We start from the raw sequence: 59,687 nt of genomic DNA on the forward strand, positions 1-59,687 counted from the left end.
AAATTGCTGAGATGTTGGACCCTTGTGATTGAGTGTCCCCTGCCAGCAAGACTGCCAGGGCGAAATTCTCCCTAATGAGAATAGTGGGGGACTGGCCCCCTGCCAAAGACATGGCTTATTCTGACCCCTATTCTTTGCCAATAGAGCTCAGGTCGCTGTTAACACTCCTCAAATTCACCAAAGGATGGCTAGGAAAAAGGAGACACCAGACAGAAGCAGAATCCTTGGCCCCGCAGGCTGCTTCCAATCATGAGCAGTGTTTTTGTTCAGTCCAGATCTGACTGTACTTTGGGAAAAGTCATATGGGATTTTCTTATCAGTATTGTGTTAGCATGGGCAGTCACTGACTCAGGGCATCAGAGAATCAGAGTGGTCTGATTAGGGCAGGGTGGGCATGGAAAGACCTGTAGGTACCAACTGTGTCCAGGACGGGGTCTTTATCAATACTGTAATTGGATGTCCCTTTTAGTATAATTGATATTCTGTATACCAAAGCTGATAGGATTCAATCCAGGCTTATATAGTCTGCAGAAAACAGCAAAAGGGATGGTAAGAAAAGCTCAACAATGAACAATGAAATCCACAGCCAGGAAAGTAGCTTAATTCTTAAAATTCACTTTCCCTGAAAGTGTCTCTGAGTGGAGGTCCTGTCCGTGCTGACTCCCACTGCCTATTTCTTCACAAGGAGGTATAATTTCTATGAAATGATAGACTAAATTGCTGTCCAACCTAATTCATACACATGACTAGTGACTTGCGAAGGTGGACCTGTGATATCTTAGTAATCATACACAGGATTGGGTCAGCCATTCTTTCACTTTTCCAAGCAAGAGTTACTGGCATTAACTACGGACAATTAAAACTACATTGGGTGTGGAACCAAGGAATTTTTATTTTCATCAAAGGCACCCCCAGTTCATATCCACTTATAGGTAGCAGCGAGTTCCAGGCCTAAATGAAGGTGCACAGATCAGTGGTCATTTTCAGTCTTCTTTATCTGTGAAGGACCTTAGGCTTTCCACAGATGTCTCCTCTGACTTGGGCAGCATTACCTTACATTGCAAACATCACCAAAAAGCAAGATAAGATCACCAATATCTTGATTGTCGTCAGTCAAGTCCAGTACTCCTGATGTGGGCTAAGAATGAATTAAAGCAGGAGACCCAAAGTACAAAGCAGGCATTTAATAAAGACTTGCTGATCAAAGTTCCAAGGACACTGAGCCACAATGTTGACTCCATATTTCCCACCTATGTCAAAGCAACAGCAATAGGCAAGAGAGACTTGTGAGAAACAAATGGAACTAAGGAGTGGAAGGAGACTCTTTTTGAGGCTTCTGTTCCATGTTTAGTCTTTTGCCACGAAAGCAAATCTGTCAACACTGTCAATGCAGAAGAGCTAGATTTAAAAGTGAAAAAAAAAAGTTTGTTGGTTTGGGGGCTTTCTGATGTTTCCCCCACCCCAATTTTGTTTTTCATTTTTAATTTTTTTTTGGAGGGGGAAGGCAGGGAAATTGGGGTTAAGTGACTTGCCCAAGGTCACGTAGCTAGCAAGTGTGTCAAATGTCTGAGGCCAAATTTGAACTCAGGTCCTCCTAACTCTAGGGCCAGTGCTCTATTCACTGTGCCACCTAGCTGTCCCTGATGTTTTTTTTAAGGTACAGATGACATAAGGGCCATCCTTTATTAGGAAAAGAAGTGATAACATGACGACACATCACAGTAAATGACAATTTCTATTTTCCCAGTGTGTACCTGTCTTAGGAGGCATAAATTTCTTAACATCCAAATTATCACAATACACATTCATTTCTTAAAATGACTTACTACTGCCACACTTTACAATGAAACCAGCTCTGAAGAACAGACAGCGGTCTCTCTCTTGATATGTAACTTTTCTTTTTACTTCCTTTGTTAATCCTTGCCAATGTTACTCCACAGGCATTACTTAAGCATGGTGGTAAGAGTCAGGGCTAAAGAGGGTGATAACTTTTAGTATAAGAAGCTGAATGCTCAATGAGAAATGATTTTAGAGGTGCACATCTCCTTTATGGTAAATACATCTTAAGACATCCCTAGATTAGTGCTTAACACCTTTAGAGAAAGTTTCTGGGATAAACAGGCTAACAACGTTTTAAAGAGAAAATAATCAGTCCCTGAAAAAATGTCTGTTACCTGGAATGAGGGAAAGTCCATAACTACTTTAATCAAGGCTTATAATACACTTTATTAATATTAGAAATAATACCCGACTTTCTATCAGTTATTTCCTATTATTTGCAAAAAATCCCTTTTGCCTTGGTTTCCAGGAAAAGGTATCAAAGATGGGAATTTAATAGCACTGAACAGCAAAGTTTCTAATTCTTTTTCTGTTATCAAAACACCCAAAATGGCTAACACTGTGAACTAATTCTAGGGCACGATAACATTGTCCAAAACACTGACATTTTCTTTTTGCAATTTTACAACAAATATACAGTATAGTCTTCCATATAGATTTAGGTGGAAAAAGCACAAACGCAGTGTCAGGAAAATCAAACTTTCAGATGACAGGAGTTTGACCTGTCAAATCACTACAGCAGCTTACTATCAGAGGGATATGATACTTATGAGACCCCACTCCATGGCATCCACTAAGTAGAACAGACACAGGATCAGAAAATCTTTGTGAAATCTAAGCCAGGTGAGATTAGACCACAGCTTCCAAATAAAACCCAACACAGAGATAGGAGCAGCGGCCCATGCATGGAATTTATTGTGTGCTACTGTTTATAAAATATTCAAATAGTCCTGCACATGCATAATATTTCCAACTTAGACAGGAGACCATACAGGGTGCACTTTCTGGCAAACAAAACAAGAGACGGTTCCGCTGCCTGGAGTTCTGAGCTGTGTTCCAGGGCATGAGGTCACCAAAGTAAAGGGAGATACCAGCTAGAGCGGCAATCTAGACAGACCAATAATTGTGAAAAACTAGCACATGGTTCCATTTATTTTTAACCAAGCAGTCCTGTAACTATCAAAATAAAAACTTCAACATGCAGTTTTGACTTTATGCTTCCACGAATGTCTGAGTGGTTGAGCTGAACCATAGCTTCTATGCAGCATTTGTATAAACAAAAACACTTCCAGGACATTTTCCATTTCCTTTATAAGAATTCATAAAAATTATAGAAAGCCAACAGCCCTGCTGGCTACTGAAGTAATTTGAATACTCACAATAAACTAAAAGTCCCCATAACATCTAGGCAACCTATACATGTCGTACCTGTACATCATAGGCCTATATATTAAATATTTGCAAAATGAAAACATGCATACACAAAATACAATGTCAAGTTTTACAGACATGATCTGAAGTAAAATTTACTTTGACAACGTACAAGCTTTTTTAAAGATACCTTAAATGAGCATTTCTGTAACTTTATGCACTTTTGAAATTTGGAAGTTTTCTTCTTAAATCCCAAGGGTACAAATCGCAAAAGATTTGGGCAAAAAAGATTCTGATTGAGTTTTTGGATCTGTGATCAAGTAACAAAGTTCTGCCTTGAGATAGATTATGCATTCATAATCAAAAACTAACCTATAATACAGAACTAGTGAAGACTGTAGACCTGAGGTCAGCACTTTGAACATCTGCCAACTGGGTTTTTTTTTTTTGGTATTTTCCCCATGATTCAAAAATACAACTTTGTAACCTCAGAATTGTATTTTAAGACCATTCTAATATAACCTTTAAAGACATTTTATGAAACCAAAATCCATGAATAAATAGCATTTAGGATTGTGTCTGAAGTCTTGATTGGAAAAAAAATCTAGTTCTATGGGGAGGAGGGAGGAATTCTCATTTGTAAACTTAAATGTGTGAATCACAAGCATAAATGGAGGTCAAGATGCTCTCCACAGAAAACAGCCCCCAGACCCCTTGCTTTCTACTCCCCACCTTGGTTCGGCTGCCAGCAATGAAATCTCATCAATAGCACAGCACGTCCCAGGGCCCTCAAGCCTCCTTCTGGGGAGGGAATTGGGGTCTCAAAAGCACAATGGTTTCTCCAAAGGGACTGGTGACATTTACAGTCAGCTTAGCTGATCCCTCTGGCTCCTTGGGTGTCCTGTTCATCTGGGGCCCGAGATGCGAGAGTCCCCGGGAAGCCGTGGGTCACTGGGCACTGTGGTTGCCAGTCCCGTGGTTCTCAGTGGCATGTGCGGTGTTCAGAGAATTGAAACCATCTTGCTGCACAGCGTCTTTCCGGGGTGGCATTCTCTCATTGATCCTATCCAAACCTTTTGCTTCTTCAAAACTGCAGATTCTATGTGGTGGAGAGAATCCTCGTATTGCTTAACAAAATGCAAATTTGATAAGTCAGTAATAGGAAAAAAAAAGTCTAACTTCAAAAGATAATAATAAATTATTTTTTCTTAAAGATAAAAAGTTAGCCAAAGGAGCAATCATGGCTATAAGCAGCACAAAAAACTTCTGAGTTTTCCCCCTAAAATGTTAAGTGACAAACATGATTTAAATTATTTGAAAATAAATAGTAGAGCATTATGGATGGAAAGTGTTAGCATAGCCTTGAAAATTGAAATAAGAAGAAAACAAAACCCAATCCCATCAAAAACCAACCAATGGTATCAAGTTGACCTCCGTCTGACCTCTTTGCATCAGGTTCATTCTAGCTCAGACCCTGTAATCTCCACTGAATGATAAACTAAGGAAGTGGTAAAAGTAGGGCATTGAGGAACGACAAGGGTTCTCCTCAGCTGCCTCACAAATCTGCACCAGAAACAGGAGGGGAAGAAAGAGTCAAGTGGAACAAGTTAAAATTCACTAGATGAGAACTCCTGAGGACGCCTGGGCACTGCCACCCTCTCACCATCTATGTGAGATGAACAAGGTGGTAAAATATCTCCATGAGTTTGGAGCAGAGTACAGCTGATGCCCAAAGGTGTTTAGTCTCATGCTACAGGAGAAGACTCCTCACTGTAACATCCATTCACCAAGTATTATTGAGAAACCCTCCAAAGAGGTCTCTGGCAATCCTTCTCCAACAACTATGGTTTTTCACTCACTTCATCAAGAAAGGTGCATCTCCCAATCACACATGCACGAGAAAGATCCCCACACTGTGGGTATAAACAAGCTGTTTCATACGTGCAATCCCTGGGGCTCAGAATCTGTGCACCATGTATCAAACATACGGCTGGGGCAGCAACATAATCAGCAATGGGCACTATCAGAGGTCAACACATGAAATACAGAAACAGGAATCATAGAAGCAGACTACAGCCCAAACTGTGGTGGGAAAAATATGACAATTCTTGCACATTTTGGGTGCATTATGGAAAATGGCAAAAAACAAACCCACACCCAAATCTAAAGTCACTCCTCTAAAAGAATAGAGCAAAAACATGCAAAACATGAAGTGAATCACTATTTGTGGTGTAAGTTTAGACATCTCCATTAAAATAAGCGACTGAAGACACTGCGAGATAAATTTTAGCATGCTGTATACTATTAAAACAAGAATGTTAAATGCTGATTGAACTTTGTACGAGAAAAATATAAAAAGACTTCCCATGTCCTATCACTATGAACCAGTCTTTGGGGGGGAAAAAAAGGAATGTTATGGGTAAATATGATGAGTCAGTGAGTCTGATTCATCTTGGACTGTGCAAGCTGAGAGTGAGACCCCCCACAGGACATTTCTGATGCCCACCCACACACCACAGATCTTTGCCCAGCGCAAGGACTCTGATCGTACCTTTTTCAGCCTCAATTGCCTCAACTGTGGCTGTACAGAAGTGAGCAGAGGCATGCAAAATGAACGAGAGAGATGAGAAGGGTCATATCGTACAGCAGAAAAGGCAATGATCAACTTAAAATATCACAGTACCCCAGGCTACACCATTCATAGTTTAACAAAAAAAACTGTGCCCTCATCCAAGGGAGAGCTCCACCCCAACCCCCCAGTTCCTGACGCAGCACAATTACACACAGCACTATGACAACAGCGATCAGGGCACAGAAGAGACGGATTCATTCCTTTACGCAGACAGCTCAGCACCTGCCCCAGCTCACTCCAATGTTAAGTGTACCTTTAGGATCCAGTATTCCAATGATTCAAGAATTTTATGGCATGTCTACAGTGTTCTAGGCATCACAGTCTCAGGGAAATTCTCTAAAGAGAGATTCTAAAACAGTATTTAACAGGAAATCAAAATTGGTGTTTCCTGGTTCTTTTCCTTCATGCATACATGAAACTCTACTCTTCACTGACTGGTTTTCTCAGCATATAAATTCAAAGGGGGCAGGTGGGGCAGATAATAATGGTATAAATTACAAAATCCAAAGAAGCTATGGTTTTAGGATTTAGAACTGAAAAATTAATAAGCATCCATGGGTATAAAATGAACACTAAGAATGGTTCCTTTTCTGTATTAGAAAGGTGCTCTCTATTATAATGCCAAAGTCACAAAGATCTAGAGACCTTGACAAGACACGCTTGAGGCTGAGTTCCCACTGGTCTCCTATAACCTCAGGTAAAGGTTGCTGAGCAAGTACTCTACTGCTCTAACTAGAATGAAACGGGGGGATATGCTGAAAATGCCCTTGTAATCTGTCCCAACAATGAGCTATACATGGCAGATCTATGCACATGTTCCTGGGTGAGAGGCAGAATCAGAACAGTAAGTCACTCTGGCTCACTTAGGGCGCTTCCAGTGTGTTTGTGGTGTTTCTTACTGTCAAGGATTCTTCTGATCACTTTTGTTCTCGAACCCTATCAATAAAATGCTCTCCAATAAAGAGAGCTCTATCTATCACTGTCACTGCTAAGTAGCATTCCCCTGACTGCCCTTCGCCTTCTACCAGAGAGCACATGGCCCAATGCAGATTGGACAATCGTCTTACCACTGGAGATACTTCTACAATAAGGCCAATGAAAGCGTTCATGAGGGGACAATTTAACTGTAAGCCTCTTATAAGAATGATGGCAAATTTAACTTTAAAGCAGTTACAAGGGCAAGAGAACCAAGGAATCTTAAAGAATTCAATGAGACTGGGAAAGAGAAAAAGGAAGTTGCTGGATTGTGAAACTAAAATAATCTGACATCCAAAAGGAAATTTGATGAACACTGAACAAAGGAGTAGTTAATTTTCCTTAATTGATAAAATACATTACTAACCAAAGCAGACATACACGTAATATCCACTGTATACTTCACAGCTTAAAAATATAGTGCTGCACAATTAGAAAATGCTCCTGCAATATGCCCAAACAAGAAGCCATTAGGTAAAGCAGCCACTTCTATCAGTTCACCACTGGCATGCTCACTCATCAAAATAAAGGTAAATATCATTACAATTTAAAGAAATCTAAAAGGAAAAATTGAATTTTTACAATAATTCTGGGTTATGATTTTTTTTTTGAAAGAGCTTATTTAAATCATTCCTCTAGAGAACAGAGGTGGTTTAAAGTAAATCAGTTCATTGCTTACTGAGACACGGCAATTTATTTTTACTACAATAATTAAAATAGTACTTTGGGGACCAGCTTCTATAGTATTATAGTCAATAGTAAGAAGTTTGTTAATAAAGTTGACAAAATTCTTAAAATATGATAATGCATACTTCCTTAAACCTTATAGACTTAAAAAATGATTTCTGTTAAACTACTTCCCTGGGTCAGTCTATATTCCTTGCTGTCTTTTGAAGCCTGTGAGTGCTTCTAAATACTTTCTGGAAAATTCCATGGATACCATATTTAAATCTGCACACCATAACAAATAGATTGCTTGGAATAGAGAGATGATAATTTAAACATAAACAACAAACTGAAAAGAATATCACTTGATAACTGCTAAACTCTTTCAAAGGCAGTTTGTTTTCTCTGACAATTCCCAAGGACATACTGACAAGATTATACCAATGCTTAAACTGTGTGTCTCAAATGGCACACTGAATGACCAGGAAAAATATGACATTATTAAAGTATTTATGGTCACAACTTCAAGATAGATATCCTGGTGAAGGCAGCACCTTATTGTGTAGTTCATCAAACTGATTATTAGTACTGCTTCATTTCCTTGACTAAAATGCAAAAAAAGTATGAACCTTATCATATTTCAGTAAAGCCATACACTTTGTACAAAGGATTTTTAATAATATAGTGTTAAGGTCATAGAAATTAAATAGTCCAAAATGGTAAAATAATCTAAAAATCATTTATATATGGCTTAGAGAGGTATTTTTATATTTGTATTTGCATATGAGAATATTCTGTGTTCCAAGAAATCACTTCAACAGAACACCAAAGCCACAATGTCAAGATAACACTTCAGAGGAACTTGGCTTGTTCCACCTGTACTCATGGCTCATTTTTTCCATCTAATCCAATCCAAGCTGAGATTAAACAGTTCATTAGGAAGAGGGATTCCTTGCTGCTTTCTCTCAAACTTTTCCTACAATGAAGGAAGTGTCTTCCGAAGACCTCCCTAGGCTTCTGGGACACATGTAAATTCAGAATAAACAGAGCTGCCAAAAAAGTAAGTAGAACAGGGTGGACAAATGCAAATAAGTCTGAATGCAACATGTGCTGCAGATAAATTAGAAAAATTGATAAGCTATCACCGACTAGTAGTAGGGATCTAACTAAGCAGCTTAACTTCCTCTCTGTTCAGTTTTATTATTCTGAGCTCTTGGATAGAATAATATTATAAAAAATTCAAGGTATCATACTATCATTTCTATTTAAGTTTTTCTTGAGGATGGGCAGTTTTGGTGACTCTTCATCTCCTGCTTCATTTGTTTAATAACACATTTAACAAAATCATTCTAGTCCATTTTCTCCTCTCATAATTAATTACATTGCAGCCAGAGAGAAAACTGAAGGGCACAGCCTGGAAGAGAATTACAACAGAATTCCTAAAAATCACCAAAAGAGAGAAACACAGAAAGAGAGAAAGAGAAAGAGAGAGAGGAGAGAGAGAAAGAGATCTCATTCAGTATGAAAATTTAAACTGGAATTGTGGAAAAATGTTTTTCAAAGCAGCTTTGATGGATTCCTCATACACATCACTGGTTGTTGTAGACAAAACAATCACATACAAATTAGGACATGTACGAGTTACAAGTAAAAAATTATTTGTCCATATAACAAATGTCTCTCTGAAATGCTATCACTTAAATTTTGTGGTGAATAAAATGGAATTGTGAAAATTCAGTCAAATTGAAATTTTAAGTAAAGTTTAAAAATAAAATTTCCTCCTATATCACTCCCCTAAAATCATTAAGCTTTATTACACATATAAAAAAGGAGCTGTTCTTATTAAGAATAAGTAACAAATCAGAGGTGCTACATTGCTTAGCAGAACAATGACCCTTAGAGGGTGATTGTCAGTGGGGGCTGCAAAAGAAGTAAAATCAGCTCCTGTCCACATCACCTTTTTCCCCCACTGTTCAACTAGAGGACTGAAACCTGGATTTTCGTCACTGAACATATTCTGCAACATTCACATCCACTCTCTCCCTGTTTTATCTGTGACAGGTTTTCTAAAAAAAGTGTTTACACAAACTCAAAAAAAAATTAACTTTTTTTGTTACAAAACATTCAATGAGCCAGATTACAGGAATGCTTTATATAGAATTCTTTTTATTTTCATGCAAAAATATAGGCACACTTAATAAACACCCTTTCAATTTTGACTTACAGGATTTAAGTTCAACCCCTTTATTCTCCACTTATAACAATGATTTAATATCTACTCAATTACATAATTGTTCAGAATGCACAGAGTGCAGCAGCAAATGCAGCCAACCTTAGAACAAGGTGCTACAAAGTTGCTTCTACATCAAGAGACAGACAAGTGTCTGATAAGAGTAGTTTAATGTAACATACTTATACAGACATACAGCTATACCTAGAGAAAGACAGACAGATTTAAGAAAGCAGCTACATCTGCAGAGGAAGGAAACAGCATGTTACAGAGACGATCAATTATACATAGAACATTTGACAAACACCACAGAAAACAAGCTTTGGCATCATTTACCAGAGTACAAAACCTTGCACAAATCTGTCGGCAAATGAAGTGCATAGTAATGTTCTGGGGCCCAGAGAAGACTGTTAACACTAAAATTAAATATCTGAAATTTCCCAATGGAAAATAAGCACAATCTAATACAATTACATAAATGAAAAGCAAACAACAAAAAACTGGGAATCACATTATTTCCATTTTTTGCATTCTGAATGTTTCTGATTCACACACTTGGAAGCGGGGGCTTCTAATAGCAAGGGTGACGTTTTAATGATGCATTTAAATAAATGAATAATCAATTACATTTGACTTCCCAGACATAATGAATGACATGAGCTGGCCCCACGTCCTCTACTGAAAATTTGAGGGACTGCCCATTTTTTCTTTTCTGTGAAATAACTAACTAGATTCTCAGGTGTCTGCCCTGATCAAGTATTGATCAGAAACTACCTAACATATGGCACCCTGCCCATGTCAGCTGCTGAGACAGGAACTGAAAAGCAGAAGAAACTCCCTGCATGCATTATATGTAGTGTTAGCCCAAGAGTGAGGGGTGCCCCAGTCCATCTGAGGCACAGCTAGGTGCATAGCATCATTACCACTTTGCAGGGTCTGCCGTCCTCCAGCTAACACTCCACTAGGCAACATCCCTGTGGGAGTCAGGCCCTTGAGTGTCAGCACACTTTCACTCTCCTCCCTGGAGGAAAAAAAAAAGACAACAAATGTCAGAACTGTTCACTAAAAATGTCTGTTAGAATGGTTTGTAGGTAGGGACTGGGCCCAGAAACAGCTCCTGCTTTAATAATTACATGTCTAGCTATTGTTTGCAATAGCAGTTTACAAACATTCTTTTGAAAACATACCCCTCCGTATGTTTTACTTATGTATAAATTATATATGTACTAATGGACTAATAATTATTTTATTACCAAACTTATGCAGAAAGACATTTTAAGAGAATAAAAAGATGAAATTATATTTGATCCAAGAGCTACAGTCCTGGCTGTGTCAACAGAAAAGGGTACAGATGTGAGGGGTGTCGTGGAGGTAGAAAAGACAAGAGACGGTAAACTACTAGATACTTTAGTCAAGAGAAATTCAAGAATCAGAGATGACAGCAAGGTTGTCCTCAAAATGAACTGGAAGATGACAATCGATGTGACTGGATGGATGGGGGTGTCAAGTTTTGAAGAAGGGTGGCTCTTCAGGGAAAGATAAAGTGGTGAGACTTATGATGTGTAGATTGCAACTCATCCTGTTCTACTCAAAACATCTTGCCAAAGGGTACCTGCTGCAACTATGAGGTGATATGGGGATGGCACTGGGGAGTGTCCTGGGGGAGCAGGAGAATTTTCCCAATGGCACCCGCTCAAACTGTTGGTATGGGTACCCAAGAAACTGTTAGGTTACATGCCCAGAGGGGCTAACCTCTCAGTGAAAAAGACGGGGAGATTGGGAAGGGAGGAGTGGAATACAGGAGTGCTGGAGGCAGCTAGACAGGGCAGCTGATAAAGCACTGAATCCAGAGTAAGGAAAACCTAAATTCAAATCCAATCTCAGATACTTTTTAGCTGTATCACCCTGAACTAGTCCCTCAACTACTGTTTACTCCAGTTTCCTCATCCGAAAAATGGAATAATAGCAACCAGGCTTGTCATGAGGATATAATGAAGAGATTTGTAAATTGTTCTGCAAACCAAGTGCAATGTAAATGCCAGCTATTATTATTATGACTGGGGGACAAGTTCGGGTGTGGTTTTGTTAGAAACCCACAACTGGCCACCACTTGGAGGGTGAGATGAAATTCATTTTCTTAACCCTCAATAAATAAATAAATAAATAAATAAACCCCTTGGCGTCAGGACACAGTCTCTCAGGGAGTCCCACACCCACTCTGAAAACCACTCAATCAAAACACTACCATCCTTAAAGCCTAAAGCAAAATTCTCTTCAGTAGGTGAGCTGCTAGGTGGATTGTATAAATAGCTAAGAAGAAGTAGGTAAATTAGCTAGGCAGATTAGGTCAACAGTTTAGGCAAAGTTTGCTGAACAATTCAATGTCCGAGATACCTGTCAGTGATTATAAAGGAGAAATTTTCAGGAGATGGGCAAGTATACAATATAACCTGGGAATAACCTAAGAGAGAGACTTCCTTTGCCATATTTCTGTTTCCACAGTGACTGTTACATCACAAGATGATTAGTGTTAGAAGGACTCAAAGGGAACGCAAAAGCAAAGTCAGAAGTTAAAGGGGTGCAAGAGATATTGCCACTAACTCAGTGATTCCATAATATCCTTGCCATGGCAAGAGAAAGCAAAAAGCATAATGTGAGTGAGCTCCTATCACCTCCGCTCCCACAGCCTCTCTAGAATACTAGGGCTTGGAAAGGGTCCAACTGAAGTTTCAAACTCACAGAATTTCCTCCCATACACACCAGGTGGATCAAAAATTTTCTTTGGTCCCTATCAAGTGGCAACAATTTTGGTGCCTGTACTGAGAATAACATATAGTGAAATTGGAGTGATCAAGCTTTGAGTAGCCTGCCCCACTTTGCATAAGTGGAGGTCTATGCATGTGGAATAGTGCATATCTCAGACTTTATCCATATGTTGGTTACTTTCACTGAACTGTTTTTCCTCCTTTTTCATTCTTTCTTATAAAGAATGGATTTGTGAAAGGAGAATGGAGGAGAGATATAATAGAAAATGTAGGTGATGTTAAAATAAATCAGTAAAAACTTATCCTTAAAAAATATGCACAGTAACTAACACTGTCATCTAACCATCTCCCTGATCAACATAAATCGCTTATGCTCACTAGCTCTGAGTAGCTCTCAGGGGACAAACATATCATTATTAACTTTCACAAACAGTATGGAGTCAAAAGAAAAAAATGGAAGAAGCACTGAAATCTCTATTCCCCAATATTAAGATATGCTTCCTTTGAGTCTTCTTCATAGTATACTGTGATCCTCTCAGTGCTTTAACAATGAGTTAGGTTAGGAATGGAAAGTCAGCTTCCCAATGTTGGCAAGTGAGGGGGGAAGTTGTACAGCAAAACTGCAAAGTGTCCCTTTTCCTGATGGGTGACAGTGATTGACACATAAGGCACTTTCGGAGAATTCACCAGAATGCCACGGATAAATGATTTTCACTTCCAGAGCCTCACAGCTCAGTTCAAAAACATGATCTCTATCATCCTGCTTAACGCATAAAAACATCACTTTGAAGAATGTTAGCACATTGATTCTAGATGGCAAATGAGACACAACTGGTGTCCTGGAGTGCAGTAAAATGATTGATGCAAATAAATAATTAACAAAGTGTACAATTACCTGAGAACAGAGAAGACTCTCGCCATCTTGCCAATTGCTCGAATTTTGTTTCGGATGATTTCTTTCCGTGCTGCCGCTGATCCTACTTTCAAATGGAATAAAAAAAAGGGGGGGGCTCAAGTTTGGAGTGTCTTCACGCACACCATACTATTAGCCTGTTTCACACACACACATCTGCATCTGTACCAAGGCCCCAGACACCTGTGGCCACAGTGAAAACTTGCTGATCTTATATTGGAAAGATTCTCTCTCAACACTTGGCTCAATATCAATATAATGCTAAGCTCTGATAAACAATAAAAAACTTAATCCACAAACTTGCTTGCTTGCACACTACTGAGTGATTAGTAAAAAAAGCCAATTAATAATTATTCACAAATGGGAAAGAAGATCCATCCCAATCCAAAGCATTTTGTCAAATTAGTGGCCAAGAAAGAATGAGCAATTATTTTGCAAAATTTACTGCTTTTTCCTCATAGAAGCCTATAACACGCAAGCTGGAATTATTAAAGGCTCCCCGTCACACCATGACAGCATTGGACCTTTTATTTTACATTGGTCTAAATAACCATGCTATAAAAATCATTCCATAGAAGGATCCTAACTGACTAGAGTGACTATATCAACCCAATAGACTGGACTATCTCTCCGAGGTCTTGGAAAAAAGTGCAAACTTTCTCTACATCTCTGAGTATTATGTGAAAGTAGCTACGATAAAGACTGCTGTCGATGACATTTTGCTTCATCTCCCAAAAGCCGACTGTGCTTCCTACTTCACTGTGGTCAAAAGAGATTATAAAGACTCCTTAGCTCCTCAGCTGGAGGAACCTCAGAAGTTATGTATTTCTACCCCAACCTCTAAACAATGCTATTAACTGGCCCGGATCCAACAAAAGGAGGGAAGGGGGCCTTTCCTCTACTATACTTTAAGCTCCTTGAGGGCAGGAATCCTATCTTACCTAAACTCTATACATCCACCAGCATCTGGCACAATGCTCTGCACACAGTAGGTATTTAATAAATGTTTGCTCATGCAAAGTAACCACAGGCACTCTGGCCTCAGGAGTATGGCTCCTGAAAGCTGCACTTCACCTTTATTGAAAAAAGAAAGAAAGAAAGAAAGAAAGAAAGAAAGAAAGAAAGAAAGAAAGAAAGAAAGAAAGAAAGAAAGAAAGAAAGAAAGCCTTGGAAAGGTTTAAGAGGCAAAGCCAGTTGAGCTCTGGAGGCTTTAAGAATTCTGAGGGACCTAGTCTTCTGTGCTAGAGTGCTTTGCAGTAAAACTGAGCAGCCTACAAACACATGTAAATTAAGATGACAAGTAGACAAATGGAAACCATTTCAAGGTAACTGAAAACAAGAGACACAGTCTGCAGAATACAGGTTCTACAACACAATTCTACAATGTTTATGAAGCTCCAGAGACCATTTTATTATAACACTGAATGTGTTTCTTCTGCAACTGTAACACAGGTTTCACCCAAAACAAACAAACAAAAAACCCCACAAATCTGATAACTAGGATTATATAAAATCAAGACTAATGGGTATTTTATGAATATAAAAAAATCACTAATAATATTAGAATCACAGAATGTTAAAGGTAAAAGTAACCTTAGAGATCCCTGATTTTACAGATAAGGAAATAGAAGTAGAGAGGTTGTGATTTGTCCAAGGTTACACTATAAGTCACTTTCTTTTCTACTGAACAGATAAGTTCATGAAAAAAACATAGAGAAAATAATTTTATAGTTAGACTTTGAGGAAGCTATGAATAAGGTGAAATCATAAATTATTGTGCATTTTGGTAAAGTCAAATAGAATGTAAACTGTAGCTAATTTTAAAAATCATTGAAATAAAAACACTATACTTTAACAAATCAGGATTTTGGAACAATCTATGAACACATCATGCACAATTAAAGTAAATATCCACAGTGAAATTATTTTAAGGAACAAGACAGTCGACTGAACACACCCTAATCATGCAGGCAGAAATACAAAGTATTACGAATAGGTAAAAGAATGAAATCTAAAGACGAGAGGAATGAAAAAGGGAGAAATATTTCCATGCACAGAAAGACAGACATCTTGGAATATGACTTCCAAAACCAAAAAAATATTAATTTAGGTAAATTTAAACTAAATTTTCAGTGCCCAATGAGAATTAGTCTGGATAAGCATAACTCTCTAACGTGCTAACTTAAGGGGATGAAACAATTTATGAAGTCATATTTCAAAACAATGTAACTCTGTCTGGTCTGTACCTTTTTTATTGCCATATATGAGTCGTTCTTCAGATGGAGAGTCCAGAAAAAAGGAAGTGAATGATGGAGAAAAAGATGGTTGAGACAAATAAAAAAAGATAGATATTTAACTTGGCAGTGGTACTGAAGAATGAATGTGGGAAGAAAGGGAAGAAAATGAAAGCCCTCACATTTGAAAAAGGTAGTACTGTAGTGAATAAAAGGGAGATGCCACTGGGAAAATTCTCAAGAAGATAATTTTAAGGAGATAGGTTCAGAATATGACTCATAATAGTATTTGATGAAAATAGAAATAACTAACGGACAGGAGAAACACGTGGAAACACATAAGACTTCTAAAGACTGTGCCACAAACAACCGCACATGTCTATTTTGACATGCCTAAGAAAATGTGTCACCCCATGGAAGTGTGTTTTAAGTAAAAGGTAATGACACGAATGGGATACGAGCTCATGTGGTTCTGGAAGATCACCAACACCTGCAAGATGGAATCCTAATTCCACGTTGTGTGCAGAGAAGGTGCGTTATTGGACCACACCTTAGTAGTAAAACTTCCCTATTTTCAATAAAAGAAAAACAGAAAAGTATACCATATGAACATCTAACACTTTTTGAACCAGAATTATACTAATTATATATAGACTAAAGAGCAACAGTGTGTGTGCTTTCTGCTCTCAATCTAATTGGGGAGCTTTTGGAAGTGTCTGGTTGCAAAATAGCATCAGACATGCAAAAAAAAAAATACTAAAGAATAGAAAAAGAGAGTATCAGCACTTCTTATATCCTATACCCTAATCCATATATTTATAATTATATATTATTCTGAGCTGGAAAGGACCTTGTAAGATTGTTAAGCTAAACATCCTCATTTTACAGATGAGGAAATAAGGTTAAGTGACTTTCCTACTGTTTGAGAAAACATAAACAGCAAACCAGGATTTGAGCCCTGTTCCTCTGATTCCAAATCCAATGCTCTTTTCAGGATACTAATACGCCTCCATAACATAACAAAGTTTTAGACTAGTAAAACTATATCCCCAATTTCCCATTTAAATTTTTTGCTTATTGTACTTTAAAAAAAGGTCCAAATACCTGGAGGACAAAGTTTCTCTTTTCATGATAAAAATGGCACATCTTAAAAGATGTTAAATGTATCAACTTCACCTGATTTATGTACACAGGCTGCATGTCTTTTTTGAAAAGATGGTATACTAAGGGAATCATCATTGAAAAATACAAACCCCACCAAACAGAATTAAATCAAACAATTTCTGGGACAAAGGATCTCATATAATAACCTTACACATTCCCTTCTTGTATATCTCATCAAAATGATAATAAATTTGCCACAAGGCTTTAAGAACTCTTTTCTTTCCTGATGCTAGAGACTTGTCTTCCCTGGCTTCTTCACACTGCTTTCACCAACATTACTGCCCCCTTATTGCCACTTAACTTCTTCCCTCATACCTCTTGTTTTTCAACCTTGCTCCAATGCTAGGCAGATTAGAAATTAAGTTTATGGTGATTCAGGATGAGTCAATAGTTGTGAGAGGGAATGACAGATGTCTCATCCTATTGGCATGCTTTACTATACCTCAAATCCTAAACCACGGAAGGGTGAATGAGAGCAAGAAGGTGATCAGGAAGGAAGAGAAAAGGAAGAAGCTGAACAATGGGAGAAAGAAGGAAATAAGGAGAAAAACCTGAACCAAGTACTCATTATTCCCCTCTAGCCCCCATTCTCTCATTGCCCCCCAAGAGCCTCCCTGATCCTTACTCTGTTCTTGGAATCCCAGCCCACTTTTCCCCTCCATATTTCCATCAGCCCTACCCCAAACCCCTGTAGCTTAGAGCTAGGGTTAGTCACTTCTACTGCTTGGCAGGCAGAGATGGGCCATCTGACTCCTGCTGAAGAGCTGCAACATGGGGGAGTCACTTCTGACATTCGAAGTTAGCACTCTGAATATATTTTCCCATAGAAACATTGTTATAATTATACTTTAAAAAGTCATTATGACCAAGTTGTATTTCTCCCTGGAATAAAAGAATGGCAATGATACAAGAAAGAATTTCAATACCAGTCATATAATAGGAAAAATACAAATATAATAAAATTTAAAAGATGCCATGAAGACAGTTTAGCAGATTTTATCATTTACTCATGATTAAAATTCTAAAAAAAAAAACAAAAAAAAACACCAAAACCCGGTATAGGTGGTTTCTTTCTTAATATGATATATAGTATATCCAAAATTAAGTGTTGAAATTATACTCAAATGTAGAAACATTCCCATTAGAAACAGGATCAAGACCAGAAAGGTCTCTGTTATAAATGCTATTTATAACTAGAATGTTGATTAAAAAAAAAAAAACATTATAGATAAATAAAATAAAGGGTGTTCCAAAATTCTTAGTGTAGTTTTAGGCTTTAATAGCTTAAAAAGCACTAAGGCTTTTGGGACATTCTGTGTATAGGAAAGGAATTAAAAATAAAACTTTTTAATAAGTGACAATAAATGAATACTTAAAAAATTCAAGGAAATAAAGCAAGAAATTACTAGAAATAACTCAATGTAGAAAAAATGAAATTAACTCTCCTATGTATTGGTCCACCCGTTAAAAGACAACGAAAAAACAAAAATTCCATTTACAGACATAAATGAGAATATTAAGTACTTGGATATTTCCTTAACTTGGGTCTAAAAAAGGGAACCTATGAAACATTAATGATAAAAAAATTAGAGTCAGCTTAGCTTAGTGGATGGATGATAGCACCGGAAGGAGGAAAACTTGGGTTCAAGTACCTCTTCTGACACACTTTTTTGGCTGTGGGATCCTGGGAAAGTTATATAACCTCTACGTGCTCCAGACAACTAAGTAACTAGGACAATAAATTAGAGAACACTTGCTGAAAGAAAGGCATTGGCAGAAGGCAATTCCTCACTAGATTCTTCCTTCACCAATGTAATGACAGATCCAGACCAAAAACAAAAAGGGGATAATCAATGAAAGAGCTGAATAAATAGAAAAATACATCTTGCCACTGGATGGGAAGATTATAGGTACTGTAAAGAACCACCATAAATCCTTTTGGGAAATAGGGTGAGGCATAAATGATGACTGTAAATGTTACAGTACTTCTTAATACATAAATTTAATGCAATAACAATTTAAGTCCCCATGGTATACTTCATAGAATTTAATAAATTAAAAGTGAAATTTATCTGGATGAATAAGTAGGCAGAACAAAGAGCTATAGAACCAAGAACTCAAATCTGATCCCCAAGCACACTGTCAATTGGCACAGATCAGAAAGAAATATGCCCTCTTAAAAAAATTATTTTGTATTTATTTTCTCTTTGCTTATCGGCCTGCACATTATTTTTCTTCTCAATAGAATACAGGCTCCTTATGAGCAGGGGAATTTGATTTTTGTCTTTACATCCTCAGTATCCAGCACAGTGCAGGCACACAGTAGATGCCTACTAAATTCTTGCTGAATGGAATTAAAATTACATCAAACAAGGGTGTAGTGAACCACTGGATTTCAAACATTTTTTATTATTACAATTATCAAAAATGCATACCATTAAAGCCCAAAAAACTGGACCATAGAAAATGTCTCAGAAATAGTATAAATACTAAAAGAAGTTAAAATATGATGAACTAGAAATAACAGAAAATTTAGGAATACTTAATAAATGGTTAGGGAAATAGGCTAAAACTATGGTGAAGGGAATAAATTTTGATTCACATCATACAATGCCAAAAATTCTAAACAAGCTAAAGAGGTAATCTTAAAAATATTTTTAAAAAATAAATGTATCTAACTTAGCTTTGTAGGAATGAGAAATTTATTCCTATCAAATAGAGGGCATTAACAGAGATAATGGCTATGTTAAAACAAACTGAAATTAACAACTTTAGCACAATGAAATGAAGACAAATATTCTTTAGGCAGGCAGGTACTCAAAGAGTAGTTATCTTCCTATATTTGAAAAAAAAAAGGTAAAAAGAAAAAAAGGTAAAAAAAAGAAAAGGAAAAATGTGCATGACAGGCACCAGTGATAAAAGCATATTTTATCTTTTTTAAAAAAAAAATTACATAAAACAGCGAACAAATAAAAAAAAGCATATTATCAAAAATGTATTAAAAACTAACTCAAATACATGAAAACCAGATAGATTTTCAACTCATTAGGTGTGACAATTGAAAGAAACTGATAATCTACACATTAATAGATAATTTAAAAGATAGTTTGTAATTTCTATCTAAGAAATATATAAAAATTATAAAACTAAAGTTAATGCAACTATGAGTAAACATTGCTGATGACACTGCAAATTGGTCCACTTATTCTGGAAAGCAATCTGAAAACATGACAGGAGCTACAACTATGTTCATACTCTATTCCCATTTGTCTCTTTGGGAGTTTCTCCCTATGACGTTAAAAAAAAAAATCCACCACTTGACAGTATAAACATAAACATATTCACAGTAGCACAATTTTTAGGAGTGAAAAAAACTGGAAAGAACCCAAATACTCAATGCTAGGGGAATGGCTGAGCAAAACCTATGGCCCATAACACAATTGAATACTATGTATCTATTAAAAAGACCGGTATGGGGCAAATACGTAGTGTAGTGAATAGAACACCAGCCCTGGAGTCAGGGGGACCCAAATTCAAATTCTGCCTTAGACACTTACTAGCTGTGTGACCCTGGGCAAGTCACTTAGCCCTAACTGCCTCGCCAAAGGAAAAAAAAAAAAGCCAGGTATGTGAACTCTACTAATAAATGCGTCTGTTTATGAAATATTACTTAACTACTTCAAAGAATTATGGTTTCTTCAGTGTGATTACTCTTTCTATTGAATGATTGAAATCCTACCTTTTGTGGGTATTCTTCAAGCATTTCTGTGCCCCTCCCCCCCAAAAAATCCATCATCCTGCATCCAACCTGGAGAAGAACCTCTCCAAACTTTGATAGGAGAGTCTTTAAGAAAAAAAAAATTATTATATATGCAAATGTTTTTTCCAGTTACGTAGAAGCTAAAAAAAACTTGCATTCTGCTTGGGGTAAAGATTAAAAGGGATATGAGATAAAAATAATTTTTATATTTAATTTACAAATTTTAAATAAAACACTGATTTTTAAAAATAAAATTAAGTAGTTAATATGATTAGTCACCTGGGTTTAAACAAGTGTTTATGGGCAAATCTGGAACTTTAATAATCACTATTATAATTGTTACTAAAAATGTGCTGTTTCTAGGGAAAATGTGTTTAGAGTCAAACTACCAAACTAAAAGTCAACTTCTGGAATGTAATGAATTGAGGGCTGTTTATGCTGGCTTTTAGAAGAAGCAGTGAAGAGGTAGGGTTTTGATGTGTTAGAAGCACTACACACTGAAGGAAGCAGGAAGCACATTATCATTCTTCCATTCCTTTTGTTTCCTTCTTTCTAGAGTCCTCCTAGGACATCAACCTTTAGTCTTCCCTTCCTTTCACAACCTTTACTCTTCCAAATCTCATCACCTTTACCATACCTCCCTAAAAATATAAGTAAAAACACTTAAATCCACAGAAAAAGAAAAAATCTGTTTGTTCTGTCTTTCTAGGAGTGCAAATTCTGAGGGCAATGACTTTTTCCAACAATTTTTTTTGTAGAACCTGGGTAGTTAAAGTAGTAAAAATAATGTTCATACCGTCAAACTGATCTTCACCTTCAGTCATTAGTTCATCATCAGAGCAAATACTCAGAACATTTACCAACATCTCTGTCACTATAAAAAAGAACAAATTACATATTCTGATTAATGCATATTGTAGTAAACATTCATATGTGGTAAATTAATTTTCCAAGTAAGGTGACTCTACTGTTTTCTAATTATCCAAACAAATGCTTTTTGGATATATTAATTACTTTTTCAACATTTCAAAAGTATCCATTAAACAAATATATTTCTGTTATAGTGATTATAGAATTTAAAAGAAATGAACCATAGAACAGTGGAAAGAGTACTAGATTTAAGAATCACAGGGCCTAAATTCAAATGCCAATCCTGCCACTTATCATACGTGTGGCCAGAAGCAAATCCCATAACCTTTCTGGACCTCCGTTCTCTAATCTAAAAAGTGAAGTGGTTGGACTAGAACTGTGGGTAGTAAGTGCAGTTCAAGTTTGCAAAACAGCTAGAGCAAAGGCACAGAGACGAGAGACACACTAGGGTGAGGAACAGTAAAAAGCTCACACTGGCTAAACCACCAAATATGAGAAGGGAGGAAACGTTTTAAGTTTGGAAAGGTAGGTTGAGGCCAAGTTGTGAAGGGCTTTCAATGACAAACAAAACAGTTTTTATTTGCTCCTAGGGAAAACAGAGAGCTACTGGAGTTTGAGGAGTAGGGAAATGACACTATTAAACCTGTGCTTTAGGAAAATAACATTGTCAGCTATATGCAGGATGGACTAGAGAGGCGCAAAAAGAGGCAACAAGACCAGCTAGGAGGCTATTACTACAAATGTCCGGTGAGAGCTTACGAAGGGTGGTGGTTGTAGGAAGAAAGAGAAGGGGCTGGATATAAGGTAGAAATGAATGGATAAGTAAGATGAGGAACCAAGGCTAACACCAAAGTTGCAAATCTAGAAGACCCAAATCCTATAATTTGGGAGGAAATAAAACTAACTCAAGAATACAAATGAAGTGTTTAGCATCTGGGATAAAGAAAGAGAGAAGTAAGTGACATGAAGAGAACATTAGTAGTGAGTCTTGACAAATATTTAAAGAGGGAGAAAAAACAATGAAGAGTAACAGTTTGGAAAAGGTCAGTGTCCCATATAGAACCAATTCTCAAGCTCTCATCAAAAATCCTATAAAAATCGCCATGGAAAAGTGAGTATATGGGAGGTGCCTATGCAAAGCACTTAGCAAACCTTAATGCACTACATAAATGTCAGCTGATATGACTGTAAACACAAAGCTTCTGGTGCTTACAGCACAACAAATCCTACACCAATGGGGTCTCACAACCACCAGAAACCAAGAAGATGATATGGGGTGTCTTCTACGAGGCCCCTCAAGATCCACTCACCAGTTATTTGTCCACTCAAATGCCCCAACACCATTTCCCTTCAGGACTCTCAAGAGTGACAGCCCCCTAAGGAAATGGTGTTTCCCCTGACAAACACACTTCTTTCAAATCCTGCCTCAGACACGTATTAGTTAAATGACTTGAGCAGGTGCCACTGTTCAAGTCATTTAAACCCTCTTTCCATGCTTCACGTTTTTTATCTGCAAAAGAGGAGTTGGACTTGATGACCGTTAAGGTTGATACCTTCTAGCTTTAAATTTATGATGCTATGAAACTCACACTCCTTCCATTTTCTTGCACTTATGGTAACCTGCATCTCCCCACAAGACACTGCATCCCTGACCACATTCTCTTTTCTCATGTCCCAAACACACTGGCCAGGAGAAATAGGCAAAATTGCTCCTCACTGTCATTTTCAGACAACTTTTAGACATTATCACTTAGCAAAGTCTTCTCCTTTACGGTTCATGAAATTTATCTTTATCACCCTATTCAGATCCTAGATACAGTTATCTACTAGCTCCAGATCATTCTTAATCCTTTCTTAAGGAGTTCAGCACCTGGCACCCTAACCCTGCCCTCATATTTGGGGATTTCAATAAACACATGGATTTCCCTTCAAATACAAGTTTATCAACTTCCTTAGTACTCCCCACCCCAAAACTGTACCATCACTCTACTTCAACCACACACAGGGATGAAGATACCTACATCCTCACCATCACCCAAAACTGTTCTATCTTCATAATCTGGAACTTTGAAATTCCTCTGATAACTTATCCTTCTACTTGTCCTCTGACCACTAAGCCTATTATGTTTCTTCACTGAAAACTCAAGTCATTTCACCCCAATCCATCTCTCCTCTCTAGCCTTACAGACAACCAGGTCAATAATACACTGTTCTCTTAAACTCTAACTCTGGGTTACTCTGATTATTCACCCGTTTCCACTTGCCTGCTACTGGAGGAAATTTGAAAAGTGTACCGACTAGATCCACCACAAATTTATGTTAACAAATCTCAACTGGGCCTTCAGTACTACTACTCAGGAATGTTTTATTATTCTCTGAATGCCTATTGTATTACCCACAGTGGCTGATCCCCCAGACACCAATCCTCCCACCTCACTCTCATTAGAGTACCTCCTCTCCTACTATATTGAGAAAGGGCCATCCATTGTAATCTCAATCATATTGTTTATTTTACACCTCCTGTCTTTCTGTGTTCTATACTCGGACAGACTAGGTCCCTTTCCTTCCCAAGGCCAAGCCCTCTACTTTTACCCTTGATTTCCAACCCATATTCGATGTACCCTGAGGCCTCAGAATCATAGTTTTAGGGAAAATCATCTAGTCCAATTCCTTTATTTTATATATGAGAAAACTGAGGTCTGGAAAAGTTAAGTGACTCACCAAGGTCACAGAAGGAAGGTGGCAATCCAGACTTCAACAAGGTATTCTATCAGCAGACCCAATGCTGTATGTACTATGCTACAATGCCATGTGGTAAAGTAGGAAATTAAAAGGCTTTTTCGCTTTTCATGGACACCAGTGGAAGACATATGTTGTCACCCCTCATTCTCATTAAATGAATAGCTAACCTTTTTTACTCATCATACATCTCTTTAATGATGTCTTTTATGCCACTTCTTGAGTACAGGACATCAGTGACAATATGATGCAACCCACTAAGTGCCTTTCCATTACTCTCTGAGCCACCTACAATCTTTATTTTTCTGAAATCAATGTTTCAAGATTTCCAGCCATATGTCATCACTAGCAGACTCCTGATGTTTCAAAAAATAGGCTTACATCATGTAGCAAGGAAAAAAACAAATGTAATATTGCTTGGATTATTCCCCCAATTCAAGTGGGGCCAACTCATGGGGCTGTCTGCAGTGCTTATCCAAGATACCTAAATCAGTGTGCTGCCCACCGAAATGTATGTCATAATTTGTAAACTGTATACGTTATTCATCCAATTAATGTTCCGTGTGAGTTTCTAAGTCAATTTCTTTGCACTGACTACCACTCAATGCACCCATCAAAATGTCACAAACAAAAAGAGCAGTGAGAGAAACCTTACTGTCCATTTTGGATGGAATGGGAATCTTTTTCTATCTGGACTATGCACAGGGCACTGGACAATACTTTTGGCAAGCATATGGCTACCTGTTTTATTCCTCATTTTATCTGGATAATTAGAGCATCAGTAAGATTATCTGTGTGGTTACATCTTTCAAGAAATCATGTATAATCTTAACATGCATATGCATGGGGAAAACTATATATGGGCAAATATATATTCATGGAAGAAAACTTCTTGGAGTAAAGCCTTTAAGGCTATATGTGATAGGCTTCAGGGTGTAAAATGTGATTTTCAGAAGACTAATAGCAAAACACTACTCCTTCACAAAAGAAGCAGGTGGTAGAAGAGGTACAGCAAGTGGCACATATTTTCAGACATGCTCAATGTGCTGATGTGTTTTAACTTGGTTATACTTCTTTGTTACAAAGGAAAGTTCTATCATAGAGGTGGGGGGAGTCATTCATTAACATAGTTATGTAAAAAAAAATAGTATGTCAAACTTTAAAGTCTGAAGATGTGAGATCAAATCATGGATTTAACAATTCCTAATTGTATGTCTATGGGCAAGTCCATTCACCTCTCTGAGTCTCAATAATCTCATCTATAAAATGGGGATATCAATACCTGTACTATATTTCATAACACTGCTGTAAGGAAAACACCTTGTAAATTTTAAAGGGTAAAAAAAAGTAAATCTGAGTTATCAATATATTAGCAAGTATTTGTGCAATCCACAAGCAATAATCAGAGGAATCTTGTATTTTGTATATTTCTTCAATCAACTATGAATAAAAAAATACGGCCTGTTGATTTGGAACTATACTCCAAGGGCTATAAAACTGTGCATATCCTTTAATCCAGCAATACCATTCCTAGGTCTATATCCCAAAGAGATTAAGACAGAAAAACACCTATTTGTACAAAAATATTTATAGCTCTTTTAATGGTGGCAAAGAACTGGAAATTGAGGGGATGCTCATCAACAGGGGAATGGCTGAACAAGTTGTGGTATGATTGTAATGGAATACTACTGTGCTATGAGAAATGATGAATATGATGATTTCAGAAAAACCTGGAAAGACTTATAGGAACTGATGTAAAGTGAAGTCAGCAGAACCAGGAGAACAGCAAACACAGTAACAGCAATATTATACAATGATCAACTGTGAATGACTTAGCTATTCTCAGCAATACAATGATCCAAGACAATTCCGAAGGACTGGTGAGGAAAAATGCTATCCACCTCCAGAGAAAGAACTGATGGGAGTCTGAATGCAGATCAAAGCATACTATTTTTCGCTTTCTGAATTTTTTTATCTTTTTTTTTCCCCTTTAGGTCTATGTCTTCTTTCACAACATGACTAATGTGGTAATGTTTTGCATGACTGAATATGTATAACCCATATCAAATTACTTACTGCCTCAGGGAGGGGGAAGGTGAGGGAGGGAGAGACAAAATGTGGAACTCAAATTTTTTTTAAGTGAATGTTAAAAATTGTCTTTACATGAAATGGGGGGAAAACAAAGTATTATTAAAAAAGATATGGTCTGCTGTATAAAAATGCTTAGACAATGGTGTCAAACTCAAATAGAAACAGATTCCTACTGAATTAGAAAACTACAAATTAACATTATCAACATTGCATTGTATTTTTATTTATTTTGCTAAACAGTTCCCAATTACATTTTAATCTGGTTCAGGCCCCAGGAGTTTGATACATCTGGCCTAAGAGACTTCTGGCAAGATGGTAGAATAATTTGCAGCAACTAAGCACAGAAATCTGCACCACCTCAAAAGAATGACAAGTGCACCAAATAAATTGTCTTTTAAAAAACATTTATTAAGTGAATACTAAGCTCTAAGAAGCACGCTAAGAGCTTTACAAATGGTACCTCATTTAATCCTCACAATAACCCTGGGAGGTAGGTGCTATTATTAACCCCATTTTACACTTGAGGAAACTGAGGCAGGCAGAGGTTAAATGACTTGCCCAGGATCACAATTAGTGTCTGAAATCAAACTTGAACTCAAGTCTTCCTGACTCCAACTCCAGAGCTCTATTATTACCCAGCAAGGAAAAGGAAAATTTGTAGGAAAATAACTCAGAAAAACTGAAAAAAAAAAAAAAAAAAAAAAAAAAAAAAGAAGCAAAAAAAAGAAGCCCTAATACAATGAATTATGTCACTTCTAATATACTTTCTTTTGTATGTTTGAAAAGCCACAGTGCAAGTTTCTCAATTTAATCTTAAGTGTCATTTTCACATCTTCATATAGTAGGCACATCAAGTCCCTAAGTGTTGAGTGATGGTTTACTACTGTCATTAAGAAAACCTTACAGAAATGCTGTCAGATCTATTAGAATTAAGTGTCTTTGTGTTCTTCTTATTCCCATTCCATCTATGAGTTGCACAGGAATGACCTGGCTTAGCTGAGTATCTTACCAAGATTTCTGCAGTCTCATTTTCTCCTTCACTGTTTTTTCCTTATCTCCCTCCATAACAATCTGTAAAAGAACTTGTATTCTACACACATTTATCGCTGTGGCATGGAAGGGCCACTGGGTTTTGGAAGTTTACTTAAGATGTAAACAAGCTCCAGATAAGCTTCCCCTAAGTAGGAAAGGCTCCGAACATGGTCCTAGCAAAAGACTGGCATAAAGAAGGGATCTAGCACTGATGATGAGGCAATGAATTATTGGACCATGGTAAGGAAGAACACAAAACAGCTCTCAGTCCAATGTAACTGTGTTAGCAGTGATGTGCTATAACTGCAGAAAGGGGGAAGTAGAGCATGCTAAAGATCACCACCTTTTAGATAATTACAAATATTAAAGTAACTGTTTAGCCTCTAAATCCAAGATTTTGTCCAAAGAATAATAGTTAGACACTAGTGAAGGAAGTGAAACATATCTATGCTGAAATTCTTTCTAAGAATGAATGAAAAAGCATTTATCAATTTACTATGTGCAGAAACGCAACTAGAATTCAGAGAAGTTTCAACTAAATTGAGGGATGACTTACAAGTTCCCTTTGGAGAAGTGAATAAAGGAACTGTTGAAGTTGGTTTTATTGTTTGCACAAAGGCAACAATAAACAATTTCATAAGTTACTTGATCATGAAGCTTTGCAGTATTCATGATAAGCATGAGCAAAAAGATTATCATGAAGATAACTGCAACTTACATGCTAATATTTACTATGTAACTTTATTACAAAAAATAAAATAGAGAACTCCAGAAAAGACCCTGATGAGAAGCTGCAAAACAAGACATTATACAGGGTGTCCCAAAAGTCTCAGAGCAGCTTAAAGCTTTTAAACTCATCGAAGCAAAGATGGGCAGAGGAAGTATGGCAAAAAAATCTCCTGGAAAATATGACAGTGGATTAAGAAATGAAGGAATCTAAAGATGTATACAATATTCAGAAGCCTTATGCATATATATCATACTTTCTAAAAAAAAAAAGATGCTAAACATAATAAGCATCTAACAAAATTACCAAAAAAGGAAACTGAGGACAGCTCAATTAACAGGAAATAGTGATGGGAATCATTTCAGAAACAGCAATCTACCATATAATCAGATCAGGGAGTAGTAAAAGTAAAGGTAAAAAATTAGCACCAAATTAGAAGGATAAAAGAGAGAAGAGCTCCAAATTGACCTAATTTTAAAGAAGCTAATTACTCTAAAAATGATAAATAGACAAATTAAAGCCACCGACTAAGCATTACCATTTCTTTCTCAAATACTCAGATGAATCTCTGATCTCAACAACGCAGAATGCAAACCATCCATTCCTGGCCATCCTGTGCCACTCTTGCCACATGCTCCCTTTAATGTACTGGAGACCTTCTTTCACTTCTTCTGATACAGTAAGGCTACTATCATCTACCTGCACCCTACATTGCTGTCATCCTCTGATCAGTGACAACATTTCCTCAGACTCTTCCTTAAGAGAGCGAGATTGGTTATATGTTGTAGCCTGCTCAAATCTACCATAAGCTTGCTTTTCTACTGCTCTCTGTAAAGGGAGATGTATTCTATATTTCACTGCCATAAAGAGATACCAGTAGAATGTTAGTATGAAAAACATGGGTCTTTATTTGCATGTGAAGCTAGGGTCAGTAAGGGAGCTTTGATCATTCCTGAAAGCAATACAACCCACTCTCTTCCTTCACTTCATCCCTGGGCCCACCTCACTGTCCATCTGTACTGTCTGTTCCAGTATACATATTGATGGACAGGCACCAGAGAGTATCCATTTTGAAATCTAGGCAAAAAAATACTTTTAAAAAATAGCTTTTGATTGATAACTTTTGCTTTTATATTACCTTTCTCCCTGTATCCCCACCTTGATCATCTCAGGGAACTATCCCTTATAATAAAGATTTTTTAAAAAGGAAAAAGAAAAAAATTCAGTAAAAACAATCATCACATAGAAAAAACTAATAAAAATGACAATTTTACCTAAATTAATTTATTTATTCAGTGCCATACCAATCGAACTACCAAAAAATTATTTTACAGAGCTGGATAAAACAGTAACAAAACTCATCTAGAAGAACAAAAGGTCCAGAATATCAAAGGAATTAATGAAAAGAAATACTAGGGAAGGTGGCCTAGCCATACCAGATATTAAACTGTACTATAAAGCAGCAGTCATCACAACTACTTGGTACTGGCTAAGAAACAGTGGCGGATCAGTGGAATAGGTTAGGTATGCAAAACACAGTAGTCAACGACTATAACAATCTACTCTTTGTTAAACCCAAAGAATCCAGCTTCTGGGCTAAGAACTCATTATTTCACAAAAACTGCTGGGAAAATTGGAAAACGGTATGGCAGAAACTGAGCACAGACCAATATCTTACACTGTATACCAAAATAACGTCAATATGGGTTGATGATTCAAGAATAAAGGCTGATAATATAAGCAATTTAGGAGAGCAAGGAATAGTTTACCTGTCAGATTTATGGGAAAGGGAAGAATTCATGACCCAACAAGAGATAGAGAGCATTACAGAATGCAAAATGGATAATTCTGATTACGTTAAATTGAAAAGTTTTTGCATAAACAAAGCCAATGCAACAAAGATAGGAGGAAAGCAGAAAACTGGGAGAAAATCTTTATAACCAGTGTCTCTGATAAAGGGCTGTCTAAAATGTACAGGGAACTGAGCCAAATTTATAGGAATACAAGTCATTTCCCAATTTGGAAACGGTCAAAGGATATGAACAGGCAGTCTTCAGAGGAAGAAATTAAAGATATCTATAGGCATATGAAAAAATGCTGTAAATTGCTACTGATTAGAGAAATGCAAATCAAACAACTCTCCTGTCAGATTGGCTAACATGACAAAACAGGAAAATGATAAATGCTGGAGAGGATGTGGGAAAATTGGAACACTGTTACATTGTTGGTGGAGTTGTGAACTGATCCAGCTATTCTGGAGAGCAATTTGGAACTGTGCCCAAAGGGCTATAAAAATGTGCATACCTTTTGACCCAGCAACACCACTTCTAGGGCTGTATCCCAAAGAGATCACACAAGTGGGAAAGGGACCCGTATGTACAAAAATATTTATAGCAGCTCTTTTTGTGGCAGCAAAGAATTGGAAATGAAGGGGATGCCCATCAATTGGGGAATAGTTAAACAAACTATTGTGCTATAAGAGATGGGGAAGACACGGACTTCACAATAACCTGGAAAGACCTACATGATCTGATGCTGAGTGAGGGGAGCAGAACCAGGAGAACACTGTACACAACCACAGACATATTGCTTCTGTGATGACCAATTCTGATAGACTTGGCTCTTCTCAGCAATACAAGGTTCAAAGACAGCTCCAAAGGACTCATGATGGAAAGAGCTGGCTATATCCAGAGAAAGAACTACAGAGTCTGAATGCAGATTGAGGCAAACAATTTGCTCTCTTTCTTTTCCCCCTCCTCTTTTCTGGTTTTGTTTCTTCTCTCTCATAACTCATTCCATTGGTCATAATTCTTCTTTACAACTTGACCATTGTGTAAATAAGTTTAATGCGGAGGGATACGTAGAATATGTATTGGATTCCATGCTGTCTTGGGGGAGAGGAGGAAGGGGAGGAAAATTTGGAATTCAAAAACTTGTGGAACTGACAGTTGTAAACTAAAAATAAAAAAGTCTAATTAAAAAAAAACAAAAGAAAAAACTTGACATTATTTGCAATGTCCCACACCCATGGACTCTGACCTTTGCAAAGGAACAGAGGGGTATCTTCTAATTATTCATTGTAATTTCACAATATTCGGTTTTGACTATTCTACGGTTGTTGTTCTACCCACAATATGCATCTATTATCTACTAGGTCTTTCCTGTGTGGATGGATAGGCCAAACTCCTTTATATAATTATAGATTTCTACCAGGAGGCTGAACCATTTAGGGGACTTAATGCAATCAGTACAATATTATTTACAAACAAAAGCATCTGATGATGGATACACCATTTCTTAGAGATATTTAGGTGAATTATTAATAACAGTTAACATTTATTTAGAATTTTAATATTTGCCAAGCACTATATATATATATAATGTATGTATTATCTCATTTGAACCTCACAGCAACTGGTACTACTATTATTCCTACTTTACATACTTACTAGCTGTGAAACCCTGGGCAAGTCACTTAACCCTGTTTGTCTCAGTTTCCTCATCTGTAAAATGAGCTGGAGAAATGGCAAACCACTTATCTTTGTCAAGAAAACGTCAAATGGGGTCACGAAGAATTGGATGTGACTGACCAACAATAACAACAACAATTTTACAGAAGAGGAAACTGAGGCACAGTGAATTTAAGTGACTTCACCAAGATCTGAGCTAATATCTCAAGCAGTATTCACACTTAGGTCTTCCTCACTTCAAGTTAGCACTCTATACCCCATATCACTTAGCAGCTATCATGATGTAAAATTATTACTACAATGAGGATAAAAGCACCCAGAAATCAAATTAAGCTAGCTAAGCATTTAAACTTTTTCATGAGTCAGACCAGGAGCTTGCACTAAATCAGGGGTTCTTAACCTTTTCTGTGTCATGTATTCCTTTTCTAATGGAGTAGAGTCTAAATAACCATTCTCAGAATAATGCATAAAATGCATAGGATTAGGAAAAAAAAGCACTAACAATGGAATAGTTATTAAAATTTTTTTGAAAATAAGTTCACAGACCCTAGATTAAGAACTCCTAGATTAGATGATTTCTAAGGCTGTTATTTCCAGTTCAAAAATTCTAATTCCACGAAGTTCTGGTAATAGGAAGGAGGCTAGTTAATAAATACCTGTTGCTACTAATACTTCCTGTCTTGTCTTTTAATCAGGAAAAACTTAAGGGCCTATGAGGGAATTAGTAGAATTTTCTTCCCCTCTATACAAGCATCAAAATACGATGCCAAAGTAGAAAGGCTCAACCATCCCATCAGGTAGTTCTGCTTAGCTACTTTTCTGGGGGCAGGAAGCAGGACATGAATTTTGTGGAGGATTTGGCAAAACTGTGTTGTGTCAAAAAAAAAAAAAAGAGGGCATCACTCTTTTTTTAAAAAATAAGATGGCTTAGTTGTAATACAACTTAGAGATAGGGAAATAAACTAAAACCTCTGTGAGATGCCCTTTGGCTCTATGATTCTATGACTGAGCTATTCTGCTGGTCCCAAAGAAAGATGACTATAAGTGTAATATAGCCCTTGCGCCTCAAGCCCTTAACTGGTCATCTCCTGAAATACCACAGTAACTCCATCTCCACATGAGCTTAATGTTGGACTTATAACTATCAAAGACTGAAGTGCAGTCTGCAGACAAGTTTTGCATATTGGCTATGTCTTTTAGTACCAAAAGCAGTCTTGGCAGAAGCAGTACATCCTGTACAGAAAGGAACATTGCGTAACATGGAAGAGGTGAGAAAAAACAGAGGGGAAACTGGAACACAATGTTTTACTACCACCCCTTTTCTCTCATATTATAATATTCCACATTCAAGGAAACCGAGGCATTTCCTGTATAACCCTATTCCAGTAGTGAAAAGAAAAAGAATGAAAAGTAAAGTAGTCCTAAATATTGTAAAGGAGACCATAAAAAAGTTTTACAATATCATTTATGCTCCTTTCAAAATGCCAATGTTTGTAGAAAGCATATATAAATGATTAGAAAATTAATACTAGCTTAAATTCCACATTAATTTTAATGTATGAGAAGTGAAGAACGGTAAAAACTGAGGTTGTATGTTATGTACAGAACTGCTGAAACGACTAATATTTAAAAATCCTGAGTCTGGCATTCCAGAAAATGAAATTTATATAGAAGGGTTCCTTCCAAAGCAAAGCTATCCCACCACTCCTTCCCATAAGATTTAAGCTAAACAAAAAAGAAAGAAAACCCAACAGCTGTAGACAACGCTGTGCTATTTTTAAGTCTTCTCCCAGCCCCCCAGACATCCTCACACGGGGGCTGTAAACAGCTAACTAAAATATCTTTGAGGCTCTCCTATCCACACACCCACTGACATAAGAAGAGCTGTACCCGTGGTGAAACTATACTTCATGTTCCTCTAGGCAAGTATCAGTGTACAAAAGTAAACTTGAGTAAAAGAAATAAAATTGTTTATTCTATAAATCATACCTTTTTCTCCAACAAATGGTAGCGACCATGTGAAGACATCCATAAAATTGGGTAACCAGTAAGGATGTGGAGAGCAGTTAAATTGTCGAATATTCATCACATTATTTTCATATTTTAATACAGCAGCTGCAAGATAAGTTTAAATGTCAATGTAAGAATGTTTAGCTTCAGCACAAAATGTAACACAGAAAAGTGGGAAAATATTCATTTTTTGGATTGTAAGGGGAGGTAGGGCACTGATTTTGAGTCATGACATACTTCTAGAAAGGAAAAAATGGCCAACCGTATCTTTATTCAGGACTATCAGCAAAATACCTAGTTAACAATCTTTTTTTTTCTTGAGATAATCCAATGGTGAACGTAAAAGGGTAAGGGAGCTATAACTAATAGCAGGTAATTTGAAAAAAGTGGCCAAGCTATACTTAACCTAAAAACACAATTAATAATCCAATTTAAAAATGTGAATATTTCACATTTGCTTTTGGAGGGGAGCAGTTTTATAAAATACAAAAAAGAAAAAAATCTAAACCCTTGGAAACTTGATCCCAACATACCTTTCCAGACTCATCTCACACCGTTCTCCTGGACACACTCCGAACTTCAAGCAAACTAGTCTACCTAGCATTCTCTGAACATGTTCTATGCATTCCTATCTCCAAGTTTTCGTTTGAAGTCATTTCTTGCATCTTGAATACCTAACTAATCTCCTCTTACCTGTCTTTGAAGGCCCAGTTCAAATGTCCCCTCCTCCATGAAATCTTCCCAAAACTTGAAGTGATTTTTCCCTCAACTGAACCCTGAAAAGACTCAGTACCTATCCTCTACACACTGATTGCCTACTCTGTATTAATTATTTGAATATTTCCTATTTCCTCTAGACTGTAAGCCATCTGAAGGCACAGATGATGCCCTGTATTGTCATGGTATTTCTCTTAGCAACCAAAAGTGCACATAGAAGGCACTCAATAAAAGGTTACTTATTTTTGATTTTTTATTTCATAATTTTGAATCATTAATGAGAATAATATCTAAAAAATGAATTAACTAGAAAATCTCCATCATTGGCTTTTTATTAATGTATTTTCTGACAGAACCTCAAGAGTCAGAAGAGCTGACTTCTAGTCCAGGCTCTGTCATTCTGAAGTTGTGGAAACTTAAGGAAATCAACAAACCCATGTGTCCCACCCTTCCTGTCCTATTTCATCCTATAAAATAGGGGTACCTGTTATGTGCCTACCTCTCATGGTTCTTGTGAAGACCAAATATGTCATATAAAAGAGCTTTAGAAACTGTAAAGCATTATGGAAATGTAAAATGGCATGATTATTATTGGTTATATAGTATTTATTCACTCAACACTATAGGACCTTTTCATGGAAGTACTAAAATGTAGGCATTCAAAATGCTAAAATACCTCTTAAGATATGTGATATACAATCATAAATAATGCTATATATTTTATCATATGAAATAAAACTAAAATTTTACCTTGAAGATTCTAAACCAATCTCTATGTTTTAGTCTTGGTTTTTAAAAATATAACATCTAGAAATGCATTTGGAAAATTTGCAAGATGAAACAGAATGTCTTAAATATACCCAAATCACACAGGAACATAAAACACCAATACCGTTCCTACACATTCCCAAAACAAACAGAAATTTGATTTCAACAAACAGATACAATGATCTGGGTTTCTTTTACAAGTGCTAAAAAGCATTTAATCTATTCAAGGGTTAAGATTTGACAGATGAAAGCAAGTAAAGCAGTAAATCTCTGCCGAGCACCAAACACCAGCTCCTGTAATACTGTCTGAGGGAATCAAACTTGGGGACAACTATCACTGGCACAGGGTGAATGTAGCCTTCTGCCCAGTTTTCGAGAATGGAATCAGAATCTGGATTTGTTTCTCCTTTAAGCAGTCTTTTATTCCTTATGTATCATTACAAAGTAGCTTTAAGATTTGTAAACTGGAACACAATCTTTACAAGCAACCAATGGCACTGATTTCTAGATACTAGCATCTTTGGCAGCAACTTTAAGAGTAGCTAGTGAAAGTTTCCTGGCAGTATCTCATATCAAATTTATTATCGAAGGTCCTCATATCTGGTCTCATGGAAGAGCTCATCATGTAATATCACATTCCTTTTGTGGCCAATTTCTAAGAAATCTTACATATGCTGAACATACAGAAAAGCCTTATTTGGCACTGACTTCATTGTCACTTTTAACATCCATATACCCCCCCCCCCAAAAAAATCTTCCTCTTGGCACATCCACTGCAGTCTGACACTAAACTCAATGGCACAATCTATTAAATTCCAGACATATTGAGAGAGAACAGGAGCTGGCCTCTTAATGTCCTTATTCTGAAAATGTGAGCTACGTGAACATGCTGCATCTCATTTTCAGTGTCCTCGGCACACACTGAACTATATTAAGATACTCTGTCATTATCTGCCATTGGGGTTACATGCTCAACTTTCCACAAAACCTAGGCACTGCGGATGGGTGAATATTCAGGAGTGGGAGCAACCATGACAATGGAATCAGACAAAGAAAGAGAGTAAAGAAATAAAAGAAAGTGGGAGAAAAAACAGTAGGAAGAAAAAAAGGCAGAGTGCCAGGGAAATGTTTGCCAGTAAGAGATCAGAGTGGATTAAAAATATGATAATACATCACTATCCCATGGCATTTTATAGTAGGAATTCTTAAAGTGAAGCCCAGGAAAAGGAAAAAAGACAACATCAAACAATGTTAAACTATGGTAGCTAAATAATGAGCCAATGTAAATTAAACAGACAGAAATGAAAAATCCAAGCAGCAGCAACTTGATGGAAACAATAAAATTCTTTGAACCAAAATATAAGACATAATTCAAAAGCGAATTCTAGAAAATCCTGGTCTGGTTTGTGCTCAGGGTACTTAATTCACAGGGTCCAAAGTGTTTTTGGGTGTCTAGTTCTGGAACAGACTTTACATATGATTCACATTTTTCATTCTTCGCTCCTGTTTACTTCCCCCCTTATATTCTGTAGCAGTTTATGAAATTTCAGTAATAGATGACTATGATTTCAGACAGTACCTTTTCTCTACTTTAGTTTTTAAAAATAAGTCATTTAAAATTCTATGTTGTTTAACAATTTTTTTTATCAATAACATCTTACCTTTATTATTGTAGACATCTAAGTAATTAGGTGCCGAAAAAATTGTTATTAATGAAGGGAACCCTGTAGTTTGACTTTTTCTGTACATTCTATAGCTGCAAAACAAATAGCTTAATATGCATCGTAAAGCATCAATCACGGTTACTAAGTTTGATTTTGTATTTAAGGTGTTAATTTGGTTAAGGGAAGCACAATTCTTACCCTGCATCTTGAGCCTCATGAGCTCTAATAATCGATAACAAATTATTGTTTTGCAAAAATTCACACACTGCTGGATAGCTGTGAAAAGAAAAGAACTGTAAGTAAAGCAACTCCTTGCTTTTTGAAGAGTATGGCATTTTAATGTCTAAAATGTGATGTATTCCTGGGTTTTTCCCCTTACTTATAAAAATAAGAGCATCCTCGAACTGTATTGTGACTAAAGTGTTCCTGTGATTTTTCATTTCCAAAGTCTTCTGAAGGATCAGACCAGAGCAAGTCACACATTGGTCCAAAGGCAGGAGGTTCTTTAAATCTATCTAACTGTGGAAGAAAGAAAAAAAGAAAGAAAGAAAGAAGAAAAAGAGAAAGAAAGAACTCATCAAATGGTGAGGAGAGGATGGTCATGGGCAAGTTCTACCCACCCTGGATTCTATGAATACTGTTAAGATATTTACAAATGCATTTTTACCATAACAAATCTAGACTATGAAAATAAGTTTGAAGATTTTTTTTTAAAGAAAACAGGGGAAACTATAACTAGGAAAGCCTACTCCCCCCCAATCAACCTTGGAACTAAAGAATGTTTATACTTACTCTCCTAATATCATCCAGTGTGTGTATTTCTGGTGAAAGTCCACCATGAACGCAAAGAAACTGTTGGTTTAAAAGTGCAGCAAGAGGCAGGCTATCAAAAGCTTCCATGCAAGCTTCATAAACTCTCTCTGAATACTTAATTTTACCTTAAGAGGAGAAACAGAAATAAGTAGAGACTTAAATTACTACCTGATCATTTTAAAGGCGTGCTATGCAAAACGAGAAATAAAATTTAGACAAATTTCTTTCCCTAAAATGACCAACACATGTCACAGGCTGCATTCAGACAAATATTTTCTCTTTATGTTACAAAGCCAAAATAAGGTGAAACTGCAAAGGGCTCAACACTTGACCTTTTTCAACTTAGGGAGTCTAAACACAAAAATGAAGGTAACGTAGTTTCAGCATTTTGAAAAATTCTATTCTAAGGGTCACTGGCCACTACATTGTCATACGCAAGACAGATGATTAAACGGAATTTCAACAAACTAAAGAAATGATACAATTTTCAAATAGGTAGTCTGATTAAAAAACAATAATCATTTTTATAGTTTACAGGGGTATGGAAGGGTTTGCTTCCATCTTTCCACTGAACCATCCCTGAAAGGGGAAGTCAATCAGAAAGAGAAAAGCTATATATAGTATGATAGAAAGAATCCTCTCAAAGCAAATTATAATTCACTTTCAAGGTGATATTACATAGAAACCACAGCCTCATTCTTCCTCCAAGATACTGGATATGTTGTTTGTTTTGGGGGTTGGACTGGGAGATCACATTTCATTTCTAGGGTCAGGAAGGGGGAACTTGAAAGATAACTGTAGCCTATTAGTTATCTGGGAAGAAAAAGACTTTTTTCTTTGTAGTTTTTCTTTTCAAAGACTTTAACATTCACTGTGAATTAGCAAGAAGCTATGAAAAAGAATATAAACACATATAAGGTCTGAGAAAACTTGTACCAGGACTAAAAAATAAAAATTTTTAACATCTACTCTGAATTCTAGTACTGTTCTTAAGGGATATGATGGCCTAGCAGACAGATGAGCTCTGGTGTGGGAAGCCTGAGTTCATGTTCTGCCTCTGAAACACTCTCCCTATGCTGACCAGCAGGATACTTCACCTCTTGGAGAACCAGGGGATTCTCTAAGCTACAGATAGTCATATGAAGAGGGAATTTCCACACCAAAACTTTCCCACACTGAGGAAATTAAACTCAATTCAACAAGCATTACTAAAGTACCTATTATGTCAGGCACTGTACTAGGGCCTCGAAATACAAAGAATAAAAAGTTCCTGACCTCAAGGAACTTACTCTACCGAGAAGAAACAGTATGTATCCAGATAAGAAGGTCCAGACCTGAGGGGAAAAAAAAAACTGCTCCTCCTTAGACTGAAGCTTATAACCATTAGGTGTATTACTTTTGGAAGTGTGGGAAGAAATAGGGAAAACTTTACAGTCTGGTAAACTTAAAACCATGTAGAAGGGGGGAGGAATGTGAGGAGTCAACCAAAAATTTGCTTGACTTTATTCTTTTGGGTTGTGTTTTTTCTTTTTTCTCAAAAACAGTTTTAACAGAATTATTCCTAAGCACACAATTTTTTTTAAATTAATATAGAAACTTTGAAGCAAAACCCACTAAACCCTTTAGAACTCTTTAGAATCTTCAAGTTCAATACCTTTGGACACACCAATTCTGCAAAGTAAAAGTCCTCAGAACTATCTTCACTCAAGTAATTTACAGAGGAAAAATGAGATACAAATCTCCTGGTAGTACTCACATTCCTGCTTGAAGGTGAAATATTCAGTAAGGTGTCTGCATTCATGGTTGCCTCTCAAAAGAAATAATGTGCTAGGGTAGAGAATCTTCAGGACCCATAAATACAAGACACACTGTAAAATAAAATGTTTCCATTTAGGATTTTTATACAATATTTACTAAAGCAATTACTTGTTGTCAAAAGAACTTTTACCATGCTCCGCCTGTTTTGCTCCTACTTATCATCTAGTGATTAGATCTAGAAATGGCTACAGTTTGTTCATTATTCAAATAAGTGTGCCTGCTGTCTCCTCTTTTGGAATCAATGTAAGCTAATACAGGGAAGGAATCATGTCTTGTATATATTTTTTACCCATAACAGTAACTTGAATGAGATAGGTATTTATTATCTAACTAACTTTAAAAAAGTCATTTCTTTTAAAAAATATTTTTAAATAACTTGACTGCATATAGGAAAAATATTTTTCTATTGCATAACGTATGATAATGCCATCTGATTTATACAAGTAGATTTTATTAAACACGACTGGCTGGAAAAAGCTGTCTCTCTTCATTTAAGAAAGATAATCAGTTTCTGAAATCATATGCAAGGAAAAAAACAATAAACCTCACTTTAAGAGCCTGAATTACCTCAAAAATGTGTAAAGATGCTCACACATTTTGTTCATGTAAGGAAAAAAAAAGTGTAATTTTAAAATGGCAGAAAAACTCCATAAGGCTATCTTAGGCTGTGAAGAATATTTGTTTCAGTTCCTTGCTATCTAACTTTTATAACAACATAGAGGCAAGGGCCAGCTTTGAAATTCTCTAATGAAAAGTATACACACACACATATAAGAACACCTAATTACCTCACCAAGCTTCCTGAAGTAGTTAAATAATACTTCACCGCTTTCTCTCTATGGGTATGTGTGTAGTGGGGAGGGAGTGAGAGGTTCCCCTACAGTTTTGTTTTAAAGTTTTTATTTCTCTGAAGCACTAATATCATTCACGGCTAAAGGGGAAAGGACGTGATAAAGTCCTAGATTAAAAAGGGCTGGGCGCAGTGGGATGGATTTCAGTGCTGCCAGGTGCATTTTGGGAAACCTAGCAATCTTTAAGGTGAGGCAACATTAATGGCACCTGGATTGAAAATCTACCAGATCAAGTTTGGGAAGCTATTAGCAAGTCAAAACCTGCTATCTAGGGATTTTTCCTTGAATTTGTGCTTGCTACACTTTTCAAAATAAATTAACATAGTATAAAATCAGATGCATCAAGGAAATCTTAACTGCTACAGGGAATGGCCAAAGTCCAAATAATAAATGTGCTATCCAAGGAGATCCATATACTCAGTGTGGTATAGCAGAAAATTAGGAGATTTGTGTTCAAATTCTGGTCCTGACACTTATTAATGAACAATTTAATTTTTCTGAGCCTCCAATTTCACATTCTACTTACCTCATGGGATTACTGTGAGCAAAGTGTTTTGTAAGCTCTAAAGTGTTATGTAAATGTGTCTTATTAAATAAAAGTAACATATCTTATTCAAATCAATCCACTGAATAGCCATAGGGACAATCTTTTATTTCTGATCAACAGCTCACAGTAATTCAGGAAATCAGAATCAGAGAGATGAAGAGTTATTAGCTCCTCAAGGCCAACAGATTGCATACAAATTTCATTAGGAAAAACAGAAACTAAGGTTATGGGCAGAGAAGCAAACTTTGATGTCCTGAAAGATTAAACCAGTGGCTTCACCAAACCAAAGTTCAGGATGAGCAGTGGTACCAAAAAATCAAATCATAAACATTTTGGAAGAACATTCTCCTAGGAGTTGTGGAGATTTTTGGGGTAATGCCTTTGGCAAAATCAATGGTTATATACCTCTATGCTAAAATAACCTCTGTCCACGTAATCGCCAAGGAAGAGGTATCTTGTGTTAGCAGGGGATCCTCCCACTTCAAACAGCTTCATGAGATCAAAAAACTGGCCATGGATGTCACCGCACACTGGAACGAGATGACAATCAAAGACAACAAATTAAGAAAGAGGGAAAAAAATGGAAACCTCTAAGTGTTAATTTTCCCTGTACAGCAGAATTTGGAAGTTGAATGAGATAAGAGAAGCCTCACGAGGAATTCAGGATGGACCTATGGAGGTATAAGGGTGGCCGTTGTCATCTGTTCACAGATTCAACATATGGAAACCAGGTAACAGAAACATGGAGTTACTCCATGAGGCTTGTAGGGAGTCACAGAACTGTCAACCTCAATGTATCATGTATTTCCTGGGAAGTTGCTCTTAAGGAAAATAAAGACAAGTCCTACTTTTGAGATAAAAACAAAACAGTGAAATTAAAATTATCTTCTAGTCAAGGGAGGAAGAGGGGGTGCGTGTAAAAGTATAATAGAAAGAGCAATGGATTTAGGTTCCAATCCCAGCTCTGTGACTTACTACTTAGCTAAATAACTGTGTCTGAGTCACTCCTGGGTCAGGCTGATAATCACGGTGTGACCCTCACTCAGCTCCTCACTCTCTCCCTCAAATTAGCTGTCAAATCTTTCCATTTCTATCTCTGTAGCATCTCTCAAATGAGACTCCTCTCCACTCACACAGCCTCATCACTTCCCACCTAAATCACTGCAACTTCCTCATCCCTTGCCTTCCCTTCTCAAATCTCTCCCCACTCTCATCCATCCTGAACCTGCTACCAAAGCTATTTTCCTTCTTGTGCCCATCTGGCCATGGCGCTCCTCATGCCACCACTCCAGGAGTTTCCTATTTCTTCCAGGACAAAACAAGAACTTCTCTGTGTGGCCTCTAAAGCCCTTCACCACCTTGTGTTCCTGCCTCACAAGATATGACACCCGTCCTACACTCTTCCACCCTAACAAATTAGCTCCTTACTCACAGAACTCCCTCTGTCCCCCATGACTGGAATGCCTCCCTGCTTTACCTCTGTATCACTGAGTCCCTTTCTGCTTTAAGACACAGCTCAATTAGTATCTGCAACAGGAAGCCTTTTCTGGTCCTCCTAACTGCTAAAGCCCTCTCTCCCAAATTCTCTTGTTTACTCCCTTGTACATATTGCCCAGTGGACAGACTACTAGGCCTGGAGTCAGAGAGACCTGAGTTCAAATCTAGCCTCAGGCATTCAGCCCCAGTATGTGATACTGGGCAAATCACTCAATCTGTTTGCCTCAGTTTCCTCAACTGTAAAAGGGGAAAATAACAGCACCTAACTTGCAAGGTTGTTGTTAAGGATCAAAGGAGATATTATCTGTAAAAAGAGTTTAGCACAGTGCCTGGCACATAGTAAGTGCTATATAGATTCCCTTCCCTTTATGCTGTATATATTTATATATTACTTTATGTCTCCCCCATTAGAATGTACATTCATTGTGAATAGAAAATTTCATTCTTTGTACTTATACTTCTAGGACAATGTCTGGCACACAGTAGGTGCTTAATAAATGCTTGCTGCTTAACAGTAAATGGAAGACAATATTTAGAAACCATGACCTCTGACTCCAGATCCAGTTATACCACACTCCTTGAAAACTGAAGTATAAACATAATATAGCCTATGACTGGAAAAAAATACAAAACAAACCATTTGGTAAGAGGCATGTATTTTAGACTATAACTTCTACTTTACATTATTTCCTTAAATTTTATGCCAATTTTCCAGAAAAAAATTAATTTCAATGTCGATGTAAAACAAAGTGTTATTTAAGACGAAAACATCACTAAATTCAATTAATCAAATATTTGTCTTTAATAAAACAGTACCATTACCTGTAATTGGAGCTTCTACTTCTATCATGGTTTTCTCTCTCCGAAGGATGGCAGCACCCTCGTTAATAATTCTAAGTGCAATTTCTTCATCAACCCGACCTTCTTTTACCAAGTGATTCTTTAAAACATCAACCCTTGGTATCCCATCCATGTCAAATACTTCTTCGGATGTTAAGCGGTGTGTTGGGGGGAAAGGGACAGCTGTAATTTTTTAAAAGAGTGAAAACATAACATCACTACCAATGATATTGCTACTAATACCCTCCATTATCCCTCCTTTACTGCTGTAGCAGGAAAGTGGTTCTTCTTCGTGCCAAGGCGATTCAGGTTGTGTCCTTGATTTCATCCTCTCCCCTCTCCTCCTGGAACTCCGCCTTCCCCAAGCATTCCCTTTCTCATCTTTAGTCTGCCATTATCTATCTACCAGCTCCTTCCATGATAACTAGAGACATACCTAGGTCTCTCTCAGCCTTTAAAAAAACTCTTCATTTGACTCAACCTTCACGTATAAGAGTTGTTTCCCTGATAGAAATGCACGCTCTTTGATGACAAAGAACATTCTTCTTTGTCACTGTATCCCCAATGGCAAGTTCAGCACCTGGCACATAAAAAGGTTCAACAAGTGTTTCCTTGCTTGATTTTCCAGGTATGCTGTAAAGAGTCATCCATACTTGCTGCTTCTACTTTCTCAATTACCAGTAACTTCTCAATTCCTTATGATATGGTTCCTAACTCCACTTGACCGAAACAGCTCTTTTTCTTAGTCCTCACTCTTATTTGACTCCTCTGTAGCTCTTGGTGCTATTGACCACTCCCCCCTCCCTCCTGGACACTCTCTTCTTCCTCAGCTTTTATTACTCTTCTCTCCTGATTCTCCTTCTACCTATCTTCAATCACTTTACTAGATTACTATCATTGTAACCACACTTCCTGACAGTGAGTGTACCCCCAAGGTTCTTGTACCATCTTCTCTCTCTATACTCTCTCGGTGAGCTCATTAACTCCTAGAGGTTTAATTATCATTTCTGTGCAGATAACTGCCAGGTCTATATTAGTCCTAACCTTTCTCTTGAATATCACCACCAAATATCAATACAAAATCACCAACTACCTGTTAAACATTTAAAAAAAAAGGAGAGAGGAGTATTAGGGAAGTAACATCTTACTATTATTATGAAAATACTTTTGACTTTCCAGACTTGACCCCTCAAAGTCTCAGTTTGAGACTCTCTTCTCTAGGCCACTGTATACTAGACTGTACTTTCTGGACTTTCATCTCCCCCTCTTAAAATCTTTAGCTTCCTTCAAGGCTCAAAACAGGTTCCTCCTCTTACATCAAGCTCTTCCAGTATCTCCTAGTTTCCTCTCACTCCTCAAATTATCTTGTATTTAGTAGAATGTAAACTCTCTGAGGGTAAGAACTGTTTCTTTTTTCCCAGTACACAATGAAAAGCAGGTAAGTATACAATGTTTAAAATGTTAAATTAAATTAATTATATAGGGCCCTTTGTCCCATTAATAAATGGGTCCTAATCAGTATGCTTAAGTTCTTTTGTCTACTTTTTAAAATTTTTGCATTTTGCATTTCCTCTCTCACTTGTCCATGTCCCCTCAGAGAAACCATATAATCAAGCTTTTCAGAATTATATTTAAAGTAAAAGGAAACAGTCTTTGAATGAAGGACTAGAGAGTTCTAAGAGCAAAGTGAAATGTATTGTGGCATCTATTTTTGCTGCTCAAAGGCTTTTTTTTCTTGCTTATTAAGGGGACTCAGCTACATTTGATACTACTAAAGCTGTTTAGAAAATATGCTATAATACAAAAATGGTTTAAAAAATTTAGTATGAATACTGTGTTCAAAAGAGAATCACCTCAAAGTAGTTGGGACCAAATAAGAACAGACAGTTACAAAAATGGATAAGTGGATAGGAGGGGGGAAGGGGTGGAAGTGAAAAATGGGATATGATCAGCTGCTAAAGAATAAAAAAAAAACACATTCTCTAACTTAGAAAAAAACATAGTAGAACATAGCCCTTTTAAGAATGCAAGATGAAATAACAGAGATGCTAACCACCTCTAAAATAATTTGAAATCACCAGTCTCTCTAGCTTTTCCTTATGAGATTCGTCAAGACAGAAACCTTGAAGCTACTTATTTTCTTTTCACTGCAAACACATTTATTCCCATTATTGCTGACAGGAACTGGAACAAGGCCCAAGGAAATACATTTTGTTCTCTCTATATGCAATTTAGCTTTATTTTAACTAAATAAAAACTGTTGCAAATCATTTTTCCCAATGAAAAATTAAACAATATACCTAGATCTCATTTTTCAAATGCATTAGAATATACAAGTTTACACAAGGATTCATAAATAAACCAAAATTGTTTTTTGGTAGAAATGTTAACATTTGATAGAAATGCTAATAAAACATTTCATAGAAATTTTAATAAAAATTAAAAGGTCAGACACCTCCAAATTATAAGTTTCTCTAACCAAAATGGGATTCAATGATGTCATCAAACTATGAGAATAGATCTAATTAGCTCTAAAGCTACCTTTATAAGCCTGATCAGCCTACGAATATCCAATAAAAACCGGAGCACATTATCTGCTGAGGTTGTATTCTGTTTGAAATACAACTTTTAACAGTACACCTGGGACCTTACAAAGGAAGCCACTGGTATTTCTCATCATCTTTTACTCTTCCCTCTCATTCCATATCCATCCAGTCACAAAGTCCTAGCTCCTTTTGTAATGTTCCTTGCATCCATGTCTACCCTTCCATTTTCATAGCTACCTACGACCTTAGTTCAGGCCTTTCTGAACACCCAGTCTATTATAATGTAATTGGTCTCCTTGCTTCCCATCTCTCTCCTCTCTAATGTATCCAGCAAACTGTTTACCTAATTAATTTTTCTAAATCACTACTTTTGTCACTCCCCCACTCAAAAAACATTCCACAACACCTGAAGCAGAAAATCCAAACTCTTTAGTCTAACATTCAAAGGCCATGTACAATCTGATAGCTCCACAACCACTCCTCGAGCCTTATCACCTACCATTCCCAAATATGAAACCTTGCTCCAAGCAAAATGCTGAACCACTGTTCCTAGAACTTGAATTAGTTTTCCAACTGTCTTTTCCCATAGGGTTCCTGCCCATCCTCTTCATCTATCCATATTCTACCCATCCGTCAAAGCCTGGCCACATTCTCTACAAAATCTTTTGTTAAGCACAAAACCCTGGGATGATTTCTATCTCCTCTGAACTCCTTTCTATTCCTCTTATTTGGCAATTAATCCTATACTTGGGAGCTCTCTTGCACCATTTAAGTCATATTTATGCCTTGAATCTTTAACTATACATATATATGAGCTCCTTGAGGACAGGAGCTATCTTATAGTTTGTTATCCCCCTCTCTGTGCTAATTACTGTCTTTTGCACATAGTAGAAGCTCAATAAAAACTGTTCACTGATTAATATTCCAAAGTTAATTACATAAATCATAAACGGATATCCAATTAGCTTCAGCCAACTGCATATTTAGTGAATATGCATCTAAGTATATTAACAATTATTACATGTCTAATTCCTATGTATATCTTTATAATGAAAGGAGGCTGTGAAATTAGTAACAAAATACAGGTATTGGTCTCATTTAGTAATCAAGGTTTTGCTTAATGAGACTCTTCTTTAAAGTGCTGGTCAATTCTGTCAATAAATGGAGAACCAAAAGATCTTTCCTCTCTATTTAACAGTTATGATTTTTCCTTGGCATCTTCACCAAAGAGGGCTCTCCCTCTTTATTTTTCACACACATTCTCTGGTGCTTTACTTTGTCTGAGACACATGGCACTTAGGACTTATTTTAACAGGGTTAATATTACAACAGGGACAGGAGAAAGAAAATTGTAAGGTTTGTTTACTTCAGATTTTTAAAAATCAGGATCAAAAATGGATTTTGAAATAAAAATTAACATTTAAAAGTGATTCAGAAAGATACACCTAAATGAGGTAGTATAACTAACTTTAATGATGTGAGCCGAGGCACCTGTCAGCCCATATGAAAATAAATAATCTTAGTAAAGCTAAGAGTATGGGAGAAGCCTGCTAAGTGACTTCAAAATTATAAAAAACGCAGCTTGCTACAGAAGCCAAAAGAATCTCAGGATCCTTCATATGCAAATAAGTTTTAAAAAACAATGCATACTTGCAGTTGAAGTCAGCCAACAAGCATCTGTCATGCCAGGCACTGTGCTAAGCAATGGAGAGAGAAAGGCCCCCTAACCTGTAGTCTCTACTCTTGAGAAGCACTCTAAGCAAGGAGACAACATAAACATTGGGGTACATACAAGCTCTATAAAAGGCAAAGGTGATCTGCAAGGTCCTGGAGGTATTAGACTAGGGGTCCTTTCCTACCTGGTGAAGATAGGATTTAAGGAGAGTTGTAGAGTATGGAGAGCTCATGGCAGGGAGCAAGGTGTAAAGAGGCACCAGGTTATGAAGAGCTTTAAATGCCAAATAGAGAAGTTTATGTTTTATCCTGGAGGAAACAGAAAAAGAGGTGATGAAGGCTTAAACTAGGGTTATGTCTCTGAGTGGTAAGAGATGATATATGGGAGATGTTGTGAAGGTGGGGTAAAAAGATCTGGCAACAGATTGGATATATGGGGTGAGAGTGAGGAGTCAAGGATGGCATCAAGGCTGTAGTCCTAGGTGACTAGGAGCATGGTGGTGCTCTACACAGTCATACCGAAGTTCAGGAGGAGGGAGTTGAGTTCCTTTCGAAAGGAACGGTGAGATCTATTTCTGGACTTGTTGAGCTTGAGATACCTATGGGACACCCAGTTCAAAATGTCTAAGAAGTAGATGGATACGTGTGACTGCAGTGCAGCAGAGAGGATACAGCAGGACATATGGATAGTGAGAGAGAAAGACAGGTGCCTACATGTAGGGATCATGAGCATAGAGACAATAGCTGAAACTACTGAAGCTGATGAGATAACAACACTGAGTGAAAAAATAAGGTGCCTAGAGAAAAAGAATATCTCGAAGAAAAGTAAACATGTCAAATGCTGTAGGTCAAGGAGGATTAGGAATGAGGAGAAGTCATTAGACTTGGCCAATGAGAGATCACTGGTAACTCTGGAGAAGGCAGTTTCAGTTGAATGATGATGTCAGAAGCCAAACTACAGAGGGTTTCGAAGAGTGAGAGGAAGTGGAAACCCCAACTGTAGTTGGCTTTCTCAAAGAATTTAGATTTAGCCATGAAAGGGAGGGGAGATATGGACTAACAGATAGTGAGGATGGTCAGAACAAGTGTTTTTTAAGGATGGAGGGGAGATGTGGTTGTATCTGTAGGCAGAAGAGAAGGAGCCAGTGGATGGGGAGAGGCTGAAGATAAGAGACACTGGGGATGATAGTGGGAGCAATTTGTTGGGAGTCAAGTAGAATAGTGAATCAATCAAGGATACTTGTTTTGTTGCAGTGAAGGTCCAGTAGAAATTAAATAAATTTGTAGTGGACCAAATCAGCATGGACTGGACAGAAAAGACAGTCCCAATTCAGAAAATACAGAGAAAATAAAATTTAGGCCATCATCATGACAAGTAGGAAATGAAATGACAAGTGAGGTTATGATGTCAGTTTACTGCTCATAAGATTGGGATAAAACAGATTTAGAAATTTCATCACCATTCACTTTCAGTTCAGTCACTGAACATGGTCAAAGAACTTAAGTAACTGATATAGACACAACAAAATAATTTATATGCAAAACTTCGTGAAGTACTTTGTGACAGCACCAGGCCTCAAACCCAAGATCCCAATATCCTAGCTAAGAGCCTCTAAATGAGGGAGAATTCCTACTTAATGACACAATGGACTAAACAACCTGTAGAAACACATTTCAGCTTCATGAATCTGTGTGTCCTTGCCTATGAAGCAGAGAGTGGACAGAACAAATAGTAGATAATCAGGATAAAACCCAACATTTCCCTAGTGTTTGTGTGGGGATACAGGGGAATAAAAAGAGATAAATATAAAGTCTTCCGTTTAAAACACCCAATCAAAAACAGTATGGCAAGTTGTAAAGCAGACATGCACTCAGGCCCCTAATGCACACACAGGTACACACACCCCTCACTATAAAGAATTGGTCTTATTTTTTCCAGGTTCTTCTTTCCTGTTTCTTGAATATAGGAAGAGCCAATTATTTAACAGAACTACTTGAGAGGGTATATATTCTCACCCAATTTGACTACATTACTTTTCTATAGAAAGCTGAATTTGATCTTAGCAAGTAGCTTAAGCTTTCCTTAATGGGATCAGTGCAGCATCTGCTTTAATTAGCCAGGGACAGAAAGGTCAGGGAGAATAACCCACAATCAGCTGCAAGAAATCACCACAAATTACATAGGTGACATTCTTTTCAGTAATACCTGTTCTACAGTGGAATCCCATGCTTTTATATTTCATGTCAAATATTTTTCTGGCACATCTGGCATTAACATACTGATATTGCTGTAACTTTCAAAACCTGCACAACCAAATACAGTCCTCTGGATTCTGAAAATTAACAGCCAAGCAACAAGTATTAGGTGCCTTCTGTGTGTCAAGCACTGTATGCTAGTCATTAGAAATACAAATACAAAGAATGAAACAATCCCTACTGATAAAGAGACCAACATTCTATAATACTAATCAACATAGTAACTCTATTAGTGAGGACATTTGGATTAACTATTCTTCAATGATTTCTCAATTACAGATTACTATATTAATCACAATGTGCATTTTCCATTCTCAAATGACCATGACATTAGGTCTAAAATCAGAATTTGTAAAAACAAACAAAAAAACTTGCAGGAATGTTGAAAAGAGATGGTGTACATTTGGTATACATAACATAGAAAAATAGATTTCAAAAGAATGTTCTTCAGTTAGATGACATGGCAAATTAGAAAAAGAATGAGATGAGGTTCTAGGTCGTTTGATATTATTTTCTCCAGTTGTCAAAAACAGCACATATCCTAAGTCTAAAAGAAATATTGTTACAAATGGAAAGTAGGAATGTAAATGAAATTTTAAACTCTTCTTTGTTGCTCTTTACCCATTAAATACATCATGATGACATAATTAAGTATATAATGAAAACCTGAAGATGAAAAATCTTAAAGCTTTTCTGAATCTATCTACATGGCTGAAGTCCTCAGTGAACTGGGGTAAAATTAGGGTGTTCAATATGTTCAATAGGTAGAATATAAGAGTGTTAACTAGTACCACTTCTGAACATTTGCTTTAAACCAGGCACCCTAGATGTCTGAGAGATAACATGAAAAAATGACAGTTGTCACAGAAAGGGCTCCACGTTATCATGGTCACAGAAGGGACACAGATAAGCAACTAAGGGAGAGTATTCATTGGGCAAACAAAGAAATTCCTTGCAGATGCAATATTCGTTTCCTATGTTCTTAATCCAAATGTCCTCTGCTCCATGTCAACCACACTTTTCATTTCAATGTGAGGAGAAAGAGCACAAACTATAAAATGAATGATCTCAGCTACACTAATAAACCTCAATGAGTCTGACTTCCATGATATAAGCAGAAAAAAGAGCATCACCATATATACAAAGGATGGGTGGGTTCACAAGCCAAAGGAAAGCACAAATCCAGGCTGCAGGAATGTAACTACCCTAATCTAATATCCCTGTCAGAGTGCCGAGGGACTACAGTGAGCAGGCAGACAGAAAATTAAGCAGTAGCTCACAAAGCCTCACCATGTAAAACCCTAGAGCTGTATGCTTCTTCCTAGAGGTATTGCAGAAATGAACCAAAATCACTAGCTGAGTCTGAAAAGGGACTAGTACCTGAGTTTAAACGGACTTTAAAAAATTCTATCTGGGTCAGGGCACTGTTTTCCTGCAGGTGAAAACCTTAACCACCCAGAAGACAGGAAGAATTATCCTCTTCGGAATCCCAGGGTGACTAACTCCATAAAGGCCTGGAACAGCTCCTTCTAACTTTTCCACCCTTTGATGATTGGGCTTTGAGGACCCCTCCTGGCATCTCACCAAATCAGGTGGATGCTCTGGCTAAACTGGATACAATGTTACCTTCTGATATAATCTACACAAACACAGGCATTATCCCCTTCAGTTACACTTGGAAACAGGTATTGAGATCCAAAAATCGGGGTTCTGAAATCCAACTAAACAAAGGGAAATTAAGAAAAATTCAAGACTTTAAGTAGACAATATTTGTTCAAATCCGAAAACCCGGCCTGGTCTAACACTCGGCATTTTACACAGAAGAAAATGGAACACTGTGTTATCTACCTTTCAAAAGGCAAAGAAACAAAGTAATCAAACCAATGTAGACAATTTTAAGATGCTTGTAGTTTACTGGCATGGCTGCACCACAAATGAAGGCAGGGAAATTATCCCATTTCACCCTCCCCCCAACCTCAATCCTCCCCCCCCCCCACACACACCATCTTTGAAGTTGACATTCCCATGGAGGGGAGGTTTGGAAATATAGATGGTAAAAAATCGTCCCCGCCCCCATCCTCACCCCATAGGGCACCAGGGTAACTTTTCCAGCTCAGGGCCTTCGCTGACCGAGCCGCGGGGATCCCCTTCTGGCCCCTCACCAAGCGAGGCTAGACTGACAGCGCTGTGCCTGACTCTTTTTACCGACAGCTCCCACCGGCTCTAGCTCCTGCGCCTGCTGCCCCCCGCTAGGCCCCGACCGCGCTCACACCCCAACAGCCCGTGTCCTCTAGGACCCCGCGTGACCCCCCTCGACTCCCGTTCCGCCCCACGCCGGGCCCGACAGGCCGCACGGAAGGGCCAGGGAGGGAGGGGGCGGCTCCAGGCGGGTGAAGGGCCTCCGGCCTTGAGCCCAGCACCCCCTCCCGCGCCAGTCAGTCACCCGCCCTTCCGGACCCGCTCGCTCCCCGGAGGCGGCCAGACGCCTCCTTCCTCCTCCTTGGCCCCGCTCCCGGCGCTTCCTCAGCCTCTCACCTTTGACTACGCGATCTGCCCCGGGCGGGGGCGGCGGCGGCGGCGTCCGCGCCGGCTCCGGGGCGGCCATGCTCGGCCCGGGGCTCTGCTCAGCTGGGGGGCCGGGCGGGGTCGGGGGCGGGGGCGGCGGCTAGCAGGGCCGAGCGGCAGCGCCGCCGGGGAACATGGCGGAGCCTCTCTCCTCCCAGCGCGGCTGGGACCGACCGGCGTGCACCGCGCGGGCGTGGGCGGGGGCTGGGCGCATTCGAGGGACCGGAGCAAAATTACCGACCGCAGGGGAAAAGGAAAAAAAAATGAGGCCAGTCCCGAGGTGAGGGGTCGGGGTAAAGTTCCTGCGAGCAGCGGAGCCTCGCGAAAGCTCTGAGGCTAGGGAAAAAGAGGTAGGGAGGAGGGAAGAGTGCGGAAGGAGTACCCTGCTAAAGCTGGGACCCCCGCCCACCTCTCAGGCTCCCTAATGCCCAATGCCTTGCCTCTGCGGATTTTTGCCAACTTATCCTGACCATAGATTGTGAGTGCCTAGGTATTAAATGCACCTCAGCTTCCTATTAGACTGTAAGCCTGTTGAGGGCAGGTACTCCCTTTGGGCCTTTTCTTTCTTTCTTTTTCGTATCCTCGGGTGTTTGGTACCATGGCTGGCATGTGGTGAGCAGAAAACTGAGCTGCCTCAAACAATTTAGTAGATACCAGTTTAATCGACCTCCCAAGGTTTTTTGGAAAAAAAAAAATGAAAATGTCTATAAAAGGATTTCCAGCTCTAAAGAACTGAACTATTAGGATTCTGGCTGTCAGTGAATACACTAGCTAGAGCTAGTGTAGTGCCCTGGAGGTATGCAAAGTGTTTTATGAACATTGCCTTTGATCCTAGACAGTCCTGGGAGGGAAGGGCCATTATCCCCATTTTTCTGATGAGGAAATTGTAGCAGACTATGTGAAGAGAGACAGAGCTAGCAAGTGTCTGTGAATTGAGTCCTTGATTCCAAGTGCAGGTGCTAATTGGGTTTTTTGTTTTGTTTACTTATTTGCTTGCTTATTTTGGTAGCTCTAACTCTAGTAACTGCAAGGATGAGTCGTATTTCAGCTATTCAGTGTTTAATATTTCAGCTATTCAGCCTGGGGGTGAGAGGGCCCTGTTGCTAGTGGCTTCCCTCTAATGTTACCTTGAGGCACTCTTGTATGGATTCTGGATAATGGAGGATGCTCTTGAGCCTTCCCAGTCACCAGTGGAGTGAAGCAGTGCTTTTTCCCTTGCTTTTTAAAAGCAAAATGTTTTCATCAGATGTTGTAAGATGTCTTCAGTGAAGACAAAAATGACATCCAGTCGGCTACCATACTGGTAGTAAATTATTTAGCCTGAAAAAGCTACAAGCCAAGACTAAAGTGGAGGGAGAGTTGGTGCTAGACTTTGTGTTTGCAGAGATGAATGAATCACCCCTGTGCAGCTTGTGCTAATTTTGGTCTGACAATCAACACCAAGAAAAGAAGAGATTCTCCACTAGCCAGCACTACACCATCCATACATGGTACCATCAGTCACAGCAGACAGAGAAACTTTGAATGCTATGGATAAACTCACATACCTTGGTAGTATACTTTCCAAGGATGTACACATAGATGATGAGATTGACACATGTATTGCTAAAGCTACCTCAGTATTTGGGAGGCTTCTAAGGAAAGTATGGGAGAAAAGATGTACTAGACTGCATACCAGACTGACGGTCTGCAGAGCCATTGTGCTGAGCTCTTTGTTGTATACCTGTGAAACCTGGACAGTCTACCAGTGCCATGCCAGGAAACTGAATCGCTTCCGTTGGAATTGTCTTAGGAAGATTCTGAAGATCACCTGGCAGTATAAGGTACCAGACACTGAGGAGCTTTCTTGAATGCCAAACATTCAAACTCTACTGCTGTGACTGCCCTGTCAAGTTGTTCGAAAGGCAAGACATGGGAGACCCTGTCACAGAACTGCCCGACATGGCATGGCGCTGCAGTCTATGAGCAAAGCATAGTTGCTGTAGCTCAAAACAAACGTGAGATGTGCAAATTTAGAGATTGTCTCCACCCCAAATGTTCATGTGGACTATTTGTGTCCGAACCGTGGTAGAGCCTTTTGGCCCTTCTGACCCACCACAGTGATGTCAGTGAGCTCTGAAGGGTCCTTTTGTTTTTGCCTTCCTTCGTTTCACAGCATTTTGGGAGCCCTTTGAAAAGAGTGAAGAAAAGATTTCAGAATCAATGGGATTTCAACAGCACATTGTAAATTCATAGTAGATACTCCATCTACACCCAATACTGGGCAAAAGTACACATTTTCACATGGAAAATGGGTCAACAGCTGCTCGTGATGATAAATCCCAAGTAGTAATTTTGAAAAACAGAACTTTTAATTATGTTTTTTGCAAAGGACTTTATGCACAGTTCTCTCCATAACCCTTTGAGGTAGGTCCTACAGGTATTGTCACCATTTTACAAGCAAAGGCGGGTAGATGTAAAGTGGAGTCCACAGTTGCACAGTAGTAATTAGCAGAACTGGAATTCAAACTCAGATATTCTGACCACAAATTAATGGGGTGGGGGTGGGGGTTTCCTGCCACACCTCTCCCAGATAGTAAGCCCAGGAGGCAGAATTAGAACACAAACCTCTGGTAACTAACACTCTTAATACACTAGCCTGAGTCTCAGATAAGAGTATTTCATCAATGTGCCAGAGTTGTTTTGTAGAGGGCAGGGTGCCCAAAGTCTAACAGGAATGATAAAGACCAAACTCACTCTCTGGTTTAGAGTAAGGAAGGGGGGAATGATAAAGACTTTCATTAAGTCTGTCTTGACCCCAGGAAATGTGTTAAATGATTTCAGTGGAGATGTTGGCCTTTATCCATCACCACTACTAAGGGATATAAAAAAGAATGGTATGGAGAGTTTGGCCTTTCTTGGGCCCAGATCTCAGTTTTTTGGGGAACACTAGCCACTTGCTCTTAAGTTGTGCTTACTATCAATATTATGGGGGGTCAGGAGCTAGGGAGGAAGTGTGGAAGCTTTGGACTGTTTCTCTGTAGACAAAGATCAATTGAATATTAGTGAGGGAGAAGGGGGTGATAGAGAGGGAAATCTGGAGAAGATGGACCCGCATGGGATTACTTGTGCATGAAGTTTGGTCTGCCTTGGCAAAATGGGGTAAAAGAAAAGATAGTGGCAAAATGCATCTGAGCAACATGAGCTGAAGGTGAAGGGTAAAGAGGGAGCTCTCAGCAAATACTTTTTTTTTTTTTACAGTGAAATATGGTTCTCAATTGAGAGCAAAGAGGGAGGAGAGGCATGGGAGGTTTGAAAAGACATGAAATGTTTTGGTAAAGCTGCTAAGGTGGGTGAGTGGGATAGTGAATCAGTGAGGGAAATGCAGAAGGATTGCCTTAATGCAGCCAGAGCCCTGTTGAGTTTATAACATGTATTTGTAGTGAACCTTGTCAACCTGGCTTGGTGAATTCCTCCAGCTTCCTATAGTAGCAGGTAAGTGGATAGAGTGCTGGACCTGCAGTCAGGGAGACTCATCTTCTTGAGTTCAAATCTGGCCTCAGACACTTACTAGCTGTGTGTATAATCCTTGGCAAGGCACTTAACCTTATTTGCCTTAGTTTCCTCATGTGTAAAATGAGCTGGAGAAGAAAGCAAAGCATTCCAGTATCTTAGCCAAGAAAATCCCAAATGGGGTCATGAGGAATTGGACATGACAGAAAAAATGACTAAAGAACACCAAAAAGTATGATGAAGGAAGTGGATGGTAGGAATGATCTAAGGCTGGGGTTTGGCAGGACAAAGGAACGAGGGACATGAGAAAAGAGGACAGGTGAGTCAATATTTTGTGCTTTAATATTTAAAAAATGCTTTCCTCACAACGACTCCGTAAAGTAGCTAATACAAGTATTATACCTATTTTACAGATGACAAAACTGAGGCTCTCCTCCAGTAAGAACTGGGACTTGAACATCTATCTCCTGACTCCAAGACCAATGCTATTTATTAAGTAAAACAGTCAGTGCCTTTAGCTGCAGTTGGCATAAGAGGGTCGCATGGGTGGTGGGGTAGAATCTAGTTCAAAAATCATGAAAAAGTTTAGCAGTTGTTACTTGGTTGATGGACAAGCACTTCTTCCTGTCCCAGGCTTCATGTTTCTCCCTTCTGACTGCTTTCCTTAGGTCTTTGGGCAGTATTTTCTACAAACATGCAAACCTTTGTCTCCCTCATCTGAAAAAACCCATCTCCCCATCCCCAGTAGCTATCAACCTATATCTCTCCTTTTTGTGGCTAACCTTGAGAAGTGTGCCTCACCCTCTATTAATTCTACAATGTGTATTTTGCCTTCATTATTCAACCTAAGCTGATTTCTCTCAAGTTACCAATGATCTCTTGTCAAGTCTAATGGCCTTTTTCTCAGTCCTCATCCATCTAGAACTCTTGGAAGCCATTGACACTGTGGGTAACTCTCTTTTTAATATTCTCTTCTCTCTCCGTTTTTGTGGCACTGCTCTCTCCTGGTTCTCTTCTTACCTGTCTGATCCTTCGTGGGATCACGCCTGTTAAACATGGAGGTCCCCCAAGGCTTTGTCCTGGGCCCTCTTTTCTTCTCCCTCTATACTTTTTCACTTGATTTCATCAACTCCCATGGTTTCAGGGATCATCTCTATGCACATGATTCTCGGATCTACTTACACAATCCTATCCTCTCTCCCACCCTCCAGTCTTGCACCTACAAATGCCTATTAGACATCTCAAACTGAATATACTATAGGCATAATAACTCAACATGTCCAAAACTGAATTCATTATCCCTTCCCCCAAACCCTTCTCTCTTTCCAAATTTCTGTATTCCTGTTGAGGATACCACCATCACCCCAGTTACTCAGGCTTCTAACTGAGGTGTCTTCAACTCCTTACTCTCTATAATGCCCCGTATGTAGTCACATGTCCTAAAATATACTCCTCCCTCATCCTCTGACACTGTCACCAAACAAGTCCAGGCCCTCATGTCTGGACTATTGCAACAGCCTGGGTTGGTCTCTCAGTCTGAAGTGTCTCTCCACTCCAGTCCATACTCCACTCAACTGTCAAAATGATTTTCCTAAAACACATCTGACCAAATTGCACCCCCCCTTCACTAAATAAATTCCAGCAGCTCCCTGTTACCTCCAGGATTAAATATAAAAATTCTTTTTGGCCTTTAAAGATCTTCATAACCTAGCCCCTTACTACCCTTCCAGTCTTCATACAACTCTTTCCCCTGCACATATTATAAGATCCAGAGACACTGGGTCTGAGACTTCTTCCAATTCATTCTAGTAGTACATCATTTGTCTGTTGTTGTGTCCCCCCATTAGACTTGAGGTGAGGGACTGGTTTTGGCCTTTTTTTGTAGCCACAGTGCTTAGCACAATTCCTGGAAAGTGGTAAGTGCTTAATAAATGTAAGCTATTTTATTGTTGCATATTTTGATATTCTGCTGGGCAGCTAGGTGGTGTAGTGGAGAGAGTGCTGGGCTTGGAGTCAGGAAGACTCATTTTCCTGAGTTCAAATGTGGCCTTAGACACTTACTAGCTGTGTGACCCTGGTCAAGTCATTTAATCCTGTTTGCCTCAGTTTCTTCATCTGTAAAATGAGCTGGAGAAGGAAATGGCAAACTACTTCAGTATCTCTCTAAATGGGGTCACGAAGAGTTGGACAAGACTGAAAAATGAATGAACAAATTTTAATATTCTAAACAACTCAAAGTCAGTACTTGTCTCAGACTGGGTCCTCCTGACAACAGGAGCAATAATACATGAAGTTTTTTTTTTTCTATATAGTTGTGATAAGCCATCCCAGAGTGATGGGAAGCTCTCAAGAATGAAATTCGGAAGACACAAGAGGAAAATTCCAGTGAGGAAGAAAAAAGGGAGTTGTCTGAAGAGACCAATGTGGATATACAGAGAACCCAACAACCAAAGGCAGATAAAGTCCTTAGTATAATGACTGTTTCATGCTTTGTATTTGTATATCCAGGACCTAACACAGGGCGTGGCACGCAGTAGGTGCTAATTGTTAATTAATTGATTCACAGACAAAAGAAATATAACAGAGTATAAATGACATAGTTCTATAAGAAAAGAGTCAAGAGTAATCAGACTGAGTGGCCATGAGCCCACAGCTAAGGACAAGCAAAAAGTAAGTGTGTGTGAGTGTGAGTGTGAGTGAGAGAGAGAGAGAGAGAGAGAGAGAGAGAGAGAGAGAGAGTGTGAGTGTGAGTGTGAGTGTGTGTGTGTGTGTGTGTGTGTGTGTGTGTGTGTGTGTGTGTGTAAGCAATTAGGGGGAAAAGAGCACCGAATTAAAGTTGCACCTGCTGGTGGGGTGGGGGTGGGAGGTTGTATGAAGCAAGAACAGATGACAGAGAAGACAGAGCTTTTTTTTTTTTTTTTTTTTTGCTTGTTTTCTCTGCCAAGGAGACGATCTTTGGACTGGAAAAACAGACTACAGCTAAAAGGGAGTTGATATCCAAGTCAACCTTGAGAATTTAAACTTAAGAGAATAAGAGAGTGCAGCCTTTTGATGAGTTCTGGTCACCTGGCTCATATAACTACATCTTTGGATACTTACGTGTAATTAAGCCACTAATTGATCTTTTTAAGAGCAAGAATGGGAAAAGTACCACAGGATTGCAGAAGGGCAAATGTACTGATTTTCAAAGAAGGGAAAAGAATGAAATCTAAAAGCTAGAAGCAATGAGTTTAATACTGATTCCTGGAAAAAAATCTTGAATGTATTTTGAAATGACAGTGAGTAGTTAGAAAATGAATCAATGCTCACAGGGACAGCTATATGTCAGGACTGTGCTATGAAGATTACCCAAATGTTAGCTAATCATGTACTAGTCTTTCATGCAATTTTTGTGGAAAAGATGGAGAAGTGTGTGCTACAGGATAGTATAATTAGCTGTATTTGAAACTAGATGAAGGGCCAGCCCCCAAAAGTACTCATTAATGGTTTGATGTCAACTAGGAAGGAGGTCTCAATGGAGCTCCTCAGGAATCTTGGCTTTGCTGTTTTACATTATCATCAATGACTTGGACTAAGGTATAGAAGCCACACTTATCTAATATGCAGATGACATAAAGCTGGGAGGGAAATTGAACACTCCATCCAACAGTCAGGATTCAAAAAAAATCTTTACAGGCTAGAACAAAGGGCCAGGTCACATAAGATGAAAAAGGAACAAACCAAAGTTCAAAAAAAGAACTTAGCTAATACAAGAGTGTGGAGACATGGCTAGACTGGAGTTTGAGAAGGATCTGCGAGCTCAACACATCAACATGATATAGCAGACAAGAAAGCAAATGCACTTTTAAGTGACATTAAAAGAGGTATAACTTCATCGGAATAAGTGAGAATCCTGATCTGCTCTGCTTTGGTCGGAATATTATGATCAGTTTGGGGCACATTTTAGGATGGACATTGGGAAGAGGGAAAGGAGAATGGCCAAGGACTTCAAGTTCATGCTGTATGAAGATGACCTGAAGGAACTAGGGATGTTTAGAGAAGGAATGCGCAGGACAGACACCATAGCGATCTTCAAATATTTGAAGGGCTGTCACTTAGAAATTAGATTTTTTTTCTGCTTGACTCCAGTAGGTATAAATAAGAATAATGGG

The 59,687-nt window shown here is 38.1% G+C and overlaps 1 protein-coding gene across 5 annotated transcripts; it reads right to left on the reverse strand.

The window, feature by feature from the left end:
* Positions 1-2,725: 2,725 nt before the first annotated feature.
* On the reverse strand, positions 2,726-52,209 carry PPP3CB (protein phosphatase 3 catalytic subunit beta). Of its 5 annotated transcripts, none has more exons than XM_036737182.1 (15): positions 52,015-52,121; positions 42,986-43,186; positions 41,072-41,196; positions 39,207-39,318; positions 37,430-37,575; positions 37,017-37,156; positions 36,836-36,913; positions 36,635-36,729; positions 33,468-33,593; positions 21,346-21,423; positions 15,638-15,664; positions 13,374-13,455; positions 10,637-10,734; positions 5,762-5,791; positions 2,726-4,337 (listed from the first exon to the last, which is right to left on the reverse strand). In XM_036737182.1, exons 1-15 carry the CDS (start codon positions 52,082-52,084, stop codon positions 4,159-4,161), a joined length of 1,587 nt encoding a protein of 528 aa, XP_036593077.1. In that variant the 5' UTR covers positions 52,085-52,121; the 3' UTR covers positions 2,726-4,158. The 5 variants fall into 5 exon arrangements, with proteins under 5 accessions (XP_036593077.1, XP_036593078.1, XP_036593079.1 ...); XM_036737183.1 differs by having other exon boundaries at positions 36,635-36,723; positions 52,015-52,112; XM_036737184.1 differs by lacking the exon at positions 15,638-15,664 and having other exon boundaries at positions 52,015-52,209.
* Between the last annotated feature and the right edge of the window lie 7,478 nt (positions 52,210-59,687).

This window comes from Trichosurus vulpecula, chromosome 8, assembly GCF_011100635.1.
Source record: "Trichosurus vulpecula isolate mTriVul1 chromosome 8, mTriVul1.pri, whole genome shotgun sequence".
NCBI lineage: Eukaryota > Metazoa > Chordata > Mammalia > Diprotodontia > Phalangeridae > Trichosurus > Trichosurus vulpecula.

Coding starts and splice junctions, on each gene's coding strand:
- PPP3CB (XM_036737182.1), bottom strand. CDS start 52,084: ATGGCCGCCCCGGAGCCGGCGCGGACGCCGCCGCCGCCGCCCCCGCCC. Junction 21,424..33,467: donor ACCATTTGTTGGAGAAAAAG/GTATGATTTATA, acceptor TCTTTTTTATAG/TGACAGAGATGTTGGTAAAT. Junction 5,792..10,636: donor ACGGCAGACCCTGCAAAGTG/GTAATGATGCTA, acceptor ACTTCTGTACAG/CCACAGTTGAGGCAATTGAG.